General features: G+C 36.4%; 5 protein-coding genes and 1 pseudogene across 9 annotated transcripts; 1 reads left to right on the top strand and 5 right to left on the bottom strand.

The window, feature by feature from the left end:
• Positions 1-203: 203 nt before the first annotated feature.
• Positions 204-4,054, bottom strand: LOC107765892 (F-box protein At3g26010-like). The gene is made up of 3 exons (XM_016584590.2): positions 3,900-4,054; positions 2,196-2,337; positions 204-1,536 (listed from the first exon to the last, which is right to left on the bottom strand). Exons 2-3 carry the CDS (start codon positions 2,331-2,333, stop codon positions 373-375), a joined length of 1,302 nt encoding a protein of 433 aa, XP_016440076.1. The 5' UTR covers positions 2,334-2,337; positions 3,900-4,054; the 3' UTR covers positions 204-372.
• A 22,631-nt stretch (positions 4,055-26,685) lies between these two features.
• Positions 26,686-29,411, bottom strand: LOC107765889 (F-box protein At5g49610-like). 4 transcript variants are annotated; one of them, XM_016584587.2, is made up of 2 exons: positions 29,311-29,411; positions 26,686-28,020 (listed from the first exon to the last, which is right to left on the bottom strand). In XM_016584587.2, the coding sequence occupies exon 2, from the start codon at positions 28,004-28,006 to the stop codon at positions 26,924-26,926; it is 1,083 nt and encodes a 360-aa protein (XP_016440073.2). In that variant the 5' UTR covers positions 28,007-28,020; positions 29,311-29,411; the 3' UTR covers positions 26,686-26,923. The 4 variants fall into 4 exon arrangements, with proteins under 4 accessions (XP_016440073.2, XP_075106003.1, XP_016440072.2 ...); XM_075249902.1 differs by lacking the exon at positions 29,311-29,411 and adding an exon at positions 29,207-29,246; XM_016584586.2 differs by lacking the exon at positions 29,311-29,411 and adding an exon at positions 28,951-29,164.
• A 12,305-nt stretch (positions 29,412-41,716) lies between these two features.
• LOC107765888 (plant-specific TFIIB-related protein 1) lies at positions 41,717-45,841 on the bottom strand. Of its 2 annotated transcripts, XM_016584584.2 has the most exons (4): positions 45,160-45,841; positions 43,086-43,244; positions 42,218-42,815; positions 41,717-42,112 (listed from the first exon to the last, which is right to left on the bottom strand). In XM_016584584.2, exons 1-3 carry the CDS (start codon positions 45,742-45,744, stop codon positions 42,243-42,245), a joined length of 1,317 nt encoding a protein of 438 aa, XP_016440070.1. In that variant the 5' UTR covers positions 45,745-45,841; the 3' UTR covers positions 41,717-42,112; positions 42,218-42,242. The 2 variants fall into 2 exon arrangements, with proteins under 2 accessions (XP_016440070.1, XP_075106002.1); XM_075249901.1 differs by having other exon boundaries at positions 41,717-42,815.
• A 7,677-nt stretch (positions 45,842-53,518) lies between these two features.
• Positions 53,519-57,167, top strand: LOC107828047 (uncharacterized). Its single transcript, XM_016655293.2, has 3 exons — positions 53,519-53,885; positions 53,964-54,179; positions 56,798-57,167. The coding sequence occupies exons 1-3, from the start codon at positions 53,622-53,624 to the stop codon at positions 56,864-56,866; spliced, it is 549 nt and encodes a 182-aa protein (XP_016510779.2). The 5' UTR covers positions 53,519-53,621; the 3' UTR covers positions 56,867-57,167.
• A 1,196-nt stretch (positions 57,168-58,363) lies between these two features.
• LOC107828048 (uncharacterized) lies at positions 58,364-60,521 on the bottom strand. The gene is made up of 3 exons (XM_016655294.1): positions 60,101-60,521; positions 59,107-59,445; positions 58,364-59,008 (listed from the first exon to the last, which is right to left on the bottom strand). The coding sequence occupies exons 1-3, from the start codon at positions 60,386-60,388 to the stop codon at positions 58,514-58,516; spliced, it is 1,122 nt and encodes a 373-aa protein (XP_016510780.1). The 5' UTR covers positions 60,389-60,521; the 3' UTR covers positions 58,364-58,513.
• A 7,743-nt stretch (positions 60,522-68,264) lies between these two features.
• On the bottom strand, positions 68,265-69,090 carry LOC107828046 (12-oxophytodienoate reductase-like protein; annotated as a pseudogene).
• Between the last annotated feature and the right edge of the window lie 2,552 nt (positions 69,091-71,642).

Below are 71,642 nucleotides of genomic sequence, written 5' to 3'. Positions count from 1 at the left end.
GTGATGTTAAAAGGTGTTCGTTTGGTGTACTATCCTGATCTTCATCATGGTAATATCTTCTAGTGTCAATCCAACTAATGGATTGCTATGATCTGAAGCCTGAGTAAAATGAAGGGCTCTCAGCATCCAGGTTCAGGACAGGAATCTCAATGGAAAAATACCCACTGGAAGTCTGGAACCGAAACTAAAAATTTGCAGCCAGAATGTAAAATGAATAAAGGAAAAAAACAAGCATACTACCATCCAAATGACATCAGTTCAAACATAAATATCTCTAATTAAAGAGTTCCCTATGCTTCAAAGAAAGAAACAATTCTTCTACTAGACAGCAACCCCTAGAATATCATCAAAGGACACTACTACTTCTTCAGCTCATGCATGTACCATAGCGAGGCTGTTTATGTAGGGTAAAAACCTCTTATTGTAATCCACTGGTCCTGGACTCACCACAGTCTCAACCTTCTGCCCTTTCAAGTGATAAAAATATATCTTTTCATCGGTATGGATCACCACAGTGTCACTGTCAATACAGGGAAGGATCTCACAGCACACTAAAGAACAAGGGTCGTTGGGAATCCGACACACTTGATCAGTACGAGGCTTCTTACTTCCAAGATTCACACTGACACTACGCTTCAGGCTCATGTCCATGCCTCCATAGATATCTATAACGAAAACATCTCCACTGTCATTATAAGCAGTAACATAGCATACCTCGTCTCCTATTAGCGTTAAGGCACCACCCTCTCCCTCAGATTGGTCAGGCATATTCAGAACTGCCGGGATCTCATTTTTCACATCGAATGCTAGCACTTCATTTGATGACGTATTCCAGTAAGCCACCCCTTTGATATAAGATCCTCCACCCTCAAGACTTGTGCTATTTTCCAACTCAAGACAGTCTGAAGAAGAGCAACTCCAAGAATCTGATTCAGAAGAGTAAATCTCAAAGCAGACAACTGGATTACCAAGAAGAGGGACAGCAGCGATAACTTGATAAAATGATTCAATATTACACTGAGGATCAAATGCAAGAACAACTGCTGGATCAGATCCATGGTAATATTGAGGAGGAGGGAGCATTTTCCAGTCTTTGGTTGCAGGATTGCAAACATAATAACTGTCCCACCCTTGACAAAGGAGCAACCCGCTGCTACAGCTTAGGACCTTGACCCTTTCGGGCAAGAAATCAAGGGAAGGACTGGGGACTCCATTAGCAGAACGATCCAGAGACATGAAACCAATGGAAGGATTAGGATCAAATTGATCATCCACCCTTTGGAAAAAGTAGCCTGAAAGTTTCTGGAATGAAAAGCTTTGCTGGTATGCTAATAATGGACTAGCAATCCACTGATTCCATTCTTTAGACACTGCTCGAAACTTCATTAATGATTTAGCGGGGAGGATAGGAAGTACATGACTCTTTGCCACATCTTTGATCTTCATGTCCACTTTCCTTAAGATGTCTTTAGGAAATTCAGAAGCTTTCATCTCTCCATTGTGATAAGGGGCAGTCTTAAAATCATACTCGCAGAACTACAATCCAAGACAAAAGACTTTGTTAAAAAAGGTATATATGGTAATCAGAAGCAAGAGAAATATACTAATTACTAACTATGCACAAATCTCTTACTAGTTGTATCCAGTGTTATCAAAGGCGCGCTTAAAGCGCACTTAAGCCCTGAAGCGAGGCTCTAAACATGTTGAGCGCTTCGCCTCGCTTTGTGGGCGCTTTAGTGTCACATCAAGGCTCTAAAGCATATTTTTCATTGCTAATGAGTATAATCCTGAAAAAGGCAATATCAAACAATTGATATTTCATTTTATCGTAAAAAAAATTTAGTTTCTTTGTGCATATATTTGTTATTCATGCTTGTAATTATTAGTCTTGGACTACATACACATACTTTTTATTTTTCTTCGGGTGCGCCTTTTTTCATTAAATCTAACGCTTTATTTGCGCTTTGCGCTTTGCGCTTAAAGCGCCAACGGACCTTAGAGCTTTTTGGCGCTTTTTGCCTTTGATAACACTGGTTTTATCTGCTTCTCTAATATGCCAACGTGTTCACTAAGAAAGACTAAGAATCAATAGAAGAATAGTGCCAGAAAGTTAGTATATTTATCATCAATAAAACACCATGTTCAGCACAATACATTCATCAAAGAAAAAAATAAAGAGAGGGAGAAACAAATACCGACTGACTAGACTGAGGTTTGATAGCTAAATAGAAGTCCTGATCAGATTCAGTGGTGTCAATAGCGTCATCATCGTCATCCCAATTTTCTTCAGAGCTATCAGCCATGTCGACGCCGTCGTCCTCCGAAAATGCCATTTTTCTGCATTAAAAGCTGGTTATAAACCCTCAAAGTATCACTAATGAACACTCAAAAGAATCCCCCACTAAAAGAGAGAGTACTCTAGCAAATTGTATCAGTAAATGAGAAATTGCAAACGCATAGAAGGGCATGAAATACACTCTACTCCATAAATCAAGTAATCAGAGCCTATATTCTCTTAACTAAAGAAAAACAACAAAAAACTCAGAATATTGAAAGATAAGGATTTTAAAAGTAATCTCCTTATCACCTATTAGCAGCATTTCTATAACCTTGGTCACTTGGGTTTGATCAAGAAATTCCACTCTAGTAAAAATGAAAAATCACGAAAATAGTACGTTTCCATTACAAAAATATTGGTCAAGGAGACATCAGGGAAAAAGAGCAAAGAATCAAAAGGTGATGAAATAAGTCGATCGCACATTGAGAGAGCACCATATCAGAGATCTTAGTAAATCCGATGGTCCTTATAAACTATAACGTGAATATTCTTCTATACAACTAGTCGCACATAATCAAAATATAGTTACATGTCATGATGAATACAAATTCATTTCTCATATGATCACCCAACTATCCAAAATTATATACTAAAGTCACATTTCTTTCATTTGCAAGGGAAAATCACTCAACTATACCTATTTGCACACAAATGGTCAATCAACCGGAATTATCAAACTCTCTGGTGGAAAAAATGTGACGTGGCAGTCCATATGAATTTTTTAAATATTTTTGGACGAAATTAAAATAATTAACACCCTAATAAAATATAGAAAATTCACCAATACACCCAACCTGACTTGCTAAAAATAAAAATTCACCCGTTAAATAAAATCAAACGCTAAAACGCATCCCTATTACACATGCATCTCTCTTCTTCTTATAAAGAGAAACCTTTTTTTCTTCATTGTTTCACTCTAGTCCTTAATCTTGTACCCATTATTATTTTATTAAAAAAAAGTAGATGAAAAATAGAAAAAGGAAGAATACAGGTTATTGAGAAAAAAAAATAACACAAGTCACTTTAGTCTTTAGTCCTTAACCTCGTACCAATTATTATTGTATAAAACTAGAGTAAAACTATGAAAAAAGAAGACTGCTTTTTACAAGAAGAGAGATGCATTTACAACATGATGCATTTTAGTGTTTGGTTTTATTTAGGGGTGGATTTTTATTTTTAATCGGTCAGGTTGGTATATGAGTAAATTTTTTATGTTTTGTTTGAGTGTTAATTATTTTATTTGGTCCAAAAACATAAAAAGTCACATTTTTCCAATGAACAATTCCGAACGGAAAAAAAAAAGTGACTTTAGTTCATAATTTTGGATAGTTGGTTGATCATATGAGTAATGGACTCACATGAATACTCGCATAAAAAATAAAAAATAAAATTGGAACCATGCAACGACCAAAAATGTCATAGGTTTTCATGCGAAACGATAGATTCAAAGAAGCAGAGGTTTTTTTAATTCATAAATGGAAAATACAAATAAGATACAAATATGCAATGATCACTTCACCAGTAAACAATATACCAAGAATTAGGGAATAAAAGAACTCACAGAAGTGCAATGCGCGCAGTTGAATAGATTTGCCGGAAAGAATGGGAAAAAGCCGCCGTAAAACCCTAATGACGGAGAGGAGAGAAAACCGTGCGGAGACAAGACAGTTCGAAACTGTAGTGAATGAGTTTTAGTTTTGAGGAGAAGAGAGAATCTTTGGCTTTAAGGAAGAATTTGAGGGCGGATATATATTTGACATGTCAATATAATAGCAGGTTATTCATTATTTTTACCTAATTATCAATACAGATTAATAGTTTAAAGATTTTATTACTAAGTAAATAATCTTTCGTTTAACTTTCCTCCCAAGTAACAGCGAGAGTCCTGGTTGTCTAATAAAACCAAAGATACACCAATATATATAGATTTTAAAATTTTACTAGTATCTATAAGCGTGCGTGGTTGTTAATATATAAATTTTAAAATTGCATTCTTTTGCTAAATAATTAATTGAAAGATTTAATTATTTGATCTTAACAAAAAAATAATTTATTTTATGTTGATTCAGATTCTTAATATTAGTTCATCTCTTGTTTTGAATATTTAATCATAATATAATTTTATCCACCGAATTTTTATTTTTAAAGAGTAAAAAGATCGATCTGACATTCCACTTTTAAATATTTATGGTTGTAGAATCATTAGTGGTATTGACTCTTACCAACTTTTTTTCTTTCTCTTTCTCACACATTTATATTCTTAAATATTTTCTTACTTGTTCTTTAAATATTTGGTATATTTTTAAATATTACTCACAAAAATTGATTAAAAAAATATTATTTGAGAAGAAAAGCAGTTCAAATATAATATAAAAATATATTATCTTTTCCCCAATTTAACAGTTTATGCAGTCTATTTAACATTACTTTTATTTTTTCTTCATTTGGACATTACGGAGCAGTTATGTATTGCTAATACAAATGATTCTTGTGAATTTGATTTTATTAAACCTTCCTACATATTTTAATAAGAATTTAATAGATAAAATTTTATTAATTTCAAAATCTTAAATAATAAAAAAACTAACGTAAAAGGTAATTAATCTAAAAAATAAGTTATTATTGTTAGTCCTTTTCCTATGAGTTCTTCTGTTTAATATTTTAGGGCTATTTTGGTCTATCAATATGTATTTGTGCTTTTATAATATATAGGCTCTCTTTTTTCTAAACGAATTTGGACAATATAATACATTCTCAAATTAAATTAGTGATAGGACAATACAATATTTTCAAATTAAGTTAGTAATAGAAATTTTTAAGAAGTATATCCTAAAAGTAATAGGATTACACGGCTAAAAATATGTTTCAATCGCGAAAGTAATTATATTAATAGGGATGTAACGTGTTCCTAAAGGTATTGTGTTTACATGCTAACATGCAGTATTATATGTCTATAACCAGAAGCAATTATATGCTTTCTGCATCTAGGTATTTTGAAGAGTTTATGGGAATAGTGTTTCATAAAATATAGAAAAAGAATAAAAGATAATGACATGAACTCCTATTTGGTCACTGATCATAGGCTAAAAACTCGTGTTTTAGTCGTTGTAACAACACTTTAATTATTGCATTTTACAAAGGTTTGAGCTTAAATGATAATGAATTGTACTAAATTCATGCTTTATGCCTTGCAGGAAGCTAATCCGACTTAAGAATTAACGTTGGGATGAATTTGATTAAATTGGGGCTTTGAAGTCTGAGTAAAAGCTAAATAAATCAAGTCGGCATCGTGTTCGGGGGTCGCAAAGTAAGCCCGGATAGCAAAACAAATGAAAAAATGAAGCAGCGCAAATATTTGCCCTGTCGCGCCGCGGGGTGCGACGCGGCAGGGCAAAATTCTGCGCTTGAATTGTTTTACTCCGTAAAATTGTATTCTGTTGTGTCCAATCCATGTACGCATCGTCCGGGACTCCGCGGGGCGCGCCGCGGGTGTGTAAAAATCACAAAATTATTCTATTTCGGACTAAAAAGGGGATACTTGTCAAAATCACTTGGGAGACGACTTTAAGAGGAAGAAAAGCAGTGCCATTATTGGAGAGACCTGTTTTTAGAGAGAGAGGAAGAAGGAGATTCATCTTGGAGAAGAAAATCAAGGAGGAACATCAACTTGGAGCAAAGATTGAAAAAGTTTTTCTAAACCTTCTCCTAGTATTTATTTATATTATGTTTAAGATTTTTATTGTTGTTATTTGTATAATTATGAGTAGCTAAGAACTCAAATATTCTGGGGTTATAGGTGTTAGATGATTATGTTGTTTGAAGCTTAGATTGATGATCTTGAATTTATCGTTAAGGGTTGTTATTTGATTCTGTTGTTAATTATTTTACTGCGTAGCTAACAATGAAATACTATTTACGAATCTTGAGTTAAACTTGAAAAAGGAAATTCTGGATTGCATATAGAATCAAATAGAGCAAGATCTGGATCCTGGGCATCGGGTAAAAGATTCGCGATTAAGATAGAACTATACTTAATTGTCTTGTTTGGTTGAGAAATAGGATTTGTAAATGCATTTGAGTTAATATTAATACCATAGAAATATAGTTATTAATTTAACTTGAATAGGCGCATAAGAAATCGACAGATTCCTATGGGTATTATTAACCCTATAATCAATAACCCAGATAATTCAATAAATTATTTTTAAGCTAAAAACGTAGTATGATCTCTAGCAAGCCCATAACCCCGGGATATCTCCTTTATTAATTGTTAAAAGAAAAATTCATAAGTGGCGTAGTAACTTTGCGTTGTATTGTTGTTTGTCTACTAGTTAAATTGTAAATTGGTTATTTATGTATTTTGTGATGAATTAGCTTGAATCGATAATTGTTTGAGTTTGCATCAGTCGTTAAGATTAATAACAAGTCCTCATGGGAACGATGCTCTACTTATTACTATATTACTTGAAGATCGCGTACACTTGCGTGAGTGTTTTGGTCGTAACATGTTTTTGGCGCCGTTGTTGGGGACTTGGAAATTAGCTACTTGACTAAGTTAAACTTTTATCAGCTATTGGTTTAAGTATTAATTTTCAGTTCACTTTGTTTGTGTCACGCAGGCTCTTCTCTTGAATGCGGAGGAGTAGAAGCACAGGCAATCTCTTCCCTCTTGATCCTGAAATTGAAAGAACACTTTATTGAGCGAGGAAGGAGTTGGAAGCTAGATACAAAACAGAAAGAGAGTTGGACATTTTAGTTCAACCACAGCCAACAGTGATGGCAGGTAATGGAGGGCGTCCGGTGATAGAATCTGCAAGGCCAAATCTTGCTAATATGACTTAGGCTATTGTGAAGCCTGATATCACTGGTCACTTTGAGCTTAAACAGTACATGGTACAGCTGATTCAATCCATTGGGCAATATGTAGGTCTATCTCATGAAGACCCGCAGAGGCACATTCAGAATTTTTTGGAAATCACGGATACTTACAACTATCCAAATGTTTCCAAGGACTATGTCAGGCTAACCTTGTTTCCTTTTTCATTGTTGGGGGAAGCTAAAGAATGGTTGCAGAAGGAGCCTGCTAATTCAATCCATACTTGAGATGATTTAGCAAAGAAATTCTTAATCAAGTTTTTTCCCACTAAAAAGACAAAGTCTTTGCGGAGCCAGATTCTTGGGTTTCAACAACGGGATGGTGAAACTCTTCGCCAAGCTTGGGAAAGATACAAGAAACTACTCTGAGATTGTCCACATCATTGTCAAACTGATGAGGTATTGGGCCATACTTTTGTTGATGGATTAGATGAGACTTCAAAGATGAATCTTGATTCAGCTTGTGGAGATAGTTGCATGGCGAGACCATATAGTGAAATACAACTTCTACTAAACAACATCACTGCTAATGATCATAATTGGCAAGGTGAGGGAGAACCAAGGAGAGCAATCAAACAGAAAGCAGCAGGGGTACTTGAACTGGATGATTTTTCATCCATGAGAGCAGATATAGCAAAATTGGCAAATCAAATGAATAGAATGACAATGAACCAGACACAACAATTGCAACATGTTCAACAAATGTTGATTTGTTGTGAAATGTGTGGTGACAATCACACAAGTGACATGTGCCCAACGAATCCTGAATCTATTTATTATGTGGGACAACAAAGCAGAGGTCCGATGAACCAACAGGCACAATATGGGAACACTTACAATGCAAATTGGAGAAATCATCCTAATTTCTCTTGGGGTGAAAATCAATCAAATCAGAATCAATATAGACCCCAAGGAAATTTTAATCAACCTCAAAGGCCACCCCAACAGGTAGAAGAAAGTACAAATGATTTGTTGAAGAAATTGTTGCATGACAATCAACAACTCAGAACTGATTTCAAAAATCTGGAAAGGCAAATGGGACAGCTAGCTGCAAATCAAAACACTAGACCTGCAAGTGCTCTACCAAGTGATACAGAAAAAAATCCGCAAGTTAGTGCAATTACACTTAGAACTGAAAGGGAATTAGAAGAAGTTCCAAAGAAGAGAAAAGACAAATCTATACCTGAGGGTGAATTGATTCCCAAAGCAACACAGGAAGCAAAGAAAGATGATACAGTTTCAGCGCCTGTGAATATTCCAAGGCCACCACCACCTTTTCCACAAAGATTGCAGAAAAAGAATGATAATCGCATGTTCAACAAATTTCTCTCTATGTTGAGTCAGATTCAATTGAATATTCCGTTGGTAGATGCGATTCGTGATATTCCAAAGTATGCCAAGTACATAAAAGATATTGTGGCTAACAAGAGGAGATTGACTAAATTTGAAACAGTTGCACTTACTGAGGAGTGCACTTCAAGGGTCCAAAATAAGCTTCCTCAAAAGCTTAAGGATCCTGGCAGCTTTACTATCCCTGTGAGAATAGGCAATGTTGATGTAGGCCATGCACTTTGTGATTTGGGAGCAAGCATAAATTTGATGTCATTGTCCTTGTATAAAAAATTAGGTTTGGGAGCTCCAAAACCCACCACTGTGATGTTGCAACTAGCAGATATGTCCATAGCTTACCCGGAAGGGGTGATTGAAGATGTGCTGCTGAAAATTGGGAAATTCATTTTCCCGGTTGATTTCATTATCTTAGATTTTGAAGCTGATGAAAAAGTTCCTATTATATTGAGAAGACCACTCTTGGCTACAGTTTATGCTATAATTAAAGTAAGAGAGGGAAAAATGATCATGAGAGTTGACAACGAGGAAGTTGTTTTTAATGTATACAAAGCAATTCAACTTTCTCGCCATTATGAAGAATTGTCTATGATATCTGTCATGGAGATGGATGAGCAACTTATTGCCCCAAGTGTATATTTGAAGGATTCTTTAGAGAAAACAATTGTGTTGTTCGAGAGTTTGGAGATTAATGATGAGGTTGAAGAGATGAAGCATATTTTGAATGCATCATGTGAATATATGAAAGGTTTACATCCCTTTGAACCTTTGAACAGGCCAAATGGTCCTCCCCCGAAGCCATCAATTGAAGAAGCTCCAAAATTGGAACTAAAGCCTTTACCTTCTCACCTTCATTATGCTTATTTGGGTAGTTCTGATACGTTACCTGTTATTATTTCTTCTGACTTGTCTGAATTGCAGGAGGAAAAATTGCTGAGAGTACTACGTGAGCATAAAAGAGCAATTGGGTGGACAATGTCTGACATAAGAGGTATTAGTCCAGCTTTTTGCATGCATAAAATTCTCATGGAGGAAGGACACAAGCCGAGCATAGAACAACAATGCCGCCTAAATCCCAACATGAAAGAGGTGGTAAGAAAAGAAGTGATTAAATGGCTTGATGCAGGTATTGTATTTCTAATCTCTGATAGCAAATGGGTAAGTCCAGTCCAATGTGTTCCAAAGAAAGGAGGAATGACCGTAGTGACAAATGAAAACAATGATCTGATTCCTATTAGAACTGTTACTGGGTGGAGGATTTGCATAGATTATAGAAAATTGAATAATGCCACCCGAAAAGACCATTTTCCTCTCCCCTTTATTGACCAAATGCTTGATAGATTAGCTGGGCAAGAATACTACTATTTTTTGGATGGTTACTCGGGATATAATCAGATTGTTATAGCCCCAGAGGACCAAGAGAAGACCACATTTACATGTCCCTATGGGACATATGCATTTAAAAGAATGCCATTTGGTCTTTGCAACGCACCTGCGACTTTTCAAAGGTGTATGATGGCTATTTTTACTGATATGGTTAAAAGATTTGTGGAAGTGTTTATGGATGATTTTTCTGTATTTGGATGTTCTTTTGATGAATGTTTAATGAATCTTGACAAGGTACTTGCTAGGTGTGAAGAAACAAATTTGGTACTAAATTGGGAAAAATATCATTTCATGGTACGAGAAGGCATAGTCCTAGGGCATAAAGTGTCCAAGAATGGATTGCAGGTGGATAAAGCAAAGGTAGAAGCAATTGATAAATTACCTCCACCGACATCAGTTAGAGGCATTCGCAGTTTCTTGGGCCATGCAGGTTTTTATCGTCGTTTCATTAAAGATTTTTCAAAAATTTCGTCTCCTTTGTGCAGGTTTCTTGAGAAAGATACATCCTTCAAGTTTGATGATGCTTGTCTGAAAGCATTTGATGAGCTAAAAAGAAGATTAGTTACTGCATCAATTATCATTGCTCCAGATTGGAAACTTCCATTTGAGTTGATGTATGATGCAAGTGATATAGCCATTGGAGCTGTTTTGGGGCCGCGGAAGGAGAAAATCTTTTATTCATTTCACTATACGAGCAGAACTCTTAATCCAGCTCAAATGAATTACATTGTTACTGAAAAAGAGTTGCTCACAGTATTATGGGCATTTGATAATTTCAGGTCCTATCTAGTGGGAACCAAAGTCATAGTTTACACAGATCACTCAACTATCAGGTATTTATTTGCAAAGAAAGATGCCAAGCCAAGGTTAATTCAATGGGTTCTTCTTTTGCAGGAATTTGATTTGGAGATTCGAGATCGAAAAGGGACAGAGAATCAAATTGCAGATCAGTTATCCAGGCTGGAAAATTGAGGCCATGTCACTGAAGGAGAATCAATCAAAGAAACATTTCCTGACGAACATTTGCTAGCCATCACTTCGGATGAAACCCCGTGGTATGCTGATTATGTGAATTTCATTGCAAGTAGGGTGACTCCACCAGAATTTACAGTTGATCATAGAAGAAGATTCTTACATGACATGAGATTCTACATGTGGGACGAGCTTTTTTTATACAAGCAATGCGCAGATCAATTGGTAAGAAGGTGTGTCCCTGAGGAGGAGATGAATGCAATATTGCATGACTGTCATTCTTCTCTTTATGGAGGTCATCATGGTGGAGACAGAACTGCACAAAAGGTTTTGCAATCAGGTTTTTACTGGCCAAAATTGTTTAAAGATGCACATGATTTTGTTAAAAATTGTGACAGGTGTCAAAGAACAGGTACAATCACGAAGAGGAACGAGATGCCTTTGCAAAATATTTTGGCAGAGCTCTTTGATGTCTGGGGAATTGATTTCATGGGACCATTTCCATATTCTAATGGGCACAGATATATTTTGGTTGCAGTTGATTATGTGTCTAAGTGGGTTGAGGCCATTGCTCTTCCTACTAATGATGCGAAGGTAGTGGTAAGTTTCGTAAAGAAGCACATTTTCACACGCTTTGAAACTCCAAGAGTGTTGATAAGTGATGGAGGAACACACTTTTGCAACAAATTGTTGAAAAATGTTCTAGAAAAATATGGTGTAAGACACAAGGTTGCTACTGCATACCACCCTCAAACGAGTGGTCAAGTTGAAGTGTCAAACAAGGAGGTAAAACAGATTTTGGAGAAAACTGTGAGTGCAAATAGGAAAGATTGGTCCGGTAAGTTAGAAGATGCATTGTGGGCTTACCGAACTACATACAAGACTCCAATAGGTACTTCTCCATACTGGTTGGTTTATGGAAAGGCATGTCATTTGCTTGTTGAGCTAGAACACAAAGCTTATTGGGCAATCAAAAAGCTAAATATGGATATGGACTTAGCCGGTGAAAAAGGGCTGCTACAACTCAATGAACTTGATGAGTTTCGGTTGCATGCTTATGAAAATGCCAAGTTATATAAAGAAAATACCAAGAGGTGGCATGACAAGCACATCCAACATCGCGAGTTTGAGCCGGGTCAAGAAGTTCTCTTGTTTAATTCAAGGCTAAAGCTTTTTCCTGGAAAGCTTAAGTCCCGTTGGGCAGGCCCTTTCATTGTAGTAAGTGTAACTCCTCATGGAACAGTTGAATTGTGGGACATAAATTCAAGTGGTACATTCTTGGTGAATGGGCAGCGAGTAAAACACTATTGGGGTGGTGATATTAAACGTCACAAGACCTCGATAGATTTGGTTGATGCGTAATAACGTGTTGAGTCGTGACGCGACGTTAAATTAGGCGCTTGTTGGGAGGCAACCCAATAACTAACATCACTAACGCTTAATTGTAGTTTAGAATTATTAGATTTTATATGTATAATGTTTTTAGTCAGGTGCAAGCATGAATTTGGCATAACATCAGTGTACAATGATGTAGGGGGTGAATGGTGAGCTAAACAATCAAAAAATATGCTAACTCTGTGAAAAATTGGGCTACCGCGTCGCATGGGGCGTCGTGCCACACACCGCGCCAGGCAAAATTGCACAGATGAGGCAGAATACAAAATTTTTGGAGCAGCTAAAAAAAATGGCCTACCGCGCCGCGGGGTGCGCCGCGGCAGGCCAATTTTATTTTAAAAATAAATTTACTTAAATCTGAAACCCCCTCCCTCTATTTCATTATTTCACTCCCCAAACTCTCTTCTTCTCTATCACCAAACTCAAGCACCCCAACCAAACAATTTCATTCAAGGATTCATCCACAAATCCTTCTTCTTCTTGCAAGGTAAGTATTCTCTTCTATCTTTTCCTTCAAACTAATAGTATTTCATTTTGTATTTCTTTCTTATTTTCAAGAATATTTGTATAAACCCTAGCAAGAATTGTGTTCATAATCTTCATTTAGTTTCTTTTGTTAATATTGTTAAAAATAGTATTAGAAACTTAGCTTGTATATTCTTTATGGGGTTATGGAGGATTTGAAGGTGTGTTGAGGTGAAATGAGTTGAGTTTCTTGTTGAAGATTGTTAAGGAGTGTACTAATCCGAAAATGCATATGAAAAAAAAGAGTGAAAAATTGTGTATTGAATATTATTGTGAAGATGTGGTGATGTTATAGTTGTGATGAGAGGCATATTGGTGTTGTTGATATGGTGATAGGCCTCTTTTGAAGTTGAAATTTTAAGAAAAAGAGACATGCTTACAATGTGTTTGTTAAAATGTCTAAGTGACATAAAATTGAATAATGTTGCAAATTGAGAAACAAATTGCATTGTGAGATGTTATTCTTGATAACAACTATAACATTAGGCCAAGCCGCGATTTTTTTCGCTTTCTTTATGTAAAAATGAGATGTAAGATTCGTGCTAATGTGCCTATGTAGTATATTTTGTATATAAATTTTGAATCTTGTAAAATAGACAAATTTCTTTTTATGTTTATGTTTAATATTAATTTAGCTTGTAAAATCTAGCTTAGTTTTTGATTTTTATTTTATTTTTAATTGTTGCAAGTCTCTTTAATGATCGAGTAGGCCACTAAGCATTATATCATTCTAATTGAAGAATAGGGTAATCTGAATCCCTGTTATACATCCTAAGTGTCAACATGATATAACATAAGTGTGGGGTATTTACTCCACTTGCTCTTAAAAGAATTTTGTGTATCTTTAACTAATATATCATGTTATGTAGGTAAAATGTCTCAATGCCCAAGCAAAAGATCAAACGTTGGCCTAACTGAGGCTGCATCTACTAGCCGACGTGGAGGTAGAAGGGCACCACCTCCGGCACCAGTGGAGGAGGAAGAGGAACACTTTGACCCTGATGCAGATGAGGTGCCAGAGTGTAAATATGGCATCAGGGCTATTCCAACCCATACAATACAATGGTTCCAATCCTTCGTCCCTGCTGTGCCACCAACCTCAAAAGTTGCCATAGATGAAGCAAAGCTTGCCCGTAAGTTTAATTCCATATATACTAACATTAGAGCTTTGGGTTTTGAAGGATTGTCTCGCCAAGGTGATAGTGTGAACATCGACTTGGTAAAAGAATTTTATGCCAATTGGCAACCGGGCGGTGATTTAGATGCCAGCTATCAAGTCAGGGTCAGAAATAGAGTGATCCCATTTTCGTCAAAGGTCATAAATCAAATAATGGGTTTCACTGAACATTCACATAAGCTGTTCCAGAGGTTCGTGCGTAGACCAGATTACCCAGACATCTGCAGACAGCTATGTGGTGAAGATTCCTTTGCCGTGTGGACTAGAGATACAAATGAGTGTCACAAGGAAATGAAAAAAGGAACATTCCAGCGGCCTGCACGAGTCGTTTTGAAGATAATAAATGCCAAAATCATGCCAACACAAAGTGATACAGACGTATAAAAACTAAAGGTTTGCTTGATTTATGCATTTTTAATAGGAATGCAGGTGGATCTTGGGAAAATCATGCTGGAACACATGTCAAAGGTGAGACCTTTTCGAGGACGCCGCCTACACTATCCGAGTATGATTACTCGGTTATTGCGGATGCACTTTAATGAAGAAGAGTATCACTATGATCGGCGGATAGAAGTAACATATCCTATCAGGGCGCTTGATGTCACAACTGTGATAGATCCGCCTGCAGCTGCACTTAATCCCGATCAAAGGATTGTCCGGGTGGAAGAGACTTTGCAGATATTATCTGTTGACATGCGCCTTCGCGCATCTAGAGGGGAAGTGAACTTGGAAGAGTTACAACAAAATCACCCTCTATCTCCTTTCACACAACAATGGTTAGGAATGGCACAGCATGGACAAATCCCACCGGATGAAGATGTAAACTCTATTCCCTCAGATGATGAGGAATATTTGCGCACCTTTGAGGATGATGATGCTTAGGCCAATGGCCTCAGGGAGTCTTTTCTGCTTTATTTTTAATCTTTTTGTATTAGGGACAATGCAATTTTTTTTAAGTGTGGGGTGGTTTGCCCCTATTGTAATGTACTTACTTTTATATTTTTCGTATTTTGTTTGATTGAGCTTAGTTATTTAGTTTGATTTTGTTTAGTTTGTTAAAATTGCTTTTAGTTTGTTTTGTTAGAATATAGTGTTGATAGATAGTAAGTAATCCTAATTTCGGTATAGATCCCTCCTAGATCTTCTTGTTGAAAAAAAAAAGCTTTAGCCTAAAAAAATGAAAAAACTAAAAAAAAAATCCATCAGAAAAATTCGAAATTATTGAGTTTGCAATTTTGTTTTATTTTCAGTTTAGTGTATGCTAGTTTTGGTTTAAATTAAAACTTTCCCCTTGGTTTTTCTTTACACCACGGTTCTTTTCCAAGGGTCTTGAATCGGGTATAGTGTAATTTTTTATTTCAATTGAATAAAAAGTTCCTAACTTACAGAGTTGATCTCCTCAAATGCACATGCTTTAGATGTTATATGTACCTTATTTGTGATGTTCAAATCTCAGTTCTTGATTCTAAAGTAAGTGCCTTAAATTGTGTATTTATAACTATGTTTAACTGCTTTGACTAGAGAGTCGAGAAAGATCCAAGCTTGAGTGAGTTGTGTGCCAATGTGCGAGTAAGGATTGCTGAAATATTCTGTGTATAATAGTTGATATCTAGAACTTGCCCCCAAGTGTTTACCAAGCGAAATAGTAGCATTATTCAGTTTAGGAGATGATATAGGCATTTCTTTGTTGAACCAGTTTGATAATTATCTCCACCTAATTGTATATATCTTAGTTAAACCTTTTGAACCGTTAATCCTATTTCTTTGGCATCTACACTATAAACCTTACCAATTTATGTAAATATATCAGTTGTTTGAACCTCTATCTCTCATGAGCACTTAATGTTGTTTTAATGATTGAAGAAGTTGAGAAAAGATTTGTTAAAGTTGAGAAGAGATTTATTGGTTTATTGAAGGAGTTTAAAAAACAATGTGAAGAGTAATTCATATTTGTATATATATGTATATATATAGGGGATGAATTTTCATTAGTAACATTCCCTAACTTATGGTGCTTAAAGAGAATGGGATTTGTTGTTAGTATGAAAAATCTCAAAAAGGTTGGAGATGGTTTAACACAGGAGTAATGCTGAAATTGTGAAATGAAATGGTGTACGTATGAAGTGCTCAAAGAGATGTAGCTACTACCTCCTATATTTATCACACCCTTCCTTAGCCTGCATTACAACCAATTAAAGTCCTATTTGATCCTTGATTGAATAATTTCAATTAGTAGAGTATTACACTAGGGGCAAGCATATGGTATGTCATCTGTTGCACATGAATTTCAATTCTGAGAGTGAGTTAATTCTTCCTATTTTGAGTTCCTAAATATTTGTGAATACTATGTTGAGAGGAACTAGTCTATATTAGTTGTGGGAGGGCACATGATTTGTGAAAGCAAGGAAACGTTTTGACCTTTGTGTTAGAGTAAGTGAGCAAGTTATGAAAATACGTGGCACTTGTGAGTCATGTCTTGAGGATTGAACTATTTTGAATTGGTACTTAAGTGTTGGCATGTGTTGTTAGAGAAGTTGTTTGATAAAAAAAAAGGGGTCGTCCTTATGTGAAATGTATGTTAATTGCTCGAGGACGAGCAATGGTCTAAGTGTGGGGTGTTGATCATAGGCTAAAAACTCGTGTTTTAGTCGTTGTAACAACACTTTAATTATTGCATTTTACAAAGGTTTGAGCTTAAATGATAATGAATTGTACTAAATTCATGCTTTATGCCTTGCAGGAAGCTAATCCGACTTAAGAATTAACGTTGGGATGAATTTGATTAAATTGGGGCTTTGAAGTCTGAGTAAAAGCTAAATAAATCAAGTCGGGATCGTATTCGAGGGTCGCAAAGCAAGCCCGGATAGCAAAACAAATAAAAAAACGAAGAAGCACAAATATTTGCCCTGTCGCGCCGCAGGGTGCACCCCGTGGGGCGCCGCGGCAGGGCAAAATTCTGCGCTTGAATTGTTTTGCTCCGTTAAATTGTATTCTGCTGTGTCCAATCCATGTACGCGTCGCCCGGGACGCCGCGGGTGTGTAAAAATCACAAAATTATTCTATTTCGGACTAAAAAGGGCATACTTGTCAAAGCCCCTTGGGAGACGACTTTAAGAGGAAAAAAAGCAGTGCCATTATTGGAGAGACCTGTTTTTAGAGAGAGAGGAAGAAGGAGATTCATCTTGGAGAAGAAAATCAAGGAGGAACATCAACTTGGAGCAAGGATTGAAAGAGTTTTTCTAAACCTTCTCCTAGTATTTATTTATATTATGTTTAAGATTTTTATTGTTGTTATTTGTATAATTATGAGTAGCTAAGAACTCAAATATTCTGGGGTTATGGGTGTTAGATGATTATGTTGTTTGAAGCTTAGATTGATGATCTTGAATTTATCGTTAAGGGTTGTTTATTTGATTCTGCTGTTAATTATTTTACTGCGTAGCTAACAGTGAAATACTATTTACGAATCTTGAGTTAAACTTGAAAAAGGAAATTCTGGATTGCATATAGAATCAAATAGAGCAAGATCTGGATCCTGGGCATCGGGTGAAAGATTCGCGATTAAGATAGAACTATACTTAATTGTCTTGTTTGGTTGAGAAATAGGATTTGTAAATGCATTTGAGTTAATATTAATACCATAGAAATATAGGTATTAATTTAACTTGAATAGGCGCATAAGAAATCGACAGATTCTTATGGGTATTATTAACCCTATAATCAATAACCCAGATAATTCAATAAATTATTTTTAAGCTAAAAACGTAGTATGATCTCTAGCAAGCCCATAACCCCGGGATATCTCCTTTATTAATTGTTAAAAGAAAAATTCATAAGTGGCGTAGTAACTTTGCGTTGTATTGTTGTTTGTCTACTAGTTAAATTGTAAATTGATTATTTATGTATTTTGTGATGAATTAGCTTGAATCGATAATTGTTTGAGTTTGCATCAGTCGTTAAGATTAATAACAAGTCCTCGTGGGAACGATACTCTACTTATTACTATATTACTTGAAGATCGCGTACACTTGCGTGAGTGTTTTGGTCGCAACAGTCACGCCCAACTATGCCTTATAAAAAGGATTAAGCGGTCGTTGCAAATATAATCCGGTTTATAAGTCCGGAGTCGAATCCCATAGAGAACTAAGGCCTAGCTACAGCTGTTCACTATCACCAAGAAGACAAGCTTGAACAGTTCCTAACTTATAGATATTAAGATTCTTGTGTTTAACTAATTAACTAACAAATTAAAATAGTAAATTAACACGAAAGATACTATAGGTTGGAGAAAAGATTAAGAAGGTCTAAAGTTATGATTTCCCCAATTGTCGGAATCCTCCCCGCTATGTCTTCTATAATTTCGCCTAAGTATTCTCTACCGATCATGAACGTTCTGCGTGTTGTAATTCTCTCCCGAGTAATTACGACAATTTACTAGACATACTCTCCCGAGTTACGCTAGCTGGCTTTAATTACAGCTCACTTAGATCGCACTCAAGGTTTCGTTATCCCTAATCCCACCTTTAAACCCTTGGTTATTGATTCCTCACATACGTCGGGAGTGATGTTGTTCAACAACTACCTAAATGCACTCTCTCCCGAGTAATACATACTAAATAGGCACAGCTAATTGAGGCCCCTTCAATCAACCACAAGAATAATATAGTTGAATAAATAGAGAAAATACTACGGCTCAATTATATAAAAACATAACAAGAATTTATCTTGCAAAAAGTTCCATCAAAACCCTAGATAACAAATTAGCTATTCATAATAGTATGCAAAATTAAATACAATACTAAAAGTCATAACCAATAATGGAAATAGGAAGAAGGAAGTGAGAAACTTGTGGAAGAATTGTCCGCCTTGCTCCTAATGTGTTCTTGCCTCCTTAGGTCGAATCCTCGGTCTCCTTAGCCTCCTTAGGTCTAAATTATGTCAAAAGTATGTCCAACCTAGTCAAAATACCGTTTTTCCATGTATATATACCAAGTAGGGGCGGGCCCAAACAATTATCCTAGACGAAAAAAAACACTTTTCCTGGGTTTGCCTAGCGCGGCCGCGCTCGTGACCGCGCATATTGCCCAGTATTCTGCCTGACGAGCGCGTCCGCGCTATTTACGCGCACTTTTCACCCGGTTTCGTTTGGAATTTGGAAAAACGTAAAATATGAAAGTTGTAGCTTTTTGAGTTAGCTTTCCAACTATAAATTGTGGAGCCCAAATGGAGTTCTGAGCAAATAGTTACGTGCATTTTACTAGACAATTCACAATATGCCTACTCGATTCTTCGTTTGTTCTAACTATCATCCGTTGACCCCCGAACACGATCCCGGCTTAATTCCTCGAGCTTTTACTCAGACTTCAAAGCTCCAAATCACTTAAATTTATTTCATAACATCTACATAGCTCGGAATCACTCCTACAAAACATAAAACATACAATTAGTGCAAGACACTAGTGATTAAAGCTCAAACATAATTAAAGTGCAATAAATTTAAGTGTAATAAGTGACTAAAATACGTAATTATACCCTATCATCACTATTCAAGTTGAGACATTAGCGAACGATTTCCTGTGCAAACGATAATTCCCCAACCACACTTTGTTTTAGACTTGAAATCTCAGTTAATTTTAAATTCTAAAATTTTAACTTTTGACATTTTATCTAACGTAGAGTTGTTTAGCGAAAGATATCTTAAGGATATTTTGGTTCACTAACATTGTATTCGTAAATATTAAATTGGAACTTTATCGTGTAGGATTCTTAACGTGTAGTATTATATCCTAAAATTAATCGGATTATAAGGCTAATATTTAAAATTCCGATTATGTTCTTTTATTATAAATTATATGCTTAATATTATAAGGTTATTTTTGTAATTCGACATTGTATTCACGCTTTTATAATAATATAGATATACAATATATTAACATTTTACATCATTCTATCGCTTAAAATTCAAGTAAAAGTAACTACTGATTCTAAGCATGGATTAGTTGAAAAATAACGTAAGTAGCTTATTAAAATATGTTAAATTATACTAATAATGTAAAATTACTTCACATAGAAGTTAAGTGGGCATTTGGACATAAGAATTGTAAAATTCCAAAAAAAAAAGTGAATTTTTTTTCTAAGTTAAAATGATATTTAAAAATTAGAGTTGTGTTTGGACATGAATATCATTTTGAGTTGTTTTTGAAGTTTTGTAAGTGATCTGAGTGAAAATTTTGAAAAACAGTTTTTGGAGATTTTCAAATTTTCGAAAAATTTCAAAATTCATCTTCAAGTGAAAATTGAGAATTTTATGGTCAAACACTAATTTCGAAAAAGTAAAATATTTTGAAAAAAAAATGAAAAGATTCTTATGTCCAAACGGGCTCTAAATCTTCGTGTGATTACCAAATCTGATTTCAAATTTTTGTTTAGGCAGTTGATTGAATTTGATATGATTGTATCATATCAAGCGAATAATGATTGCTTTGTCAGGATACTGAAACTTTCGACCTGATTGGTAAAATTCATTATTACATAAATATTAAAATAATACTAACAAGTAAATAAATAAACTTATCTCTCCTTTTAAATATTTTTTGGTGATAAACATAAAATAGCAACCGTCTAACGCAATCTAAGGGAATCCCAAACCCCTCAGATTTCTTAAACCCGGTTACTTTGTGGTGTTTGGTTAGCAGAAAATACATTTTCCTCCAACTAAGGAACAAACTAATTTCCTATAAGCCATTTCCCTTCGCAATTAATGTAACTCTTGACTTTAAGCCCGTTTGAATTAGTTGATCGTAAATAGTTGATAAGTATGAAATATTGAAAAGTATTTTTTCAAGTGTTGAAATTAATTTTTTAAAATAATCATTTACGTGCTTGGATAGGCATGCGATAATAGTCCGTTGATGTGTTTGGTACAAAAGTGATCATAAGTTGTTCTTACATTAAAATGACTAAAATATCTTTAAAAACTTTACAAAAGATTATAAAGTAAAAAAAAATTGTAAAGAAAAAGATAACAACGAATATGGAATGAAAAAGAAGTTAGAAAAATTATTTTGGGAAAAATATTTTGTAAATTAGAAAATATCATTAAAGATAACCTAGTAAAAGTATTTGTCAAACTATATGCTTTATTATAAACTAATAAATCTCTGCAAAGAGTGAATGTGTATCTTAAAAATGTTTTTCTTTGTTTGTTATTCTCTAAGGTCCTTTCTTCTGCTTCATTCTTATCAATTAAACCAGCAAGAGGAGTAGCGTGCTGAAAAAGTTAGTGGTCTTAGGTAACTTAATTACAACAATTACCTAAAGATATCTTTTTTAGAGTACATCAACATATTCATGTATTAAAGAGAAAACCCACTATCTTCGTTCCCCAACCCCCCCCCCCCCGTCTCCTGTGTGGGAGGTGGGGGTTTGGGGGAGGGGGTGAAAACCGATAACTTCCTTATGCTTGAAAGGTTGTCGTTTATTTGGATTTTTTAATTACCAAGCTAAACTAATTGTGTCAGATTTTTAAATCCATAAATCAATCAAACCAACAAAGTCGATTTTTTCAATCTTGATTTTTTCGGGGTTTTCGAATTTTTTTCGATAAAGTCTTCATAGAACAAAATATGTAATTTGTGCTCCAAATATTTCTTTAGTCCTAGTAGGACACAACTATATAATTAATTTTCAAGAAAATAACACAATAATATGAGATGAGTCATAGCATTGTATTAAAATATTCAATAACAAAGATAATAAAGTCGCATAAAACAAATATTGCTAATTAATAAGCCATAATAAAAATGAATATAATCCAAAAATACTATATAAGTCATGCTAAATTAAGTACATCTAATAACTACTATTAATTACATGACTAAGTATTAAAGATAAATTAAGTTATGCATTTTCATTATAAATTAATGCAAAACTAAAAAGTAAAAATAGATATCCAACACTATTGTCATTTGTTCTAGTGTTGAATTATATATAGTTTGGTAACTTTTTTTTACACTTATTTGAGTATTTTGAGTAAAACAAACCACATTTTGGTTCCGCACCGTAGTTATGGGCCTTCTCGCGCGAATGTATATTTTTAAGGAATTTTTACCTCCTATAGCAAAGGTTAACACCTTATTTATTTTAAATAAATACCATTTAAAAAAATTATATTCTATAGAACCTTTTAATGTTTATAGCAAAATATCTAATTTTGGTTACCTCCTACCCCTAAACCACTAAATACGCCATTCGGTTACACTATTTTCTTTCTCTCTCTATTTTGATACATGTCATTCTCTTCCCCCATTCCCTGAAAACACGATACTCAATCTCAAAATTCCTCTCACCCACATCACCTACCATTAGTCACAAACGGTGATTTTGCCTGGTATACCACGAAGACATCTCTGACTTTCTCTTTGTCTTAATTGTGGCAACAGCAGCATTCACATCCTTAGGCACAACATCACCTCTGTACATCAAACAACATGCCACGTACTTCCCATGACGTGGGTCGCACTTGACCATCATAGACGACGGCTCAAAAGCAGTGTTAGTAATTTCTGCAACCGAAATTGAATCCAAAGGAGATGAAGCCTCCGATCGGCACGCACAACACAGCAAACCCACGAAACTTTCTCAACTTCCGTCATCTTCAATATAAGATTCAAGCTTTAACAGAGTCCTTATTCTGTCACCAGAACTCATTATTGTCTTGCCATGATTTTTGCTCGGTTACTGTACAGGATGCGTGGGAACAGTGAGATTCAGGGTTTTTGCTCGACAACGGATTCGCTGGAAATTAGGGTTTGTTCTTGAACAAAGACGACGGAGTTTGGGGCTGAGCAACTTGATTTTCTGTTAATATATTTCAATGTTTTTTCAACGTATCACGTTGTATTTCATTGTATTGATTGTCTTTTTTTCATTGTAATTCAATATATCTCGTTGTATTCCACGTATTTCATTGTATTCATTCTCTTTTTTCCATTATATTTCAATGTATCCCGATGTATTCTATGTATTTCATTGTATTCATTGTCTCGCTATATGCTATGAATGTATTCATATGTTTTTTTAATTAATACTCCCTCTGTTCCAGTTTATGTGAACCTATTTCTCTTTTGATCTGTTCCAAAAAGAATGACTCCTTTCTAAATTTGGTATTAATTTAGCTTAAACTTACAATTCTAACCTTAATGAGAAGTTTTTATAACTACACAAATACTCTGGGCCCTTTTTGGCTTGTTTGGGACCACAAATTTCAAAAATCTTCATTTTTTTCTTAAACTCCGTGTCCAGTCAAACAGATTCACATAAATTGGAATGGAGGGAGTAAAATTTATGTATTCAAATGTATTATATAATTTCTCTGAAGATTGCTATATTTTTGGGGTATTTTTCGATTGAGAACCTTTTTTATAACTGGAAATACAAATTTTGTGTGTTATAATTGAGTTTGTTGAGTTATATTAGGAGTCTATTATGTTAATTGATTCACTTTCCGTTTAAAAACAGTGTAATCCCCTGTTTTACGCCGTGAATACAGTCGAATACAATAATCTGTCCAGCTGTAATCTCATGTTTCACGTCATGAACTCGAATACACTCGAATACAACAACTGATTAGCTGGATTTCCCTGATTCACGCCTATTTTTGCTATTGTATTCATGAATACAGTAGCTTAAATACATCTAATACATCTTATAACAACAGAAAACGTATCTACAATCCGTAATATAGCAAATGGTATCTATTGATAGCTAATTACCACTAAAAGATAGTGCTTTATGAAAATTTCTCAAATTTTTAATAGCCTATGTTTTTCCCCATTGACACGAAATGCCCTTCCGGCCGAAACATATTACATCTAATAGCTCGAAATGTCATTATCCATATATTGTATAGTGACGGTCTATTTTATATATTTGTTGTATAGTGATAGTCTATTTTGTATATTTTTTGTTTAGTGATTGTCTTTTTGTATATATTTTGTATGGTGACAGCCTATTGTATATAAATTGTATAGTAACAGTCTATTTTATATATTTTTTTGTATAGTGACAGTCTATTATATAGTGACAATCTATTTTGTATATATTTTGTATAGTGACAATCTATTGTATATAAATTGTATAGTGACAGTTTATTGTATATAAATTGTATAGTGACAGTCTATTTAGTATATATTTCAACGTTATGCATAATTATCTCAGAAAAAGCAATCATAAAACTTCTAGAATTCAAAAAGATAATTCCAATTAGAACAATCATCGATAAGCTTTCTTTCCAATTTTGCTCTCCAACTTCTTCTTTTTTGGGGTGTAAGGACTAAAGTAAAAGAGAAAAGAGAAAAAGGGAAGCGCATAATGGAATTTAACAAGGAAATAAAACTATTTGCCTTCATATTGCTGCTTTTGCATGCAGTTAATAGTTATTGCATTGTGTGGTTGTGGCATTTCTGTGAAATTCAAGTTACATCCAAGAAAGAATAATCATGAAAAACGTTGTGCAAAAAATGATTTTGCATTTTAGAGTTAAACAATGGCCAAAAACCATTTAAGTGGATTGTGCTAATCCATACACAGAAGAAACAAAGTTAGATGCTAACCTCAACCATAAGGCAAATTTCATTATAGGAATTCCAGAGAAAGGTTACCTGCGGTGAGCGGAAAAGTTATCAAAATAGATAAATTCCATTGTTTTTAGGCTATGACTTGTATGTGGCCATTTTGTGGCGACAGGAGCATTTGTATCTATATTCGCTTTTTGGGTCACGTTTTAAATTGTGTTCGCTTTGCAAAAAAAATTGCAAGCGTACCCACTTTTTCGCGTAACTTCAGCATACGGGGCTGAAGTAGCAAAGGCAATCACGCAAAACTTCAACATTCTAGTAGACGGGCCTGAAGTAGCAAGTGTGCTGAAATTTTTGTTTGTAATTGCTGAATTTAAGCATAGTAGCTGAAATTTTGTTCTCTATTTGCTGAAATTTTTGTTTGTAATTGCTGAACTTAAGCATAGTAGCTGAAGTTTTTGTTCGCAATTGCACTAAATAAGCTGAAATTTTTTTTGTCCTGGATTCATTAGTTTTGTCATTAAGCTTTTTCAAAAACTTCAGCAGAAGATGTTGAAATTATTTAGTTCATTTATAAAAACTTCAGCACTAAATAAGCTGAAGTTTTTTTGTCCTGGATAAGCTTTTTCAAAAACTTCAGCAGAAGATGCTGAAGTTATTTAGTTCATTTGTAAAAACTTCAGCACTATATAAGCTAAAGTTTTTGAAAAAGTTTTCTAACATACTAGATAAATAATCACGTTATTCTTTCATAGTGTATTACTACTATAAAATAATCAGATTGCCAACCGTATCTAAATCATAAATTTTGGAAATAATAAATGTGAAAAGAACAGAATTACGTGAAAATATTCACAAATTATTATCTACTAACTTACATAATTATTTATAATTTATTTTTAAATAATCTGATAAACATACTTATGGCAATCATCCCATGAACTGAAGTTTCATAGCAGCACCAACAGCAGCAGAAGAAAGAAGAAGAAGAAGAAGAAGAAGAAGAAGAAGAAGGGGGAGGAGAAAGGGGGCTGAAGTTGTTTAAAAAGTGGGTACAAGTTAAAACTTTTTTAAAAAATGGGTATAGGTTAAATGGGGGCGACTAAATAGGGCGCCTCGTGCAATTTTTACCTGCCGGGTGTTATAAGTTTGGTCCGAGTGGCTATAAATGAATTTTGCTCAATGTTAAGTCCAAGTTCGAAATAACACAGTAAAAGATAAAATTGTGAAAAAGTTTAAGAAATATTTATAAATTACATTACAATAAATATTTATATGTATAAAATATTTTTTAAAAATATATAAATGTAATGTCGGGTTGGTTTAGTTTCGATTTGACTTTTTTTAGTTAAAACCAAACCAATTATGGTCAGGGTTATTTTGCCCAATACCAAACCAAATCAAACCACGTCGTTTTATTTTCGGTTTGATTCGAATTATCGATTTTATGCGGTTTATCGATTTTCTTTGTACACCCCTAGTTTATGCAACCTAAACTAGTGACAGGAAAAGTATAGGGTCACATTAATATAAACTATATAAAGGAATACGTAGGAAGGCCAATTTAAAATTTGAGAAACATATTTTGGGGAAGGGTTAATTAAGACAAAAAAAAAAAATCAGATTACGTGAGATGTATTTATAAAATCATGAAACGTACACATGGATCCTTCAACTTTTACCTTACGAGTTGCTTATATTTCTTTTTGTGTTTCCTCGATAGAGGGCCGTTTTCATTTTTCTTCTACTTGTTCTCTCTTTGATGGTGCCACAATTACGTGAGTTGGAAAAATAATTGGTCCTTCGTAAAATCGTAAGTAAAAAGGGAATAAGAATATGGGTGTGACAGTGTGTTTTGCACGGTAAATGATTGTGTAACGATAATTATACGTGTAGAAAGTCATTTTAGGCCTTGCCATTAATTATGTCCATTACCTTTACAAGTAAGTTGTAACCGGAAGGACGAACACCTATCTCAATCCACTACTCCACAAGCTGTAATTCTACAACATGAATATGTTTAAACTGCACAAAACACTTGGGAGTTAGAGAGCATAAAAGTTTGCAGAGACAAGAAAGTAGTAGTCACGGAGTTCGAACAAGATCTTCCACTAAGATAATAGTCCACAAACTGTAATTCTAATAAGTTACTAATAAGAAAACTAGTCTAATAAATAGAGAAGGGCCAATGCTGTATATAAGAGACTGCAACACAACATCAAAAATATTATTCCCTCAGGACAAGCATTCTTCTGAAAAGACAGCTTGTGTTCCCCAATAGGCTGGTTGCAGCTCCAAACAAAGAGAACCTTCTATAGCAGCCAAGGCAGATTAGAGAGAGACTAGGTTGTTCACATAGGGCAAGCATCGCATATTATAAATGTCGGATACATTGCTCATAACTTCTGTTGCACGGGACTTGAAGTCATATGAATACACTCTTTCCCTGCTATGAACCACCATTAAATCACCATCAACATGTAAGACCGAGTAGTCCCTTGCTACATCCCCAACAATTTTACTGTCAAGAACAATCCGCTGTTTCTCTGACCACATTCTGGTATTGCTTCCCATTTGCATCGTATTTGAATGGGCATTAGCCAAAACGTATACAATGATTGAATTACCAGAGACATTAGCCTTACAGAGCTTTCCACTAAAAGCCCCCAAAATCCCACGAGCGACATAGTCTTGAAGGAGCTGTGACCTCTCTTTGGTTAGATCAAAAGCAAGAATACTACCAGTTGTCATCCAGTAAACAACACCATTAACATGAACCCCCGATTTTGGTATAACCCTCCTAGCTCCAAAACAGATCTCACCGGCAATTTCCCAGGAACCCTCTTTGGAGGAATATATTTCAAACTCAGTTGCCTCACCAAAATCTGTGGATGGAAATGCACAGATAATTTTGTACTCTACGACAAAGTTGAGCAACGATGGATCAAATAAGAGCACAACTGCTGGATCTGATCCATGATTAGCATTTGATTTTGGAAGTTTCTTCCACTGCTGAGTAACGGGATTACATATGTAATAGGCCTTGTCAGCTCCATGACCTTGGCAGCAAAGCAGTCCATTAGAGGAGGACCTGATGTCGACAGGCTCAGGCAAAAACCTAAGGAATGGATCTGGAACCCCACAAAAGTTTGCGCCGATGGGTAAGAGAGAAGGAGAACCACCAGGAGTCTGGAGAAAGAGGCCTGATGTACTGCGACAGGAAAGTGACTGATTGTGGGCGAAAAATGGAGAGGAAATCTGGAGTCTCCAGTCCCTACAAACAGTGGTGAATCTGAAAAGTGATTTGGCAGGCAGGAAGGGAAGGGCATGTTCCCTGACAATGTCCTTAAGATCCATATAAATCTGATTATTCCGTGCAGCAAGCGACCGGCCTGGCCTTTTTCCACGATCCATTATTGCACGCTCCACTGTCAAACAGCAATACTCAAATTAATGATAGAACACATTATTCGAATAATCACTTCAGAAAGTTTGCAACTACTAGTTTCATTTTTCTATTAAGCAAATGAAATCTCCCACAAAGAATCTTTAACATGTTCCTTTTTTTATAAGAATTAAAAAAAACATGTTAAAGATTCTTTTTGGGAGATTTACAGTTGTGCTCTTATTTTTCTATTAAGCAAATGAAATCTCCCACAAAGAATCTTTAACATGTTCTTTTTCTAGATACAACAACCAGTTTACATGTTTCTTCTTGTTTAGTTTTACCTGGAACAGACCCTATCTCAGGCAGTAAAATTGTTTCCTATTCAGATGCAGAAACTTATACCATAGAAGCATACGTTTTCTGGTACAGCAAATGCTAAGACAAAACCTACACAGTACTACAGGGGGGACAAAAATACTAAAGAATTATCAAATTTCACCACAAAGTCATAAGAAGCATCCAGAAAAAAAAAGCAGGAATTACAGTTTAGTCACTGAAAGGTTAGGACAATGCAACATCAGTCTTCTTTTAGTTTTTCCCAATCTCCTATCACTAATGATAACCACAATGCCTCCAACTCTTCCTGCTGGGTTTCTAAACCAAAGTTGTAGAATACATTCTTAATCCTACCAACTCCAAACAACTCAGCCAAGATAACAATAAAAGATGGAGAAAACTATGTATAATAGGATTATAGCCGTAAACCTTTCTTTAAATCAGGACTTAAAATGAAAAATATATGCTAGCAGAATAACAAATGATGGAGAAAAGAAAAAAGCAGTCTTGGAAAAATCAAACAAGAAGGGATAACAGTTAATTGCCCAAACGACCATTTCTTTCTTAAAGAATTTCATTTAATGCCTTCTGTTAGCGAAACTCAGCGCATAAATTATTAAATCTTAACAATTACCTGACATATATTCATAAATAATTCAGCAATAAAGACAAATATGACTACTCCACGAAAAGGAGCAGACAAGTTGCGAAAATTAGAGTATACAAAACCCGAACCCCAATTTCGCAGAATAAGATAGGATCAATCAATTATGAAGTTACAGCAAACTCTCTTACGAGCAAATCAAAACAACCATATAATAGCTGATCGAAACGAAAACCCCAAATTACGTATAAGCATATAAAACCCTAGATTCTTAGTACTGATATACATTGAGCGAACAGTTGAATGATCATTATTGAAGATTACGATTAATGATAAACGTGCAATTAAAGTAAATCAACGGGAAAAGAGAGCGATAAGAAGAAAATATACCTTAATAATTCTGCTATCGCGTCGGTACTTCTACCCTGTGGACTCTTTATATTGGCTTTTGAAGAAGACTAGAGTTGACTCTTCGAGTTCTTTTTTCATTTCCTTTTTTTTCTTTTCTCCAAAATTGAATTTTCCTCATCAATTAAATTGTGAAAATGACACCGGGTAACTACTTTATAGCCTACCTTTATAGCCTGTTTGACCAAGCTTCTAAAATCAACTTATTTTGAGAAGTATTTTTTTTAAAAGTACTTTTGGTGAGAAGTAGTTTGTGTTTGGCTAATTAATTTGAAAAACACTTTTGAGCAGTAATTAGTGTTTGGCCAAGCTTTTAAAAACTATTTTTAAGTGTATTTTTCTCAAAAGTACTTCTCAGAAAAGTACTTTCGGAGATAAGCTACTTTTTTCTGTTTCTCAAAAACTGTTTCTGCTTCTCCTCAAAAGCATTTTTTTCTTTCCAAAAGCTTGGCCAAACACCTCAATATTTGGCCAATAGTGCTTTTGGCCCAAAAAAAGCTTGGCCAAACAGGCTATTAAGTTGTTTAAACTTTAAAATATATCCACAGTTTACATTATATTTAAAGATTAGCCATTCGCTTAAACTTCAAGACACGACGTCCTAAAGTTTAAACCTCAAGGTTCAAATTTCAGGACACCGTGTCCTGTCCAGAAATTTGAATCTTATGTCTTGAATTTTAAATTAGCAGTTCAGAAATATTGAACGCCTAATCTTGAATTTCAAATTAGTAGCTCAAAAATTTAGGACACTAAGTCCTAAAATTAGCAACTCAAAAATTCATGATACTGAAGTTTGGTGAATTGGATAATTTTTTAAATATATTACAAATTGCGAATATATTTTAAATAGTAGGCTTAAAAAACTTGTGCACTTCGCCCAATTAAATTGGCGTCAATTTTGATAAGAATTGTTGGGCTAATTTTGAGGGGAAAGTGAAGGGCGCATCCACGGAAGATGGTAGCGAAAAAGACGGGAGCACGATAGAAGTTTTTAACAACTGAAAATTCTCTTCGCAAAGAATTAAATGATTACTCATAGATAGAGCAACCAATTATCTTTGTATACGGCTAAAATCGGGCCCACCCGATTTTACTGATTTACCGGGACCGGGGTGAAGGATCGAAGACTGGGCATTGAGGCACGAAGACTGGATACCGAGTTCGGGATTCGAGATGCCTGTTGAGATCGATGCCAGTAATGATCGAGGCCAAATGGGGCAGACAACGGGCAAGATCGATGTCTGCATAATAACGGAAAGGTGAGATGTCCTTGACTGGTCGAAGAGCATAGCGGTAATCTCAAACTGATCAAATCAAGGGCGGTTATTTAGGCTAACCATAGGATTTACTTCCGCAATTAGAATTGTACCATAGATATGATTCCTCTATTATATAAAGAGGGTTCTAATCATTTTGTAATCACTTTACATTCACGCATATCAAAGTAATACAATACTTTCTAGCTTATATTCTTGTTCGTCAGCTTGCTTATTTCTTAAGTATTCGGGCACCGACCAGTGTGAGGGCATTCAAGCTCGAGGGATGAATTACGTTTCAACACTGGTTTGCTTTATCTCATTGTTAATTTCTATCATTGATTTCAATATTCGTTAATTGGTATTAGGTGAAATCGTGTGTCCTTAAAAACCACATTATAAGTTTAATTGTTATCCAATTTTAAGGGTAAACAGTTTGGCGCCCATCGTGAGGCTAAGGATAATAGTGATTGCCTGGTATTAATTCCCACACCACACACTGCTTTACGCTTGTTCTCATAAGTGTCTTTGATTTCAAGAATCAACATGTCAAACTCTCAAGTAGCACCCACTCACACAGACAACGACCTTGGTCTTCATGGCGAGAATGAAAACATAGTCGGCTCGGGAAATGGAGTACCTCTAGTCAAACTCGACGGACCACCTGCCGTAAACCCAGTCGATGTCAGCTCCCATATTGCCATTAATGGGAATTTGGGCGTCGACCTTGGAAATAGTGTCCGCAGAGATGCCCGAGCAGCCGATCAGAATGCACAAAGCGGCGAAGAGGGCGGAATTAGCCTTCGAATGATATTCGAAATGCTACAGACTCAACAAGCTGCGATAGTGCAACTCCAAAATTAGAATCGAGCACCAAGCAGAATTGAGCTCGAGACATCACAAGAAGTTGTTCATAGAGCCGAACTTGTACCAGAGAAATCGAACGCCATTGAATCGGGGACTAACCCCGCTATTATGAAGATGCTCGAGGAGCTCACTAAACGGATTGAATCAGGAGAAAAGAAAATCGAGGCAAATGATAAAAAGGTAGAAACATACAACTCTTGGGTCGATCAAATACCGGAGGTGCCACCGATTCTAAAGGGTTTGGATTCAAAGAAGTTCGTGCAGAAACCTTTCCCTCCAAGTGCGCTCTGAAGCCCATCCCGAAAAAATTCTGCATGCCAAAAATTTCCAAAATACAATGGGACCACTGACCCTAATGAGCATGTTACTTCTTGTACCTGCGCAATGAAGGGGAATGACTCAGAAGACGATGAGATTGAATCTGTTTTTGTTGAAAAAGTTTATAGAGACTTTATCGAAATGAGCGATGATATGGTACCACAATCTGCCGCCCAATTCCATCGATTCCTTCGCCATGCTTGCAGATTCGTTCGTAAAGGCACACGCCGGAGCAGTAAATGTAACGACTAGGAAGTCGGACCTCTTCAAAGTGAGACAAGAGGACAACGAAATGCTAAGGGAATTCGTATCTCGGTTCCATATGGAATTCATGGACCTACACCCATGTATAAATTATTGGGTTGTTCAAGCTTTAACTCAAGGTTTGAACGAACGAAGCTCGATAGCATCACGATAACTAAAGCAAAATTTAATTGAATATCCAGCTGTAACCTGTGCCGATGTATATAATCGATACCAATCGAAGAGCAAGGTCGAGGATGATCAATTGGGAATCCCTTCCAGTTCTGTTTACCAAATAGGCCCGTCGGCAGAATTCAAACGGACATCGACAGAGAACCCCGATCGAACAGAGATCGGTATCAACCATACATCGCAGATCGTAGAAGCGACGGCCCAGGACATAACCTCGTTCGAAATGATCGAAGCAATGATCGAGGACAGAGCTCCTGGGGGCTCATGAGTAAAAGTGGCTTCAATAAACATGTCGAGCCCACAGAAGCGCCGCAACTATCAGAATATAACTTCAGCATCGATGCATCGGGTATTGTATCGGCCATTGGACAGATCAAGAATACTAGATGGCCCAGGCCCCTACAGACTGACCCAGCTCAAAGGAACCCGAATCAAATATCCAAATACCATGGTACCCATGGTCACAAAACCGAAGATTGTAGACAGCTGAGGGAAGAGGTAGCTCATTTATTCAACGAGTGTCACATTCGAGAATTCCTAAGAGATCGAGCCAAGAACCACTTCAAAAATAGAGATTCAAACAAACAGAATGAGCAGGAAGAGGCTTAGCATGTAATTCACATGATCATTGGTGGGGTCGATATCCCTCAAGGACCAATATTTAAACGCACCAAGGTGACAATCACGAGGGAGAAGCGAACTCGGTACTACTTGCCAGAAGAAACCTTGTCTTTCAACAACGATGATGCAAGAGGGATCGAACAACCTCACAATGGCACTGGTAATATTTATCCTTATAAATAAAATTCAAGTTAAATGTGTGTTGATTGATCCAGGTAGATCAGAAAATATTATTATATCAAGGGTCATAGATAAACTTGGCCTCCCAAGATCAAATCGTGCCCGCAGCTCGGGTACTTAACGACTTCAACATGGTAAGTGAAACCACGAAAGGGGAAATCATTTTGCCAGTAAATGTAGCTGGGACCATCCGAGAAACAAAGTTCCATGTGATCGAAGGCGACATGAGGTACAATGCATTGCTCAGAAGGGCTTGGATCCATAACATGAGGGCAGTATCCTCGACGCTTCATCAGGTCCTGAAGTTCCCAACATCAGAAGGAATCAAAACGGTGTACGGTAAACAACCCTCGCTAAAGAAATGTTTGGAATCGATGAAGTAGTACCAGTATCGGTGCTTTCATCAACAAAGAAATCGGAGTCAAAGGGAAAACAAGAAGTCAAATAGCAACCACAGTCGCCAGCCTCGGCCCAATCAGAGGAGCAGGAAACTTTCGAGGATGATGATTATATGTTACCTCGAAACTTCATAATCCCTAACGATTCTGATGCAACAAAGTCAACGGTAAAGCAAAAAAAGGGACCCCAGTCCGAGGTTAAACATGCTTTCATCAAGGACGAAGTAACCAAACTTCTCAAAATATGGTCCATTCAGGAGGTAAAGTATCCCGAATGACTAGCAAACGTAGTCGTAGTCCCTAAAAAAGGAAATAAACTAAGAATGTGCGTAGACTATAAGGATTTAAACAAGGCATGCCCTAAAGATTCTTTTCCTTTGTCGAATATCGATCGCATGATCGATGCCACGACCGGCCACGAGATCCTTAGTTTTCTTGATGCCTACTCCGAGTACAATCAAATACAAATGAACCCGGAGGATCAGGAAAAGACTTCATTCATCACTAAATACGGCACTTCTTGCTATAATATAATGTCGTTCGGACTAAAAAATGCTGGTGTTATTTATCAACGCCTAGTAAATCGAATGTTCGAAGAACAAATAGATAAATCAATGGAGGTTTATATTGATGATATGCTAGTTAAGTCCTTGTGAGCAGAGGACCATTTGAAATATTTGCAGGAGACCTTCGACATACGGAGAAAGTACAACATGAAGCTTAACCAGGAGAAATGCGCATTCGAGGTTGGTTCGGGCAAGTTCCTCGGCTTTATGGTATCGAATCAGGGAATCGAAATCAACCCTGATAAAATCAAGGCAATCGAAAACATCATAGTTGTTGATAATGTCAAGGTTGTACAAAGGTTAACAGGACGCATAGTCGCCCTGAGTCGATTTATTTCGAGGTCCTCAGATAGGAGCCACTGGTTCTTCTCACTGCTTAAGTAAAAGAGCAATTTCACATAGACCCCAAAATGTCAACAGGCCTTGGAGAAACTCAAACGATACCCGTCGAGCCCACCATTGCTTCACACCCTAAAGGCTGACGAGCAACTTTACTTATACTTGGCAGTCTCAGAGATAGAGGTAAGTGGGGTCTTAGTTCGAGAAGAGCAAGGTACACAATTTCCTATTTATTATGCTAGTCGAACCCTAGGTGAAGTCGAGACTCGATACCTACACTTAGAAAAATTAGCGCTTGCTTTAATAGGCACCTCTAGAAAATTAAAACCATATTTTCAATGTCACCCAATTTTTGTTTTAACCACCTACCCCCTTCGCAACATTTTACATAAGCCCGAACTCTTGGGTCGATTGGCCAAATGGGCCGTCGAGATCAGCGGGTATGATATCGAGTATCAACCCCGAACGACCATCAAGACTCAAATGTTGGCGGACTTCGTGGCTGACTTTACGCCAGCCCTCGTACCAAAGGTTGAAAAGGAACTATTATTAAAATCGGGTACATCATCAGGGGTATGGACCCTCTTCACGGACGACGCTTTGAACGTGAAGGATTCCGGGCTAGGCATCATTTTAAAGCCACCCACAGGTAATACAATTAGACAGTCTATCAAAACTTCGAAATTAATTAACAATGAGGTTGAGTATGAGGCCATGATTGCAGGTCTAGAGTTAGCTAAGAGCTTGGGAGCGAAGGTCATCGAGGCCAAGTACGACTCCCAACTTGTGGTAAATCAAGTCAATAGAACTTTCGAGGTTCGAGAAGATCGAATGCAGAGGTACTTGGAAAAACTGCAAGTGTCTCTAAATCGATTTAAAGAATGGACCCTATAACACATACCTCGAGAACAAAATAGTGAGGCCGATGCCCTTTTAAATTTGGGGTCATCGATCTAAGATAATGAACTTAGCTCGGGGACTGTCGTACAACTTTTGAGGTTAGTAATCGAAGAAGGACACGCCGAAATAAACTCCACAAGTCTAACCTAGAATTGGAGGAATAAGTACATCGAATACCTAAAGAATGGGAAGTTTCCATCGGATCCTAAAGAATCGAGGACTCTACGCACTAAGGTCGCACGGTTCACATTGGCCGATGATGTAACATTATATAGGAGAACATTTAATGGACCATTAGCAAAATATTTGGGACCAGGAGACACCGACTACATTCTACGGGAAATTCATGAGGGAACGTGTGGAAATCATTCTGGTGCCGAGTCATTAGTTCACAAAGTCATCAGAGCAGGATACTACTGGGCCGATATGGAAATGGAAACTAAAGAATTTGTTCGAAAGTGCGACTAGTGTCAAAGGTATGCGCCGATGATCCACCAGCCCGGAGAGCAACTCTACTCGGTCCTATCCCTATGGACATTCATAAAATGGGGGATAGATATCGTCGGCCCTCTACCATCTGCCCCAGGTAAAGCAAAATTCATTCTGTTTATGACTGACTATTTCTCTAAGTGGATTGAAGCACATGCCTTCGAGAAAGTCAGAGAAAAAAAGTCATAGATTTCATCTAGGACCACATTATATACCGATTTGGAATGCCTATCGAGATCGTATGCAAAAATGGAAAGCAATTCATCGGTAGCAAGTGACAAAGTTTTTCGAAGACCACAAAATAAAAAGGATCCTATCAACGCCGTATCATCCTAGTGGGAACGGACAGGCCTAATCAACAAACAAGACCGTCATCCAAAATCTGAAGAAAAGATTGAACGAAGCTAAAGGAAAATGGAGAGAAATATTACCCAAGGTCTTTTGGGCATATCGAACAATGTCGAAATCCAGTACAGGGGTAACACTGTTCTCTTTAGTCTACGATGCCGAAGCTCTGATCCCGGTCGAAGTCGGGGAACCTAGCTTCAGGTTTTGGTATGCAATGAAAGAGTCAAATTACGAGGCTATGAATATGAGCCACGAAATACTAGATGAAAAATGGTAATCCACCCTCGTTCGAATGGCCGCACAGAAATAACGGATCGAGAGGTATTACAACCGAAGAGCCAATCTTCGACACTTTAAAACCGGGGACTTAGTTCTGAGAAAGGTCACCCTCAATAATCGAGACCCAAACAAAGGGAAACTTGGCCCAAAATGGGAGGGACCGTATCAGGTCCTTGACATCGTCGGGAAGGGATCCTACAAACTTGGCACGATGGACAGCAAGCAATTACCAAACAATTGAAACGTATCACTCCTCAAACGATACTACTGCTAAGGTACGACCTTCTCCATTTTCATCTAAATTTTATACTAACCAATTGCAGGTGTTCAACCGAAGACATCAAGGGATTCTTCATCACAAAGTCCTTAGGTTTGAAAGCACGCGTTGCACTCTTTAATAAGGAAACCATTGTTCGTGCTAATTTAGAGCAATTCAACAGTATCCGAGGCTTTATTACAATCAACCTCGAATAATGAAGGGGCATCACCCTCGGATGTCGACTTTGTTACAAGGAAGATACTTCGTACCGACAGGGTATCGATAGGTAAAGCTTTGTAAGGGCCAAATGGTCAAATGAACAAATTCCATGTAGATTACTCGAGCCTTAAAGGCAAGCATGTACTCATGTATAATCTATTGAGAGAAGTATTTTTCCTTGCCAAATATTTCATGCATCAGAGAAATTTTTACTTTACAATTTCATACTTTTGGTCTGTTGTGGAAACAGGCTTAAGGGCCGATCACAACTGAAGTTCAAACAACTTACCCTGTACTCGGGGACTACCGTCCAAAAAATCAATGTAATCGAACTGCTAAAATCTCGAGATCATAAGACCATAAAAAGGCAACCCTTGTTTTTATAGGCCACGGCCACCCCACTCGGGGACTGACAGTTCGAACAAGTTCGAAGTGTAATCGGGAAACAAACCCAAGAGGCAAAATCCAAGTTAAAGGCTACAGCCAAACTAACACGGTTCGGAGACGTCCGAATTCTGTAATGAAACAGGCTTTCTAATATCTTCACAAAACCGGTTAAAAGGGCTACCCTCAGCAAAATTATAAAGGGTTTCGATAACATCAACCCTCGTAAACCCTAAAGGGTACCAGACTGTTCGAACAACCTTATTTCATGCTAAGGCATAAGAAATTTCTATATGGTTAATTTTTTTAGCCAACAAGGGAAAAAAGCCATTCTTTCAAGGTCACACCAGCCTAATTCAAAAGGCCTAAGGGCCATGTTATTTTTGAGTTCGAGAGATCATCCTCACTTAATTACTACCTAAAGGTTATCCTACTTCGAGTTCGAGCAAGACTCGACATTAGTTAGTTTCGGCCCAAATCGCCTGAACCTCTAACCTATGAATGCAATTTCATAAGGCATAAATAAAATAGAGTAAAGAAGAAAGGAAAGGGAAAGAAAAGACCTTTTATATATCAAAAAGTTATTTACAAGGGCAACACGGCCCGATCGGAATTTCCAAAAATACCCTAAACACTTAATCTTCTCTAGAAGCAGCATTTTTGTCCTCAGAGCCTTCTCCACTCCCGGAATCATCATCACCAGAAGAGAGCAATGCTTTGGCTTCAGCCTTAAGCTCTTTTGCATTCTCGATCTCAATAGCAAGGTCAAAGCCGCGAGCGTGAATCTCCTCAAGAGTCTCTCTTCGAGATTGGCACCCGACATGCTTGGCAACCGAGTATGCTCGAATCTGAGCAGCATCGACAACTTCTTTTGATCGAGTTTGAGCGGCCTTGGCGTCAGATTGGTAGACAACCACGATTGCCTCAGCATCGGCCTTAGCCGTCTCGGCCTTAGATTTCACCGCTGCAATCTCTGTGTCCAACCGAGCCTGTAGCTCCTCAATTTTCTTGACTTGTTCTAAGTTCTTCTCTTCCATGCCTTGGAGTTGGCTTTCGGTTGAGGATAACTGAGCTCGAGCTGCCTCTTTTTCTGAGGCAAGGCGGTCCACCTTTTGCTTCCATAATGTAGTCTCCGCCTTCACCTCATCTACCTCTCCTCGGAGTTGCATGATCGTTTCATGCAGCCGCTGGACCTGTGAGATCGAATCATTAGCCATCACTCCCAAATCGAGATCATAAGAGTCTAAGACTTTGTTTACCCGTTCGGTCAGTTCACTTTGTTCTTTCTGGGCCACGACCAGCTCAGCTTGGAGGCCTTTTATTTCTTTTTCTTTTAGCTCACCGAGAAGCCTGAGAGCATTTTTCTCCTCGGTAAGCCCTTGAATTTCAGCCTCATATCGGCTCAACTCTCTTCGAGACTTAAACAAAGCCTCATGATGAAGTACTGAGGCTTGCACAAACAGAAGGAAAAGAATTAGTCAAGGAGAGAAAAACACAAGTATGAAGACCGATGTTAACAAAGAAAGTTAGGGCTTACCCGATTCAAAGCTTGCTGGGCCTCATTGAAGAGACACGGTGCTCCCACCTCATCTATCAGAGCTTCATGTCCCTCGGTGACTAGACCTTAAAGGGCAAAAACTCGTACATCCTTCGGGAGCGTAATAATAATAGTCCATTTGCACTCGGAATCGACACCGGGGGCCGAAAATTGGCTGGTCAGTCTGAAACTCGAGGAAGATTCTCCCAAGAACCTCCTCGGTATTTTAAAGTCATTCAAGCCAGCGACATTGTCTACCCCAGCAAAAAAAACTTCGAAAAGGTCCTACCCTCCGAGGGCGCCTTCTACCTAAGGGGCCTTCATGAACTGAGCCTCTCGAATTTCCCCTTCTGAGAGTGAAGGAAGCAGCGGGGAGCCTCTGATTTCTATTGTCCCAAGTGAGTCACTTGGGGCGTTCTCTTCATTTCGAGGGGCCTCGGAACCAGCCCCTTCGGACATACCCGCCGACTGCTTATTTTGGTGGGAGACATCTTCGGTCTCCAACAACTTGGGGACTTTGCCCGAGTCCTCTTCCAAGACCCCCTCGGTTCGAGGCGGAATCTCTTCAACCCTTACCGACTCAGAGGTCTTTGGGGCCTCGGTATTCCTCTTCACTTGGCCCACCAGCTCGGAGCTGTCGTCTTCATTTTCTTCTTCTTCCTCCCTTAGTCGTTGAACTACCTCTACAGGCAGGGTGACGGTGTCTTTCTTTGGCTTATGAGCCAAATTTTTCTTGGGCTTTGGATCCTTGGAGGTTGAGACCCTTTTTCTCTTCTTATACTTCACCGGTTTCGGTACCGGGGGCAAAGTCTCCTCCTTGCCAAATGGAGGCCTCATCGGCACATCCTTCCCGAGACCTGTAAAAGAAAAACAAGTATGAGGAGAAATTCAGAGAACGATCAAGGTTGTCGAGATATGTGACAACTTACCATGGTTTTGGTCCTCCCATCGGCCCTTCGACAATTCACGCCATACACGCTCAGCATGTGTAGACGTTGATACCAAGCTCCTGACCCAATTCTCTAGATTGGGAGTAGCACCCGACATCCAAGCAACAGTTGCACCAAGTAAAACACCGGTAAGAAAGGATGAAAAAAGAGAAGATAATAAACAGAAGTTAAAAGGTGGAATTATACTCACGTTTTATATGCTCTCGGCTAGGATCAGGTCCGAGGTCTTCACTCGGACAAATCGGCCCATCCAACCCCGGTCTTTGTCCTCATCCGTGCTCAAGAATACCGCCTTCGTAGACCGACGTTGAAGTTTTGTTAGCCCACCTCGATAAAGTCAGGGGCTATAGAGACGAATGGGATGATTGAGGGTGAAAGGAAGCCCCTTGACTTTGCTCACAAAAAATCGAAGTAGTGTCACTATCCTCCAAAAAGAAGGATGAATCTGGCCGAGGGTGACCTCGTACCTCTTGCAGAAGTCCACATTGATTGGATCTAGGGGGACCAAATGTGAAAGGGTAGGTGTAAACACTGAAAACCCTTCGCATGCGTAGTGATTGACTCTTCGGGCGAGGGCACCACCACGTGCTTGTCTACCTAGTTACAGTCCTTTTTAACTTGCTTTAAAAGGCCACCGATGATTGTGCATATGTACCTCGACATCGGCTCACATCGGCCCAGAACCGAGGAGGTCTTTTCAACTTTGAAATTGGAGTCAAGGATACACGGCAGAGGAAAAAATTCTCCAGGGAGTGGCTCTGCCGCTGGTTGTTCGTCGGTCGGCTAAGACGGGGAAGCTTTTTCTTTCTACGGCACAGTTTTGGATGTTTTCGCCATTTTGGGTTTGAGTTTAAAGAAAGAAGAAGAGAATAATACTTGGTGTTTTGAGAGAAAATTGATAACAAAACCTGGAGATTATGCAGAACGGAAAAACTTAAAGGATGTAAAAAGCTTTGAAAATGAGAGCAAAGATTAAGAGTAAAGTTTGGGCAAAGAGAAGGAAAGTGCATTTGTAGGATGAAGATGACGGTTCAGAATCGATAATGGCCGACAGTAACTGACATGCATTTAATGCCTCGATATACGAACCAACGGGACATTTCGGTCGCCTCTGCCGCTTACGTCACGATGCTTACCTCATGGTAAATCGAGGGCAAATTCGAAGCCTCAATTCATTTCTTGTCATTACACTCCAAAAAACGAGAGGACTATTTGTATACGGCTAAAATCGGGCCCATCTGATTTTACTGATTTACCGGGACCGGGGTGAAGGATCGAAGACTAGGCACCAAGCCACGAAGACTGGGTACCGAGTTCGGGATTCGAGATGCTTGTTGAGATCGAGGCCAAATGGGACAGACAGCGGGCAAGATCGATGACTGCATAATAACGGAAAGGCGAGATATTCATGACTGGTCGAAGATCATGGCGGTAATCTCGGAACTGATCAAATCAAGGGCGGTTGTTTAGGCTAATTATGGGATTTACTTCCGCAATTAGAATTGTACCATAGATAGGATTCTTCTACTATATAAAGAGGGTTCTAATCATTTTGTAATCACTTTACATTCACGCATTTCAAAGCAATACAATATTGTCTGTCTAGCTTATATTCTTGTTCATCAGCTTGCTTATTTCTTAATTATTCGGGCACCGACCAGTTTGAGGGCATTCAAGCTCGAGGGCTAAATTACGTTTCAACACTGGTTTGCTTTATCTCATTGTTAATTTCTATCATTGATTTTCATATCGTCAATTGATATTAGGTGAAATCACGTGTCCTTAAAACCAAACAATCTTGTATCACATTGAAGTATCACCAAATCTTTCCTTTCCCCTTACTGTGTTTCTTAGAAACTTTCAAAGCAAGCGAATTTCTTACCTAAGGTCCAATATGGCAAATAAAATCATGGAAAGGGAGTATCTAAGATTTCCTTTCTCCACTTTTATACCATGAATGAAGAAGCATACGTAAAGATGAAAGAAAATATCACCAGCTGCAGTCGATACTTGGGTACCAGAGAATATTCCAAGCCAAATGCGTGAGAGAATAAAAAGTTTCTTGGCCATTTTAATTGATCATTAACTTGGTAGTCTTAAATCATTAACTACTTACTATAGGGTGCACACAGTCTACAACTAAATAGCGACAAATTGGAACAGAGTAGAATGCTAATGTCATTATCATTCTAACGGTGGCTTATTAGAAAGGATTACGATAAGTAGAAGGCAAAATCAGACTTGTCGAGTATGCAGAAAAATGCCCCTTTAAGGAACTGGCCGCTCAAAGCTCCAGGAGAGTACCGACTGAAATTTACTCGGAGGTATTTTTGTATGAACAATTCCTTATTCCTCCCTCTTGTCCTCTTCCCAAAGCAGCTGCTTATCTGTTTATCCGACCACATATGCCTCTTTATGCTGACTTAGTGGCTCCTCTATCTGCAGGGTTAGAGGCAATCTTTTGTGATGGTACATCTTGAGCATTGGATTAAAGCCAGGTGATACTGAAGGCTGAAGCTGCAACTGACAAGAAAACTGGCTAACCTCAAAGAACTAGAAGCAGTTTTTTCTACTGATGCAATGGTGCATCTTCCTGAGACTTGAATAATAAATCGATCTCCATTTCTTGAGTAGCACTTTGACTCTTCTCTGTAGCTGTTGTAACGCCACTTTCAACAGGAACTTGAGCCTTCCAAAATGGTGGTGGCCAAGATATTTGAGTTGTATGGACATTATCTTTGCTATGGGGGTCCTCCATGCCTCTGATCTGGGGGGATATATCTAATGAATCGCCTAGTTTAGCAGGCTTGTCCCTCTCAGACGAAGTTCCTTCAACTAAATCAACTCTAGGTGTCGATGAACGGCCTGTAGCAATGGTAGCTGTAGGAAAAGCCTTCTCTGGTGGAACGACAGGTTTATAGCTTGATGGTAGGAGATCATCCCAGTTCTCCAAAAGCTCCTTGTAAACCTTACGAAGAGTAACCTCAGTGAGTCCAGTCACTTTACATATTTCAGCCTGGGTTTTCCGCTTGTCTTCCAGTTGACAGGCCAAATATATAGCAGCAGCGGAGATGCTAATAGGATTCCTTCGTGTGCAAAAGCATTTATTGATGATTACCTCACCAATGTGAGTTGCCAGCTCCTAAGGCAATTGTCGTGCAAGATGAAGCCAAAAGTGTTAGTATATGTAAAGGAACCTTTAAGTATAAGTAAACACTAACTTGATGAAATAGATAAACACAGTGAACTATCCGACATGAGACGATTTATTATTAGTAGTCTCAAACAAATTGATCGCTAAAAGAGAGAACTTTTCTTTTGGATACTAGTTGATTAATTTGTTAATTTCACTAGCCTCTAGATTTGACCAAGGCGAACTGATTACTAGCTTTTCAATGAACCAGCTAGGTACCTGAGCAGATTTATTCAGCTGAAGAAGTGTACAAAACCTTGGCATATGGACTGATATAGAATTACTGTTGATAGGTTGACTGAGTTGTAAAGCTTCTCCAAGTATCTTTATGTACTTCCCAATTTCCTTCTGAGGTAAATTTGCTGCAACCGATATTTCCTAGTTATCAAATAATTCAAATTAGAGAAGCTTTTAAACATCAGATTCTCATGCATTATAAAGTTTATGAAATGGATGCCAGATTAACATGCGGATATAAAAGATAAGCATATAGTGGGAAAAATAAAACTTGAAAGGCAACATTTTCTTATCTAAAAAAGAATGTTTGATTATTTCAAGTTAAACAAGGTATACAAGGTACAATTAATAACGATGGACAGACCCAGATCCAGGTGTTCCAAGGTTTCTCATGTTACCATATACCAATATTCGCATAGCATGGTATCAAGAATGACAATTCTGCAATCTTGAGACTATCTATCTATAACAAGTATCAACAAAGTTGATCTGTTTAAACACAAGCCCTTGACCATAAGAGTTGTTTCTGAGACAAAGAAGCGACAACGATAGTAACCTGCAAGGTCAGCATATCCTGCAACTTTCGATTCATAAGGTGTCAGGTGATGACCATTTTGTTTGGCTTATAGAAATTAAACAAGAACTAGGGAGCAGATACCTATTAACCACTTTATAATTATCAGCAGATTTAGTGCTCATGATCAAACTTTCATAGGGTATTTTTGTTGCAAATATGCTGTAATTCCAGGTTTAGCAGACTGTACTCACACAAACTAGTGAAGGGAAGAAAAAAGGAAAAAAGAAAAGTACATGATTTTCCCTACCCTTTTTGGTCCTAAGAAGACGAAGAAAAAAAACAGTGGGAAGAAGGGGAAGAGAAAAGTTCCCTTGCCCATCAAATATTTCCTCCCTTTTCTCAACTGTTAACCCTCGCTGTACTTTTCTTTTCTCTTCTCTTCTCCTGATTTCCAAGACATAAGGTATCTTTCAATTCCAACAAGAAATAAGAAGAAGAAAAGTAGTAAATGAAAGAGAGAGGTTAGGAGAAGGTAAAATTTTATCATGATTGAAATAAACCCTCGGATGGAAATAAGCTTGAATAAGAGAACCAGAAAAGAAATAGTGACATCCAATGAGCTGAACGTCACAAAGATTTCACTGAAATCAGATCATGTTATGAGAAACCCAAAATTCTGTACCTATTGATTGAAATGATAAACCAATGTCCAATAAGACGAGAACTAAGTTCTGGTGTGTTTCTCAAGAAAATGGACCTTAGGTTTAACTCAGTCTAAAAGCTAGCTCATAAAGTAAAGATTGTCCAAGAACATATAGGGAGACTACAATACATACTTTTAACAATGTTTGGTACAGACAAAATCTTTTCCATGGAAGATCTGAAAAGCATTTTACCTAATAATATCATGTTTTGAATAATCTTCTGGTGTTGGTTGGGTATAAAATAGGTGACATATGATAATCATACAAGGCAGATGACAGGTATAACCAGTGGGGAAACCATAATTCCTATGACCTAAAGCAATTTTGAACCCTCTTTACTACTATACTTGAATTTTTTTTCATGTCAAGGGGATTCAACAACTCACATATAACCAAAAAAGATTATTTTTACTCTATTTATGTAATGTAATTTTCTGATAAAGCTTCACTCTACCTAGTTCCACCCATGGGTATAGCAATACTAGTTTGGTGAATCTTTTAGCATTCGAGATTGAAAACCATATCTACATGTTGATTTAAGCAAATATAAGAAAGCGAGGGTTGTGATACTTGAAAAGAAAAATGACTTCCACCAATAAGTTAAGAAAACCATTTCTCCCTTTTGTTTGAAAATATTTTATTTTCCAGTAACTTAGAACTTCCCAGAAGATATTTTCTGTCATACCGAACACGTTAACTCTTTTTCCTATACGATACAGTACACGCAATATATTCTCCGCTAATATTCGTTACAGCAATATTTATCAAGATGCCAATAAGCTGAATTTAGTTCAGACAAAAGCATAGCTTAGAGCTTGATACATATTTAACATACCTGAAGAGTTCTTGGCTCTTGGGCTTCCCTGATAGCGTGAACTAGAGCAGCAGTAGCAAGCGCCTCAACGCTTCGATTCCTTAAGCACGTCGCCGACGAACAATCTCTGAAGAGCTGAAACGCGTGGTCCGAAATATCATAATCCAACCGCAGAATAGAAGCCACGTCAATAATCTGCAAATAAGCCCTAAGATTTTCCACAACAACGGATGACGTAGACGAACTGGAGGAGGAAGACGACGTCGTTTCAAGTACTCGTTCGAGCTCAGCAAGGTGACCGGCGAAAGAAATGGAGGATTGGGCAAATACTGGGTAGGGTTCGAGAGACCAAGTGGAGAAAGCTGTGATGAAACCTGTTGGCTCAAATGGGTCTTCATCGTCGTTAGTGGTGGAGATGGGAAGAGTAGGGAGGTCGGAAGTGGCGAGGCACAGAGGGGAATCTTGGGCACGGGTGTGGAAAAGATGGTGGGATTGAGTTAATCGCTCCTCCACTACACGGCCGCAGGATGTGCACTCGGTTATCGGTCTGCCGCTGGTGCTGGTGGTGCACCGCCCTTGCTCCGCCGAGCAGTACGGACACCGCATTTTTTTCGACTTCAATTAGTTAAGTGTGGGGGCTGGAGTAGTGGTCCTACTTTGGAACCAATAATTTGTTATAGAGTTTGGTTATCATCTCTTTAATAATAATATTTATAGTCTGCTGATGAGTATGATTTATCAACTTAGAAGCATTTTGGAATTTATCAAATATCAAAATGCTAACAGCAATGTTATGTAAATTTTCTTTCATTATGTTACTCAATTTAAAAGTTATCTGAAGCTAATATTATTAAAATCAAATTATAAAAAATATTTAAATTCTCTTTTTTTATATTAAATATCAAAATAATCATAAAATACTTTATAAATTAATTTGACCAACTTTTTTTTAATTAATCCAAACAGCTTCATAGTCGATAATTATGTCATTTCAATGCCAATCAACGAGATTGTCTTAGATTTTTCTCTCTTTTTTTCCCAAAAAAATAATGTGTTAAATTTGACGCTCAAAAACACCTTTGACTTTAAAAAATTAATCAAAAACAAATTACTTCTCAAATTAACTGGATGTATAGGAATTGCTACTATTTAAAGTACTAGCTTTAAGGTGCGCGCAATTAATGAATTATTAAATTTTACAATTATATTCAATTTATATGAATATTTTCTTATTAAAATAAGATAGACAAATATGTTCATGCACATTTTATAGTAATAGATAAAAACAATATACACATAGTTATTATTATTAAACAAAGATCTAATGTGATTTGATTTTAGTCCTTTTTAATTAAAAATTTAGCTTTCAACTTGCGACTCTGAATAATTTTGATACATGGTTTTAATTTTATGAGTTAGACAACAATCTTTTCTAATAATAACACAGAACAAAAGTTTAAATCACCAAGTAAAAAATAAGCAATAACTTTTATTTCTATTTTTCCCTTCTATGCCAAACACCAATAAAATTTGCTACCTTTAAATATTAAAAAAAAAGTACAATTCCACCAACCAAAACTTAATTAATTTTGCTAGTAAACTTTGTGAGTTTATTGATTAGTGCAAATTCAGAATTAATAGATCTGTACTTGTAGTCGTTCATCGTCATTACAATTAATGTGATTTATGAGATTAACCAATTATTTATTTGGTTGGAGCTCTTGTTGTTAAAATAAACTAGTATTAGTATTCGCGTGGATGCACGGACACTAATCATGTCAAATATTTAAGTTATTTGGATTGTATGTAAATAATCTTAAAATTGCCAGTAAATATAGATAATCATTGGATATTAAATACATGTAAAAAATTAACAATTTCTTCTATTTTTTTTATATCATTCTTGCCGATGTCATTGGATCCTAAAAATAGTGAGAAAGCAAAATAATAACTCATATTTATGGCAAAACAATTAAATATTGAGACAATGAATGACTCTTTGGATAAAACTTAACTTTTTTAATATTACTTGAACTCTTTTTTTGTGTGTTGATATCTCTTAAAAAAATATTTCTTTCTTAAAATTTCAATTTCTAAAATATTATTTTTCAATAATAATTATTTTTATAATAATGTAATTGAAAATATTATTCTTAATTCAAAACTCATTTTAGTTGGCTATCTAAAAATATAAAAAAAATTCTTTAGCTAGTGAATTTAGATATTTGACATTAATCATGTTAAATATCTGAGTTATTTGAATTATATGTAAATAACCTTAATATTTAAACCTTCTAAATAATTATAGATAATCGTCGGATATTAATTAAGAAACACTACATGAAAAAAGACTAACATTTTCTCAATTCTCGTAGTGATAATTTTATTACTATTGTACCAGAGGGAGTAACTTTTCTATTGCAGATAATATATAGGACACATTCGTTTTTAGATCTTTCTAACTTTTTTTTCAATATTTATTTTCTTTTATCTTATTTTCTATGTCATTATTTCTTTTATTACAAAAAATTAATTTATTTCACTATAAAAAGATGAGTTTTAATAAAAAAAAATTGCCTACATATAAACTTTAGTTATACTTTTAGTCTTTGGTTGAAATTATTTCATATTTTTCTTTTGACTTTATCTAATAAGCCTAAATAGGTGCTCACCCAACCACTTAAATTAAATAATTGAATTATGTGTAATTTATATATAATTCATATATAATATGTGTATATTCGTGTGTTATCGGTATATCATCTATTTATATTAGCTATAAAAAGTAAACAATAAATATGGCCGGATATTATGTAAATATTCCAGATTTTTGGTTTTTTGAGTTTATCCATGATATAACTTCTATTATAATAATTTTAAAACTCTCTACTAATGTTCAAAAATATCTTATCTTTTTATTATCTTTGAATTAAAAAAAAGTAAAGAGTTTTTTCGAAATAATTTATTTACATTTTTTTAAAAAAATATTTCACGTCATACCAATTTTTTCTTTATATATACTCTTTGTTACACTTAAAAGTCGTTATAGAAACTATCAATTAGAAACCAATTTATCTCTTGTTGAGTTTGAAAAAAAAACCTTTCGCATAATAATGATTCAAAACTAATATTCTTCAACGAAAAAAATATTATACCCTTGTAATATTGGCTTGACTACATCTAAATGAAGGGGTTCAGTTTATACCCTTCTATTTCTTGAATGTGCTAAATTGAAATTAATGATAGCAATTGTATAGCCAAAGTTTTGTTATTTGTTTGATGTCCATTTATGCAAATTGACTCTTCAAACAAATATTCTTCAAGAAAAAAAAAAGAAACAACTTTTTTTTCCTAATATTGACTGATTTTGTGAGCTTCTTTCTCCTGCATGTATGTTTACTTTATTATATATGTAAGTAAACTTTTATTTGGTTTTGTAAACTCTTTTTTGTTATTTAGATAAACATAGACATGTACCCTATATATTACATTTATTTTAAAAGAATTTCATTTTAATTCAAATATAGCTACAGTATTTCAAAGAACTATACTTACAGGATTTTAAATGTGAAAGAGTTTTATAGTTATTTGGAGTAGTTTTATTTTTGTTAGAGGCGAAGTAGTATTTAAATAATTATAAAAATAACAAAAGTTCCTAACATGATTGCGTATGATCATTAACCGAATTAAGTATGTACATGATAAAAAAAAGATAAATTTTATTTTTAATTTAAATTCGAATTTTATATATATATATATATATATATATATATATATATATATATATATATATATATATATATATATATATATATATATATATATATATATATATATATATATATATATATATATATATATATATATATATATATATATATATATATATATATATATATTATATTTGTATTTAACTAAAATAGTCAAATATAGAATAAAGTTACCATATACAATTGACATTTATTAGCTTGCCACTTGGCTTAACCATAATATTAATTATATATGGTAACTTTTTTGCTTTAATATATATATATAGATTTATAGATATTTCATATCACTAATAAATTCACCAGTTTTCTACCTATTTAAAGTCTTTTGATTACTAATAAATATAAATTAATTCCCTTATATTAGTCGTATTTTGCTTATTTTACTCTGAATTCCTTATATGGCTCAAGTTGTAGTATAATGGATAGACCAAAAAATAACAAAAGATTAATAAAAGTACTTAGTTGTTTTCGTCAAATTAAAAAATGTTAGTAAGTCTTCAAAATTTTCCTAAAAATGACTTGAATCCAAAAATTTGAAATTTGCATTCCTAAAACGTATTTCAACATCAAAATTAGTTTTTTTATTGGACCTAAATATTAGGTCTTCAAATTATATATGGAAAATTTTAGTCGATTTTAATATCCTAAATATTAGGACTTCTTGTACCATATTTTAAATATGAAAGTCTTAATAAATAAAATTTTAGTTGAATTTAAAATTTTAAATATTAGAATATTAATAAAATAACTATTTTGTTCAGTGTGAAATTTATTTTTAAATAGTAAAAAAGACGAACTGTTATGAAGCAATAAAAGAAGAAGAAGAGTAATGCAGAGAAAAACAAAGAGAGGATTCTTATTGATTTGGGATCAATTACAATGGAATAGAACCCCTCTATTTACAGGGAAAAAGTGACTTAGCCACCAAGTAACAAACCCTAAAATGTCTCTAAAATATAGACATTCACCATAAATAAAATACTATTTATAACACTCCCCCTTGAATGTCTATCAAACAGATAATGTGCCTCGTTAAAACCTTAACTAAAATAAAATCCAATGGGAAAAAAATTGTAGAGAAGGAAAAAGAGTACACATGTTTAGAAATACGCCTTGTGGTTGTCTCACTAAAAACCTTAAAAGCAAAACCCAGTGGGACAAAACCTTATAAGGGAAAAATAGTACAACGCGTAATTACCCCCCCGCCCCCCGATGAGAGCATCAATTCACATTTTTGAGCCTTCGCATCCCAGTCTTGTACACTAGCTTCTTGAAGGTTGACGTCGGCAAAGATTTGGTGAATAAATCACCCATATTAATTCCATTGAATATGCTGCACCTTGAAAATTCTCGCTATCACATTACCATGCGTATAATTATAGCAAGATACAAATGTGCACAAATTGTACTTAGGATGTAGTACATCATGACCAAGAAATCTATATGCTTTAAGCGATTTAAATCCTTCAAGGATTGTCGTATTAAGTCATATAAGTCATATAATAGACTTTAATTAGATGCATATCAAATTTCATGTCATGCTAGACAAATAATATATCAAAAACTGATTGCACATATCATTGACTTTATACTTTCAAGTGTTTGAACTACATGTCCAAAACTACATGTCTTTCATATGAAACCAATTCTATTTGAATTGTGTCTCTTTTATTTGGCCAATATTTTTGTATCTATATTCGACAGACTTAAGATCCTCATCTATACTTAGCGCTATGATAGATGTCGTTGACGAACATTTTATATCGGTTCCAATATTTTTTTCACATAGACATAATATAGAGATCCATTCATTCATATATTCAGGTACCTGAATCTCTCTTGAGATTTTTTGAAGTGTTATGTCATGTGATCTTCTAGATCACTTGCCTCCTTATTATGATCATTTGCTTATCTTCTTTATCAAGAATTTTATTTGAAACCAATATTTAAGCGTACCATAGACTTTGTCCTTCTAGGACTTATTCTAATAGGAACATTTGCAGTGAGAATATAATTACTTTCTTTGGATAAGCAAATGCCTCTGGCATACTTTGCAATATATTGCACATGAATTATTCTTTTATGAACTTCAAGTTCATATTATTTTATTCGAGGATCTAGATGTATAAATGATAATTCATTCCACGTAATTTTTTCTCAACTGTTTATCATGTCTCTCCCTCATGTTAGAAAAACTAACTTGTTTCCTCAACTTTGAGAACCTATCTTTGTGTGTTATAGTGTTAATCAAAATGTACACTGCACACATCAACAATAATAAGATAGAATTATTTGATTTCTGACCTTGAACCACTTGTGAGGGGAGAAAATAATATACTTTGGTATATAACGTATATCAAATTGATAGAGATAACTTTGTTCTCATAAGCAATTGTTTAGTTATTAAGTGGAGGCACTCAATAAATCATTTTGCAAAACCAACTGTGATGTAAACTAATTTATCAAGATGAACTTCTTGAATAGAAAATCTGAAAATCATGCTCTAAATTAAACTATTAAGCAAGTTACCTCGCAAACACCATGTTGCGGGTTAATAATAATCGTACATATAACCATCTCATAGATGCATCTTATGTAGTATACATGGAATGTGAATGAGCTCATATTCACCTTTGATATTTCCAACATTCATGGGATTCAATCCCGATTTTAGTTGGTCTATTAACTAATGAGAACAAACAACGTAAGAGAATTCGTAAAGAACTTTGTAGTTCTTTAATATTTACCCATGTGAATTCTCTTTTATTTTTGCACATCATACTTAAATTAACATGGCTAAACCAATTATGCCAATTGAATAAATTATTAATATTGATAAAGTTCAGGTTTACACCATGACGTGTGCAATTATCAATAAACTTCAAGTTTATTATTATATGGGTTTTTATATCAATAAATTTTTACTTTATTGTGGTATTCTTTTATTTGTGTAGTACAAACTGGAGAATAAAGCGGGTAGCTTTTCACATGCATATTACCCCGCTACAAGTTGTAGTAATAGAAGATATTAAATCTTTTTTTTGTATAGTCTCAGTATGACCAACCGCTTTCGCGAATATTTTAGAAACTCAATTAAGTTTCTTTGAAATTTACTACAACACGATGCCTTATTGATAATCAATTTTATTCCTCCAAAATAGTAATAATTGGCTTTTCCAGAGCTCTCAATTAATTTAGTATTACCATATATTCATCAACATCCATATGGTGAATATCTCTTTTAAAGAGAAAGTTATACCATTATGGTTATAGTCAAAATTATATGCAAGATCTGTTTCTTGCATTACCCACTTTTAATAATCATATTGCCAAAATATTTTGGCGTACAATAAGTACATGACCAATAACCATTTATGCCATAATAATGACATTATTTTCTTATATCATCTCAAACCTCCTTCTAAAGGTGAGTGTGGTATATTCACTACAACTAGCACGTTCATATTCTTCCAAGAATGAATATGTATTCATAAATCACATGTTGTCATATTCAATTCATAAATGTACCATAATCATCTATACGTGCTTTATAAAATCTCATGTCAAATCGATGACAAATATTACTTTCATAGAGTGAAAGATTATTTTGAGAATCCTTAGTATTCTCATTATCACAATGATGACGATTATAATTTCGTCTATTGCCACGTCAACATCCATTGATACATCCATAGTAATAATTTTGTCTTCTTTCAGACTTATCACATACTACTATCACATTCTCTTAAGGGAATGAGAATGGAGCAAATTCAATGAGACGGGTTATCACTTTTTATGCTCATGATCATACATGACTTTAATCATGGCAAGACATGGAAATTTTATCACTTCGAGTGGTTATAATTTCTTACTAACTCAATTAGAGTTATAATCAAAATTTATTGTCTTTACTTATATTTAAAATCAGTCTCTTGTTACTCTCTTAAGCCGAGAGTCTCCTGGAAACAGCCTCTCTGCCCCTCGGGGTAGGGGTAAGATCTGCATATATATTACCCTACCCAGACCCCACTTGTGAGATTACACTGGGATGTTGTTGTTGTACTTATATTTAAAATCAAATTACAGAATAAAAGAGAAAAATACGGTAAAGTACATACCTTAAATCCAGAATTTAATCATGAAGGAAGTTCATGGAATAATTGACAATCATTATGCTCAATCTCAAAGCTTTTAGTCAATTGGTTGGAGTCTCGTGCTGATAACGTGTTATGAAACAATAAAAGAAGAAGAGTATTGCAGAGAAAAGCAGAGAGAGGATTCTTATTGATTTGAGATCAATTACAATGGAATAGAACCCCTCTATTTATAGGGAAAAAGTGACTTAGCCACCCATAAATAAAATACTATTTATAACACGAACGATATTTGCTAAGACTTTCGTGCTTTTAGTATAATATAGATATAGATTTTTCATGAAATTGTATTTGACAATAATATTTATTTTAAAAAGAAGATTTTTGGAATATCGGCCAAATTACAACAAAAAAAGTGGTGGCCCCCAGAATAGATAATCGCTGCACAATTACGATAACAGAGAATCCATTTTATCCCAATCGACTCGACATTGTTCAGATTGAACTCTGAAAATGCAAAAAGTTAAAAACAAATTAAAATAAACCAAACGTATAAATAAAAGGAAAGGGTAACAGAAAAATACAAAAAGCCACATTCGTTGCGCAGTTGAAAATTGAAATGAAGGATGACGATGCCCTTCCCATATCAACGCCGACGGCACCTTCCTCATCATCGTACACAACTTCCAAGAAGGAAACTTCCTCCTCCTATCCCGCCATTTTCGGCAGAGGTAGTTACAAGTTTTGGGCTTTTGCCGCTATTTTATTGCTAGCTTTTTGGTCTATGCTCACCGGAACTGTTACTCTCCGTTGGTCCGCCGGCAACCTCAACGCCATCTCCGATAATATCGACATTCCTCTCCCCGAAGATCTCGACGTTCTCGTCCGTACATATTTCCCCTTTACCTTTTTTCCCTCCTTGTTTATAAATCCTCCGATTCTCATTGTATTTTTTGGCCAGGCAATGGAAGAAAGGGAGAAGTTAGTGAAGCATATGTGGGATGTATATACAAACAGCCGTGGGATCAAAATGCCAAAGTTTTGGCAGGAAGCATTTGAGGCGGCATACGAGGAGTTAACCAGTGATGTTCCTGGAGTTTCCGAAGATGCCATTTCTGAGATCGCTAAGATGTCTGTTCGCTACATTCCTATTGAATCGCCACCTCTCCATTCATTGGTTAGCTCTCTCTATCTGCCCCTTTCTCTTTGATCCAATTCTTCCCCGTGGTCAGCTTTGGCTATGAACACGTGATTTAACTTTTTGACATTTTAGGTTGGCGATTTGGGGGTGTTTTATTAGATAACTAGATAAGTTGAGAAATTCTTTTATCTGTGGTGTCGGGCCACCTTACGCGACTATTTCACCGGGTACCTGCTACATCCCACCAGCCTCCACCAATACACGTACCCGGTAACTCCTACCAAGCTTAGGCGATAAGAATAAATCACCTAGTGTTTTTTGCCTCCACCGGTTCCTCTATCTTAGTTTAGAAGCTAATTTGGTTCCTCTTTTCAATTGGATTTTTCTTTCGGGAACTATAATGTGAGGACAAAGAGGAGTTTCAGCCAAAAGTACACACAAGATACAAGCAGCTTTTCAGGTCACTTCAGTGAATTTTTTGTGCTGATGCAATATGGAGTTTACAGTTATAATGAGTTGCGATGTAAACATGAGGTTCCACTACCAAATGACGGAAGTAATTTAATTATGACCAAGTTAGAAACTGGTTTGTTCCATTTGTGCACTGTTGCGCCTTCTTACTTTTAAGTTTTTCCTAGTGTAGAACTTGATATTTGTGTTAATTTAGTTACATCTTTAGGAAATGATGGACTTTGACTATTTTCAGATAGAAATATGGGTTTTCCTTTGGAAAGAGTTCTTAGAGGGATGTTTTGTGTGCTTCAATTTTTCTTTTCTGTCACGCAACCGTATGAAGTGTGAAGGAGCAGTTCAGATTTCTTCAAGGTCTTACTTTTCCCTCTAGTAACTCAATGTTCCAGCTTACAAACTAGTTTCAAAAAGGAGCAATGCAATGCTTTCTGATAGCTCTGCTAGACAGAAGTGATAAAAGTTTGTATCAACATTATTTGTGCTTTGCAGTTGTGTATCTCAAGGCTCTGGAAGTAGTGTATGTCATTTAATTCAAAGCGGTGTCTATTAACTTTTCTGCTGTAAAATTGTAACTGTTTTTTTATAGCTATGGTCATAATAATACCAATTGAACATAGTTGGTGGGTAAATAAACATGAATATCTGTCACAAATTTGATAAATATGATACTGCTGAAACTCCTTGCTTTTTGAGGCATCACTTGCGACCTCCATTCTCACCAAAACTACTCAAAGAGATTGTCCTCCATCTTCACCAAATTTTCATCATGCACGTTATCAGAAAGCAAATAAGCAGCCAATGTTGATAGCAATAAACCCCATTAACTTGAATAGTCAATGCCACGTTGCAACCATCTAAATATTGATCAGTACATGCACCCAATATGGAGTTATCAACCAGGTCAACTGCTTCCAGCATCAACTCTTTGGATTGCTAGTTCCACTATATTCACATTCCTGCTGGGGGATACAGGAGTTAGGCAGGAAATGAAGCCCTAGACATGCGGTGACCATGAAGAAAGACAAGATGCTAACTTGTCCTCTTCTGCCTCTTCTCTCCATCTCTCTTTCCCTATCTCTTTGTTGCCTTTTGTTTTCCTTAAAATTTATGTGATGCCTAGGAGATGATGGAGGCTTTCTTGTTTTCTAAAAGATCCTTTTACAAACTTCTTACCTTTCCCAGTTAATTCCATCCTGTTCCTCATGATACATGTAACCAAAGGGGGCTGGAGCATATGACAGTGGCGTTGGGTTGCTAGTGCTGTCTACTGGCGCGTAAGATGGAGACATGGAGTTTCCAGGGTCATTGATACTAAGAGGAAGTTTTCGAGCTGATTGGACTGGATAATAGCACAGTTCTCTGTTCGACTTTGGTCCGCCCATTCTTGTGTTATTTCTTCTTTTTCTCCGTCAAGCTTGTGAATTTTCTCATTGCTCCTTATAAGAGTTGAAAGTTCTCCTTATCAAAAATAAATAAATACATAAATAAAGTTGAATAAAGTTGTCTTTGCCTTCTATAGGGCTGCGTGCATGAAATGTACAGCTACTTCTTACTTAACTACACAGTGATATGATTGGTGTATCTTTCTGCAACTTATTTTGTCAAATCAGCTGGTATGAAGCATAAATGCCTGAAAGTAATGCACCCAAAGCTCGACAGGTGATGGATAGTAAGATTTTTCCCTCTCAGAAGGCCAGTAACATTGGCTTGAGAAATAAGGTTCTTCATTTCTTTATGGCTGGATCTCTATCTTTATCTGTCTCAAACATGAACATGCACACATCTGCACAACTCACGGGCAGATGAAACAACCTTAGGTAGCACTGGATTCGTTGTAATTGAATCAAAAGAGTAAGGTCTGCCTCATTAATATAGAATTCTCTTAAAAAGAAGTTTGTGGGAGAGCAACTTTTTTGGAAGCTGAAGGTGGCAGATGAATCTGTTCACTGACTTCTGCCACTATTTTGGGTTGTCTTTTGTTTAAATTTTAGAGAGAGAAACCAAGAAACAAAAGTACACACACACACACACACATATATATATATATATATTTGGTGGTCTTTCTTCTCTCTCCAATCCTGAACTCCTGCTTCTCCCAGATTCTTGTTATGTTGTGATTGCTCCTTTAACATGTGCAGCGATTGTAATTGACGTGTGTTTGATCTCATTTTAAACTATTTCAGGGAGTGCGAGAATTAAGTCTAAGGCAAACGAAGAGCGAACAAACAACTGCAACAGGGAGAAGGTTATGACTTGGAGAAATCAAGAACCCCCATTTGCGTGGTTGCGGCTTTTTCACACACGATAAATGGTGATTTATGCCATCTGCTGTCTGGTATTGATGAAAGGGAGCATTTGGGAAAAGATTACACTGACATGCATTGCATTTTTGCTGTAAGGACAAAACGATGTATCTATTTAGGTTTTGATACTTGTAATTTTTTATTCTCCTTTATTTTCCTGTCTTCCTAATGAAAGCACATATTGGTGAAAAACTCAAACATTATCATGATTGGATTAATTCATGCAAAAAGAAAAATCTGGAGTTGTTGCTACAGTTTTGCACTGGAAGACATTTTCCATAGATTGATTTTCCGCTTATTTTTACTGACGATGTGAAATCGTAAGGGAACAGGAATTTCATTTTGGTTTGTTGTGGTTAAACTTGTAATTTTTGCCTTAGGGTAATTATGTGTAGACACCAATCAGGCCATGTCCACGGGCATGTGCATTGTCTAGCAGTATTAGTAGTTCAACTCCTCTTATAAAGGACGGCGCTGTGTAATTTACTATACTGTTTTAGAATGAAGTAGTGTTTGTAAAAAGGCAGGGTGTAATTATTGTATATCTACCCGTTCAACTGTAGAAATCGTTGATGTCAGAATAACAATAAATCAAGTGTAAAGTCTGACTTATCACAAATTGATATATTTGAAGAGCTTTTAAAGATGATGAGCAATTATCATTATAATCGGAGTCCAAAATTTCATTCTTATCAAATACAATCCCTGTAATCAATCTTTAGTTTATCCACAAAGAAAAACCTTTTGTCCATTTTCTCTTCCCTTTCTTTTTTCTCCTCCTACTTTCCCTTCATCTTACTTTTCCTAGTTTCCAGTGTAGGATAAACGTTAACCTTTAATACTCTTTTTGAGGTGGATGGGGACGACTATATATGTTGTCACTGACATCTGCCGATTGAAGCATTTGCATTTGAAACTGCATCTTATTATATATAAATGATCTACTGTGTTTGATTATATGTTAGTTCTGACCACAACTCATTGACATATTTTAGGGTTAGGATTGAAGAAAGAGTTGTATCTTTATATGGAATAATATCATGAAGCCTGAAGTTTATTTTTGTTTTTTTTTTGAAGAGTAACTGTGACCTTCAACTGCCTGGGTGGGAAACTGACCATAGATTCATAGAAAGAAGCGAATCAAAATGAGCGTGTTCTTATGATATATACACTTAAAATATCTTTTGTATATGTAAACATAGTTCGAGTAGAAAGTAATGTATTCAATTGAACCCACACAACTCGTCCTATATTTGCCTCTTATCGTAGATGAGGTATTGTTCAACAAGTGGTAACAGATACTTTCAGTTTTAATTTTCTGTATGTAAGAAACTTAAGGTGACTACGTGTAGAGGAAAACAGTTGTCATATGGTTGAGGAATTTGATAGAGTTAGTAAGTGCGCAAGCTTGATATCATTGAACATTCTACACAGGTAGTCCTCTAATTATAAATAAAAAACTAGACAAATTTCTCTATTTATACTGCTCAAATTAGTAGTTCTAGACTTTCTTGACAGGAGAAAAACCTTTCTGTTTCTTTATATACTGCAAAATTGTCTTAATTGCTTCAACAATATAATTTTCAACCCTCTTCTTTAAACCCGAGAACGTTCTTTGCTGAAATCAGAAGGTGGCATGAAGAAATCAGCTGTCAAACGTCCAACATTAAAATCTACCTCTTCAATTTTCCATCTTTCCTCAAGCTGCCTCTTGTGATTTGCAGAGTGCTCTCCATATCTGAAAACTGTGACAAAAGTTCTACCACTGTGTGCAACATTAACTCCGTCAACATATTTATAATCTTCCATAACAGATTCTGTGCTCGTCTCCCAGAATACACCTTCGTCGTCTCTGCTGGTCTTAACTGTTAGCAACCTGGAATCCTCAAACTTGACCATTAGGCCTGATCTTTGGCTAAAGTATCCCCATATTGTATGGTGAAGTATTTCATAATTTGGACCACTTTGTGCCTCTAAAGCTGATTGGTTTGTATCAAGTTTGAGAATGAAACAATCCTCATCATTTATTATCTTCTCTCCTATGCATACTGCATTCGCGAACAAGTTTGCTATTGACCGAGGATCTAGCCCCTACAACAATGGCAAATCATTTAGACCTTAGCTCTATTATTAGGTTGCAATATAATTAATCAACAAATTTAAGTTATATACATTGACAGTGTAATTACCTGCAGAAAGCGGCGGAGAGGTCTGGGCGGACCCTTAGAGATAGGCCTTTGTTGATTAGATGATTGTCTCCATGAGATTTTACCATTACTACCAGAAATTACTTTGCAACCAGAGATAAGTAATTCTAAACACCAAAGGTCAGGGTTTTTTTGCCAAAGCACAAACCCTCCGTTTTCGTCACTCTTTCTCACCTTCACACTTTGATCACCTTGATGGAAATCAGATGCAGTAATTTTAATATGCCCAATTACACACATGCTGTTCACTGCATTTAGTGCTTGTTGTCCCCCTGTTGCTGCAATGTATTGTTGCAATATGTATTTAGCTGTTGAAGCTTCCTGCATATATTTCCAGTCCAAAAATAAGATATCAAAAGAGAAACAATCAAGAATTGCTCAGATTAATACTTAATAATTTTGGTCATAATGGTAAATGTGGTCCTTTTTGGTCACTCTGGATTTGGAGCTGGCTGTCATGCATGTTTTCTAGGTCCAAATTTATCTTAAAACTGACAATCTCTATTTCAGGCTGAACGAAAGATCCAAGATCTACACTTTATGCGTTCAACCGTTATGATTTTTTGCCCTGAATATGTTCTACTTCTGAAATCATGAGTTCAGAATTTAATGTTTGTTGAAATCTTAATGGTCTTTACATATATCTATGTTTCGTGTCAGAAAATTCTGGCAATTGAACCCATTGAACATAGGATCCAGGGGTCGAGCTGGTATGCCGGTTACGGTTAGGCCTAACACAATAACTTTTGTCCAAACTATGTATTTGTCTAAAGAAATTCACTAAAGATGTATAGCATCCTGAAACTATTAGCTTCAAATCCTAGCTCCGGCTCTAAATTAGGAACCAGGCTCCGCCTCTGAATTAGGATCCATTTGCCTTGTTAAACTCAGAATGCATATGTTATCTACAACTCGATGAATGAAAATGCACAGGTATTAAGTGAAAAGATTTAAGCTTGGAGAATTCATATATTACAATGGAAGAATGTTTGACGGGACGATTAACGGATTGGCCCAACTGAATTTGGAAAGGGATAAGAGGAGATCCAACCATATAAAGGAGGAAACTAAGTTCATTATAACGAGCAGCAACAATAGGGGAAGACCATTTATCAGATGTTTGCGCTTTCATCCAGGTTGCCATATTTTGCCATCTGAGTGCAGCATTACTGCCCATGCTTTTGAACATTTCATCTGGAATTGGCACCTCAAGTACTGTCTCCAGCCCATCTTCTTTATCAACATTGGGACAAAGTGTCCTCATGTAATTTTTATTTTAAAAATTTAAAATGAAATTAAAACTTAGTATGTGTGTGTTTTGAATGTTAGGATGAATTTCGAATACTGAATGCATAAAAGAAAAAGAAGAAAGAAAGAGAGAGAGAATGTGTTTTGTATGTAAGAGAAACATAAGGTTAGAGAAAGGCTCAGAGATAATTAAGGATTGTTATAATGAAAAAACAACAGTCTAATTCTCTGTTTTTCTTGTTTGAAAAAAAAAAGTATTTTGAGGTGGGTAATTTTTTGCGGAGAGATTTCCAAAAATGTAAGGGTATTTTGAATTCACTATGCCTAAAGGTTCTCCCTTTCTTTTAGCAGTCGTGCGGGCACAATTTTATCCAAGATTTGTAAGTATAATTTTATTTTGCATCTTCATTGCTTATAATTAACTAATTTCATATTTGGGCTAGCATGTTAACCAGGGTTACGTTGAACGAGATACTATTGACATTAAGAAGGACGGATTCAAAATTTCATAAAAATTGTATATTATTACAATAAACTTGAACTTAGCAAGAATATGTAATTCTAATAATTTATTTAATTCATATTACTACTTTATATAAATGGTCAAGCTGTACAAACACAGTATTGAACCATTGTACATATAGTAGTCTCAATTGTTCAAAACGTATTCCCTTACAATAGGCTTCTGTACAAAAAACTGATGTAAAATTAGTGTATGTTTATTTAAGTAATTTTTACCTCATATAGCAAAGGTTAACACCTTATTTATTTTAAATAAATATCATTTTAAAAAATTATATTCTATAGATACCTTTTAATGTTTATAGCAATATATCTAATTTTGGTTACCTCCTACCCCTAAGCCACTAAATATGCTATTCAGTTACACTATTTTCTTTCTCTCTCTACTTTGATACATGCCATTCTCTTCCCCCATTCCCTAAACACATGATGCTCAATCTCAAAATTCCTCTCACCCACATCACCTACTATTAGTCAAAAACCCCATGCTCTCTCCTCCCTCCTGCACTTTCAGACGACCCTTCAAATCTTCAACATAAGGGAAGGGAGGTCCAAAACTATAACGACCCGACCGGTCGTTTTGAGCTTTTGCACCTTGCTTGTCAGTTCTCGAGCATGACTTGCCCCGTATGAAGGATTATGACTTATGTAAATTGTTGGTTTTGGTTTTCAGGGTAATCGGAATGAATTTGGAAGAATAGTTCTCAGTTTAAAGCTTAAAATTTGAAAGATTTGACCAAGATTTGACTTGTTGGTATATGATCTCGGATCAAAATTTTTATGATTCAGTTAGCTCCGTTAGGTGATTTGGGACTTAAGAGCGTGATCGAAATGCATTTTGGAAGTCTGTGGAATGTTTAGGTTTGAATTGGCGAAATTGAGATTTTGGCGTTTTCCGGTTGATAGGTGAGATTTTGATATAGGGGTCGGAATGGAATTCCGGAAGTTGCAGCAGCTTCGTTATGTTATTTGTGACGTGTGTGCAAAATTTCAGGTTATTCGGACGTGGTTTAGTCGGGTTTTTGATCAAAAGCGTAATTCGGAAGATTTTGGAATTCTTAGGCTTGAATTCGATGCAAATTTGGTGTTTTAATGTTGTTTTGAGCGTTCCGAAGGTTGGAACAAGTTTGAATGAGATTATGGTTTATGTTGGCATGCTTGGTTGAGGTCCCGAGGGCCTCGGGTGAGTTTCGGGTGGTTAATCAGACCATTTCTTGTTTTGAAAAGTTGCAGAAAATTGCTGTTCAGTATTGCAGGCATTTGGCCTTCACGTTCGCGAGTAGGCCCTCGCGTTCGCGAAGGGTTAGCTGGTGAGGTCGAGATTTTAGCCTTCGCGTTCCCGAGGGAGGCTCCATGTTCGCGAAGGGCTGGGTTTGTTGTGCATCGCGTTCGCGAGGGAGGCTCCGCGTTCGCGCAGGGGAAGTGACCAGCTGAGTTTGAGGATTTATGTGTTCTTCGCGTTCGCGGGAGGAGAGTCGCGTCCGCGTTGGGTTAGGGCGCCAAGTCTTCGCGTTTGAGAGTGGTAGGACACGTTCACGATGAAGGAAATTTTGTCAAAGTAATTTTGTGCTTCGCGAACGCGAGGCTTTGACCGCGTTTGCAAAGAAGGATTTTTATGCCTGAGCAGAATGATTTAAAAGGGCTATTCCGCGATTTTGAGGCTAAGAACCTCCATTGTTGGGCGATTTTGAAGCTTGGGAGAGCTAATTGAAGAGGGAATTCAAGAAGATTTCTTGGAGGTAAGATTTTTGAACTCATAACTCGATTCTTGTGTGAATTCCACCTAATTAATCATGGAATTAAGCCTAAAATTAAGGAATTAGGGCTTGAATTTGGAGAGTATAAATTTGGGATTTGAGGGGCCATTTGAGGTCCGATTTTAATGTTCTTGGTATGTATAGACTCGTATGAGGATGAGGATTCCATTGATATTAATTTCGTCAGATTTCAAAACGTGGGTCCGGGGGCCGAGTTTGAGTAATTTCGGGATTTTAATGTAAAATTAGATATTTTCGAGTGGGCTTCATTCCTTTTGCATATTTTAATGATTATGTACTGATTGTGGCTAGATTTGGAGTATCTAGAGGTCGATTCGTGCGGGCGAGGCATCGTGGGCTAGAGGTTGGACGATTGAGGTAAGTAATGATAGTAAATGATGTTCTGAGGATTTGAAACCCCGGATTGCACATCGTAGTGCTATATTGAAGTGAGACACACGCTTGATGACGAACGTGGGGTCGTACACTATTGGGGATTGTGACTTGGTCCGTCCTAATTGATGATTTTACCACGCATTTGACTGAAATCTATTTGCTATCATCATTATTTGGGCTGAATGCCATATTTGGGCTTCGTGCCAACTATTTGAACCCTTCGGGGATTTTTGTTGATGTTTCCTCACTATTTTGATTTTATGCTTGAGCTCAGTCATGTTATTTTCCACTATTTTCAAAACTCAGCCATGTTTACTCTGTTTTAATACTTGAAATGATATTTTAAATCATATTTTGGGCTGAGCATCATGATTTACTGTTGCCCAAGTGGCTTATGTGATTTTTGACTGAGTAAGACCGAGGGCCTGTGTTGTGAGGATACTGTTTTGTCGGGCTGCACGCCACAACGGAGATACACTGATTTGATTATGAGGCCGAGGGCCTGAGATATGTACGCCACGAGGTGGCTTGTTGATATTGATATGAGGTCGGGAGCCTGTTTATGATGCCACGAGGTGGCTTGATATTGCGCTTGGGCCATAAGGGGCCCCTCCAGGTGTCTGCATACCCCTAGTGAGTGCGGGTACCCATTGTGATGTAAGATAGCTCGATAGGCTGGTATTGTTCTATGTGATTGCCCGAGGGGCTGGTATTGTTCTGAGATATTGCCCAAGGGGCAGATTTATTGACATTGTGCCCGAGGGGCGAACCTTATGTGCTTATCTTTCTTATTTGCCTGTCATATACCTGTTTAATTGTGTATTTGTGCCCGAGGGGCGACTTTATGTGCTTATCTGACTAATTGTTTTGCATTCATTTGCGCAACCGTTGAGAAAGTCATTTTCAAAGAAGTTTAAACTGAGCTAAGATATTTTAAGAGATTTTTTAGCTTCATTGCTTTCTTACTAGTTTGTGTACTACTTCTATACAACATGTTGATGCACTTTTCGTGATTTCTTACCATTCAGACTTTAGTTATAATTATTACTCACTGATTTGGAGTACTCACTTTACTCCCTGCACCTTGTGTGCAGATTCAGGTATTTCTAAACTTGGTAGCGGGTATTGGCTGATCAGAGGCAGAGTCATCGGAGTTTAGCAAGGTAGTTGCTGACGTTCGCAGCATTGCTTATCTCCCTCTTGATGTCCTTGGACTGTATTTAGCCTATTTCAGAACTTAGTTGTATTTTAGACCTTAATAGATGCTCGTGACTTGTGACACCCCGATGTCGGGCTGTGTTTGGGCTGTATTCTGCACATTATAAAATCTTTTGCTTAGTCTTTGGTTTATTTACTCATGCTTAGACTGTTTATAGATGTTTAACTGTTTTAAAAATTGAATTGGGACTAGTTGGGTGGCCTTATCTTCACGAGAGGTGCCATCACGACCGGGTCCGGGTTTAGGGTCGTGACAAGTTGATATCAAAGCCTAGGTTACATAGGTCTCACGAGTCATGAGCATGTTTAGTAGAGTCTCGCGGATCGGTACAGAGACGTCTGTATTTATCCTCGAGAGGCTGCAAAACCTTTAGGAAAAACTTCACATTCTTGAATTCTTATCGTGCGTCCTTGATTCAGCTTAAAATGTAACTCTTTGAATTCCTTCCACGCATTCGTGTATGTGCATGAGCGCTCAGTATCTGATGTGCATCAATGGCTTGTGATTCCTTGATCGAGGGGCGAGATGTGATCTCTGTGAGTTGATGTTGGGCCAGTCTAGAGGACTTGAGGCCGAATTTTGCCTATAGCTTGAGCACCGAGGTGCTGATTGTGTGAGCAAGTATTTTTGAACTTATATGTTTGGTATTGTCCCTATTAGTGGAAGTGACGGCTGGATGGCTATGTGATGAGTATATTAGTAATGCGAGATGTATCCATATGATTTAGAAGCGATGAGAAGGGTCTGCTGGGGGATAGAAGAGCTATTAGGTGCTTGATTTCCATCTTGATTCGAGGTATAGCCCCGAGTTATGGGCGTATGGAGAATCTTTTCATGTTTCTCAGTTGGGAGTGAAGTAAATTTCATGTTGCGCTATGAGTTCAGACTCAGGAAGACTAAGTGACTGCGTAAAGTTTATGACGGTGGAAGGTATGCGGAAAGGTTAGTTCGAGGTGAAGCAGGTGTGGTATCTCCTGAGGAGTGTTCGGAAGTTTGTGCAATCTTTATGTTGTCTGATAGAAGATCTCATTTGCAAGTGAAAGATATGTGCTGTAATTTAAATTGGGTCGCTTAAGAGAGTGGGTTTAACTATTGTGAGAGTGAATGCGAGATTTGCAGAAGATTTAAAGTACATGATGATTTGTGTTTTCCCAAGCTTACAAAGGATTTGAGTTTAATCTCACTATGGTATTATGACAACAATAGAGTATATGCGTTATGAGTTATTGAGTGTGTTTTGATCTATGGCTTCGAACCAAGTGGGAGAGTCTGCTATTGATTAGTTGATTGCACAGTTATGTGCTATGTTGGTCCCAATTCGAGGTGTTCGGACGAATCAGTTATGGCCTATGGAGATTGAGACCGAGGATGGCTCGAGTAAAGGAAAATTCTTAACAAAGGATATAGTATGCTTCATAGGTGTATGAGAATTACGGAATGTCTTGAATTGTTGTTGGTAAAGGATGCTTGGTGCATAGAGCAGGAAGTTGCTTGGTTGTTCTCGGATGAGGTTACACTCTCGATGTCAGAGTGCTATTGAGGCACAAGTGGTTCTGTTCGTTTGATCAGGCAAATTGCTATTTGAGTAGAGTGAATGACTCTCGAGAATATTTCTGATGTGTTCAAGATTTTACATGTAACAATTGGGTATTTTCAAGTTGTATATGTGGCTAGAAACTGAGTTTTCATTGGAAAATGTCAAGACTTGTGGTATTTTCTATATTAATTATGGAATTCTATATATCAGTATCAGGAAGATGAAGGTAATGGCTCTGGATTCGTAGAAAGTCTCTTCAGGGTAAGCATTTTGAATGCGGCGCTGTTGGGAATATCTAGAGAGTATTCAGCGGCTTATGGACCATAGGACGGTGTGGTTTTGATGCTTGGGTCTCGTGTGGTAAGTCTGAGTTAAGAAATTGTGATGTTATAGCAAGAAGGAGTATCAAGTTGAAGGTAAGTCAGAAGGGAACCCGGACAGATGGGATAGCTTGGTAGTAGGCCGAGTCGGTATGGTAAGGATATGATTAGATCTTGGATTCTTACGAGGTAATGAGTTTCTACAGGTATTTCGCGGCAATGCTCTTGGGTTTTAGTGGCTTGCGTAGGTTGGTTGAGTTAGGAGGATTCAGTCCTGACATGGCTTGTTTGTGTAGAGGGGAGTCAGAGAGTTCTTGTCGAGTTCTACCGTGGCTAGAGATGTATATTTTCTGCTGGCATGGGGAGCATGAGATGTATAATGATTTTCTTCTAGATTGGGCTCAATGGGAAGAACTTAGTTGTATTTTAGACCTTAGTAGATGCTCGTGACTTGTGACACCCCGATGTCGGGCTGTATTCCCCACATTATAAAATCTTTTGCTTAGTCTTTGGCTTATTCACTCATGCTTAGACTGTTTATAGATGTTTAACTATTTTAAAAATTGAATTGGGACTAGTTGGCTGGCCTTATCTTCACGAGAGGCGCTATCACGACCGGGTCCGGGTTTAGGGTCGTGACAAAAACACAAAAACAGAAAGAAAAAGAGAGAGGACGAAGTAGATTTCGAGCCACATGAAGATTCATGAGGAACGAAGATGAAGACAATATGAAGATGAAGAACAAGATGGATGTAATTCGAGCCCAAGAAACCCAAGAATTTTTTGGGAATTCCAGTTTCACGAAATTTCGCAGCAGTATTCCTCTGCTTTTAGAAAATCTTGGCCTCGATTTGCTTCAATCAGTGCCCTCTTCTTTTCTGCTTCCTTGTGAATTATAGCCATCTTGTTCTTCATCTTCATATGGCTCGAAATCTTGTTCTTCATCTTCATAAAACTTGGAGACAGTGAATTTTGAGCCAGAGCAAGACAATATGAGGGACGAAGATTTGCTGGGTTTATGTTTTTTGCGATGAAAAGAGTTGCTGGTTCTTGGTTTTTACGCTGTATTTTCATGTATTTCATTGTATTCATTGTCTTTTTTTTCATTGTAATTCAATGTATCTCACTGTATTCCATGTATTCAGTGTCTTTTTTTTCATTATATTTCAATGTATCCCGTTGTATTCTATGTATTTTATTGTATTCACTGTCTCGCTATATGCCATGAATGTATTCATATGTTTTTTTAATTAATATAATTTATATATTCAGATGTATTATATAATTTCTCTGAAGATTGCTATGTTTTTGGGGTATTTTTCGGTTGAGATTCTTTTTTATAACTGGAAATACATAATTTGTGTGTTATAATTGAGTTTGTTGAGTTATATTAAGAGTCTATTATGTTAATTGATTCACTTTCCGTTTAAAAACAGTGTAATCCCCTGTTCGCCGTGAATACAGTCGAATACAATAATCTATCCAGCTGTAATCCCATGTTTCACGCCATGAATACAGTCGAATACACTCGAATACAACAACTGATTAGCTAGACTTCCCTGATTCACGCATATTTTTGCTACTGTATTCATGAATACAGTAGCTTAAATACATTTAATACATCTTATAACAACAGAAAATGTATCTATAATCTGTAATATAGGAAATGATATCTATAGATAGCTAATTACCATTAAAAAATAGTGCTTTATGAAATTTTTTCTTTATTTAATGGCTTCTGATTTCGTGCCCTTGGTGGGCCTATTGGATTGGCCATTTAACATTATGTCTTTTCTAATAACACAAAGCAAATAATTGGGGTCTCTCTTGGAATAGCAAACGTTCTCTCTTCTTTGATATTTTCGAAGTTCTCTTCCTTTGAGTTTCTCAATATTCTTTTTCTTTTTTACTCTTCATTATGTTTCTATTGATGTGGTAAAAATTCTACTTTTTTCCTCACTCTTTCAACGTCAGGACTCTCTGCTTTTTCTCTGATGGTCTATGATGGTAGTCTGATTTCTATTTACCTTGGTCTTACATATTGTGATTTTTGTTTATGAAGCTAAAAGTTCAATCTGTGCTTTGCAGATTTTCACATTTTCTTTATTTATTTCATATTTTTGTAATCACAATTTGTTGGGTATTAACTACTTTCGTATAGTTATAGTGAAACATAGGAGTGCAAACAAAGGATCATCCCCACACATTACTTTGATTTATCTTTAAAAACATCATACAAGTCACATTGTATTGGACATCGATCTCTTATTTTAACAAACTAGAAAGTAAACACAACTTCGTACTGACCGCATCACACAATAGTTAGTTAACCTTTTATCAGGTAGAAGCAAACTCCACTTTTTTCCCACAAAGAAAATAACTTAACAAGCAACTTCAAGAGATGGGTAATCAATGTAACCCACAACTGGATCAGTCATATAGAAGGTGCTCCTATCATGCTCGTTCAGTGGTTCATTAACTTCAAAACGCTTAGGTAAATCAGGGTTTGCCAAGAACAAACGTCCAAATGAGATCAAATCTGCATAGTTTTCAGCAATTGTTTCATCTTCCTCAGTTTTCTTGTAGCCACCAGAAGAAATAAGAGTCCCCTCAAAAGCCATTATATTCTTATATATTTGAGGCAACGTGGCTCTTCCCTTGGCTCAACCGCGTGAAGATATACAACTCCCATCCGAGCTTAGTGAGTTCATTAGCTAAATAGGTTGCCAGAGGTTCAGGGTTCGAGTCCCTTTTCCCGTGCACTTCCGAGAAGAGAGAGAGTTTTATGCCAACTTTATCAGCTCCAATTTCCTTCACAACAGCTTCTATAACTTCAAGAGCAAGACGACAACGGTTCTCTATGCTTCCACCATATTCATTAGGCCTGTTGTTGACTTGGTCATTCAAGAATTGGTCGATTATGAAGCCGTTTGAAGAGTTGATCTCGACTCCATCAAATTCTAAGCAATACCGTTAGAAGATAATTCTTATATCTCAAAAATAAAATATAATATATTCATTATCATTTAATTAATAGTTATTATTATAATATTATAATTAACTTTTTATTAGCCTTAATGGCTTTAATTTGTAACAGCCATTTCAATAGCTTTTGAATGACATTTAATAATTTTTAAAACGTTGCTTACAATCTGAAGTTAAAATCTTTGGATTATATATATATAATCCAAAAAGTAGTCGAGTGAAAAAAGTTAAAATTTTTCTTTCCTTTTCTTTTGTGATGGGTTTTATTTTATTCAATCTTTGTTGTTTCTGCTCCTAGTTTATACTAAAAGAGCTTGTTGAATCCTAGGAATATGCCTAATTTTATTCATTAAGGTGTAGGCAAAATATCCTTAAGGATAGTGTCTTTGACACGCCTCAAGCTAAATCTTTTATTCTCCATAACCATCCAATATTTTTCCAACAATACCAACAAGTGACTATTCATCAATTTTATGAGTTTTCACCACCATTAAATGCAACAACACTGAAAAAGTAATTACTATAATGTATAACTCACTAGCTTTAATAGCATTGCGGGCTGCAATCCTAAAATCTTCGATAATGTGAGGGATTTCATTAGCTCTCAGGTGTCGGCATGATATACGCTTTGTCGTCAGGTACTATACAATACATAAAACACATGTATTTCTCCAATACCAATCCCTATCTTCAATTTAAGTTAAAAAGTTTACCATCCAATCTATTCTCAGATTCAGTCCTCTTTTGCCACCAAACATTGGATGAAGGAGAATATTGCCTAATATTTCGACCCTGTTTTCAGCAGCCCTCGATCGAAAATTTAACCTAATTTTTGCCTTTAGTTTCTTTAATCACTTTGGTTACTCTTCTCTGGGTTCATTACTTTTTGGTTACTCATCGAGTTCAAGATTCAATTTTTATTTCTTAACTCTTCTCTGGAAACAGTGGAAAAGATTCACTGAAAACATTTCTTGATTGTGTGCTAAGATAGGATCAGTTTTTATTCTAGTTTTGTTACTATTGCTAGCTTGAGACCGTAGAATATTCAAAAAGAATTGCTTTCCTTCTTTGTTATTCAATACCCAGATCTAATACCCAGATCTAAGTACCTAGATCTGTTGTTCAATACCCAGATCTAAGTACAGAAAAATAATTTTTCCGGGAAGTCTCAACTGTTGTTTGCGTCTGCATCCGCCAAACACCCAATCTAGAGGTTCTATATCCAATACCCAGATCGAATTTCATAATTATTCAAACTTTTCTGTCAGTATTTAATTCATCATATTTATGTTAATTCGCTTGTGGTTTTCGATAAAAAATTAATAAATCGCTACTGTGCTACTCTTTCGACTGCGACGATCTCGATCGGATCTACCAAATAACACAAAATTCGGCTTCTTTTGCACTCTGGACATCTCTCTAAGTTGATGCTGAGCTGTAAACCATCAGCTTATTTCGGATCGACTGAATTTTATCCAATCGCCGAAAAGCAACCGCAAATTCTTCGACAGAAGAAAGCCGTGGAAAGAGATTTTCTCTGTTTTCTACCGGAAAACGCCATTTTGTTTTTCATTTGAAGCTCTTTTTTTGTTTCTGTACTTTGTATGATTTTTCTTCAGTTAATTTCGGCTGCTAGTTACTTTCGGTGCTAGACCAGTGGTAGCGGTGATAGCCCTTTTTGGTCTTTGGGTCGTGGTATTTTCTGTGTTTTCAGGGAATTTCTCAAAGTGGTTGGAGAGAAGTTGGGCGCACGAGCACTAGCAAAGGAGAGCAACCTGGACGAGCGTCAGCAAAGGGCAGTGGGAAGCGGTGCGAGAGCTTGCAAGTATATCGAGGGTTGCAAATCATCACAGGTTTGGTTCTCGGGAATTGGTACCTCCCGTTCTACTGTTTTCCTTTTGGTGTTAGCTAAATTGATGTTACTTTTGTTCACAATAGTTAAATCATTCAATAAGTGTACAGGTAGTCACTTGTTTCCTTATAGTTTGATTCGTTGTCCGTTGTGCACTAGCGAGTCTTTGGTATATCTGTCGTAGGTGTAGTGGCGGCAGTCTGGGATGATAGATTAAGGGTATGTCCTCAGGTGGGGCAGAGTGTGGGCCCGGGGTCAGGGGGTGGGTCGGGAGGCAGGGAAGGTAGAGGGGGCAAGGGAGCCTATAGATTGAGAATCGGGTCATGGAACATAGGATCGCTAACGAGTAAGTCTATAGAGTTGGCGAAGATCCTTCAGAAGAGGAAGATTAATATAGCGTGTGTCCAGGAGACTAGGTGGGTCGGATCGAGGGCGAGAAACGCGGATGGGTATAAGTTGTGGTACTCTGGAGTCGTGAGGGGTAAGAATGGAGTGGGTATCCTAGTAGATAGCCATCTTAGGGAGTCGGTAGTAGAGGTCAGGCGTGTGAATGATAGACTAATGACTATTAAATTGGTGGTGGGTGAGTGTACTTTAAACGTCGTTAGCGCGTACGCACCGCAAGTAGGTTGTGATGAGGAGATTAAAAGGCGTTTTTGGGAATGGTTGGATGACATTGTTC

This window comes from Nicotiana tabacum, chromosome 3 (assembly GCF_000715075.1).
Source record: "Nicotiana tabacum cultivar K326 chromosome 3, ASM71507v2, whole genome shotgun sequence".
Taxonomy (NCBI): Eukaryota; Viridiplantae; Streptophyta; class Magnoliopsida; order Solanales; family Solanaceae; genus Nicotiana; species Nicotiana tabacum.
This window is presented reverse-complemented; position numbering and strand designations above follow the sequence as displayed.

Coding starts and splice junctions, on each gene's coding strand:
- LOC107765892 (XM_016584590.2), bottom strand. CDS start 2,333: ATGGCATTTTCGGAGGACGACGGCGTCGACATGGCTGATAGCTCTGAA. Junction 1,537..2,195: donor AACCTCAGTCTAGTCAGTCG/GTATTTGTTTCT, acceptor CTTGGATTGTAG/TTCTGCGAGTATGATTTTAA.
- LOC107828047 (XM_016655293.2), top strand. CDS start 53,622: ATGAAGGATGACGATGCCCTTCCCATATCAACGCCGACGGCACCTTCC. Junction 53,886..53,963: donor CCGAAGATCTCGACGTTCTC/GTCCGTACATAT, acceptor TTTTTTGGCCAG/GCAATGGAAGAAAGGGAGAA. Junction 54,180..56,797: donor CGCCACCTCTCCATTCATTG/GTTAGCTCTCTC, acceptor AAACTATTTCAG/GGAGTGCGAGAATTAAGTCT.
- LOC107765889 (XM_075249902.1), bottom strand. CDS start 29,231: ATGATCATTCAACTGTTCGCTCAAT. Junction 28,021..29,206: donor CATTCAACTGTTCGCTCAAT/GTATATCAGTAC, acceptor GCTGTTTGACAG/TGGAGCGTGCAATAATGGAT.
- LOC107765888 (XM_075249901.1), bottom strand. CDS start 45,744: ATGCGGTGTCCGTACTGCTCGGCGGAGCAAGGGCGGTGCACCACCAGC. Junction 43,245..45,159: donor AAGAGCCAAGAACTCTTCAG/GTATGTTAAATA, acceptor TTTGATAACTAG/GAAATATCGGTTGCAGCAAA. Junction 42,816..43,085: donor AGCTGAATAAATCTGCTCAG/GTACCTAGCTGG, acceptor CAATTGCCTTAG/GAGCTGGCAACTCACATTGG.
- LOC107828048 (XM_016655294.1), bottom strand. CDS start 60,388: ATGAGGACACTTTGTCCCAATGTTGATAAAGAAGATGGGCTGGAGACA. Junction 59,446..60,100: donor CCGTCAAACATTCTTCCATT/GTAATATATGAA, acceptor AAATATATGCAG/GAAGCTTCAACAGCTAAATA. Junction 59,009..59,106: donor CTCTCCGCCGCTTTCTGCAG/GTAATTACACTG, acceptor CCATTGTTGTAG/GGGCTAGATCCTCGGTCAAT.